The sequence below is a fragment of the Myodes glareolus genome, chromosome 25, assembly GCF_982192425.1.
Source record: "Myodes glareolus chromosome 25, mMyoGla1.1, whole genome shotgun sequence".
NCBI classification, from domain to species: domain Eukaryota; kingdom Metazoa; phylum Chordata; class Mammalia; order Rodentia; family Cricetidae; genus Myodes; species Myodes glareolus.
Window position 1 is genome coordinate 12933784 of NC_142050.1, and position 72089 is coordinate 13005872.

The 72089-nt window shown below is 36.1% G+C and overlaps 1 protein-coding gene across 1 annotated transcript; it reads right to left on the reverse strand.

Annotated features, from left to right (window-relative positions):
• Positions 1 to 6089: 6089 nt before the first annotated feature.
• On the reverse strand, positions 6090 to 49058 carry Ppp1r3a (protein phosphatase 1 regulatory subunit 3A). Its single transcript, XM_048448979.3, has 4 exons — positions 48156 to 49058; positions 14488 to 14549; positions 14268 to 14392; positions 6090 to 12356 (listed from the first exon to the last, which is right to left on the reverse strand). Exons 1-4 carry the CDS (start codon positions 48932 to 48934, stop codon positions 10020 to 10022), a joined length of 3303 nt encoding a protein of 1100 aa, XP_048304936.3. The 5' UTR covers positions 48935 to 49058; the 3' UTR covers positions 6090 to 10019.
• Positions 49059 to 72089: the final 23031 nt, after the last annotated feature.

A 72089-nucleotide genomic window follows, 5' to 3' on the forward strand; every position in this document is an offset into this window, starting at 1 on the left:
TTGGTTGGGTATTGAGCTTCTGAACTGATGCTCATTCTTATTTATTTTTCTATCCTTGTCTTGGGTCTCTTGACAGTTCATCCTAACATTGTGGCATTTCTTCTTTTTTTCTCATCGTTTAAATTTTTAAAAAGCTCATCATTATTTGTTTTCTGTACCATCTCATCCTTCACAAGTAGGATTCCTATGTTTAGTGTTCATTGTCAGCTATTTGAGGGTACCAGTAACAATTGTTTGGGATTTATTTTCTGTTCCTGACTTAGTCTCTTTTGATCGGTCCATTTGGTTCAAATGTATCTTTAGGTTTCTGTCTTTATTTCAAAGAATTTCTTCAAATAACTGTTCCTATTGGCTTTCTACTAACATTTTAGAATATATAACAAGGTACCGGAGAGCAAAATAGATGCTGGGTGTGCTGAGAGACATAGGAGGTTTATATAGGTTGTTATTTCTCACAGTAGAGTGTTCTAACAGACTGTTGTATTGATGAGTCTCCAATGACTCTCCAAGTTTTATTATCCTCCAAAAGCTTTTTCCCTTTTCTCTCTTTATGGATTATCAGTTTATACAGAAAATAAAGCTATAGTCCATCCAGGACTGACGAACAGAGTTGAATGGCTGTGCCAGAGGCAATTCCAACTAGGAATCTGAATGTATCCTGCATTAAGATCTTGTACCTGTTTCTTACTCCTCCAGCTGTGAATGCCTTAGCCTTTCAGAAACAGTTGGTGCCCTAATGCTGCATTCCTAGTAGCAGGTGGTGCAAATGCATTGCTTCTGTGCCCCTGCCATTGCTTAGATACATTTTAACCCTACTAGGGCTTTGAAGTCAATTATGACTTAACATGTGTTAGAACTTAGGAAAGTTTGCTGAAATGTCTTCACAAGTATTTTTCCTGCTGCAGTTCGTTACATTATTTTATCCTTTCATCTCATTTTTTTCTGCAATGTTAAGAAAGAGAAAAATTAATAATCATCTTGGCTGTGGTTCCCATTAAGAAGAAAAATGTTACAAGTACATCCATAGAATAACACAGACTACCTGCTCAGAAGCCAGTAGAAGAAGCAGTATTGTCAAGTGCCACACTTCATATGAAACAGCTGCCGATTTCCAAAGGTTAAGAAATTTATGTATACACAACATCCTCACTAAAACAATGCTCATTGTATTTACGTGAATAAAGAGATAACTCAGCCTGATGTTACAAGATAACAACAATCAAGAGTGAGCATCAAATCGGATGAAATAGTCACAAATTCTTTATTAAGTATATAAATAGAAATGAGGAAATTTTTACTCTTTCAAAATCGCAATAAAATCTTCAGCATAAGAATAAATATAGTAGCAAATATGCAGCATGTTCATGGACATAATTAGAAATAATGAAGAAACAAAAATGATACAGTAGGATTGTTATCAGATTATCTTTGGCCATAATAATAATAATAATAATAATAATAATAATAATAAAAGTGGTGGAGGGAGAGATGGCTCAGTATTTGAGAGCACTGACTGCTTTTCCAGAATACCCAGGTTCTATTCCCAATACCCACATGACAGTTCATAACTGTCTGCAACTTCAGTACCAAAGACTCTGATGACCTTTTCTGTCCTCCATATATGTTGTTGTAGAAGGAGCAGCAGGCTGTTTTTCGTCCTGCCCGGCTCCCACACAGCTAGCTTTGCACCCGAAATAATTACACAGAAACTGTATTCTTTCAAACACTGCCTGGCTCATTAGTTCTCGCCTCTTATTGGCTAACTCTCACATCTTGATTCAGCCCATATCTAATAATCTGTATCTCACCACGAGGTTGTGGCTTACCGGAAAAGATTCAGCATGTCTGACCTGGCAGCTTCATGGCGGGCAGCTCTCTGCCTCTCCCTGACTCTGCTTCTTTCTCCCAGCATTCTTTTCTGTCTACTCCACCCACCTATGGCATGATCTATCAGGCCAATCTGTTTCTTTATTAATTAACCAATGAAAGCAACAGAAATACAGAAGACCCACCTACATCACATATACACCAGGCACATGTTTGGTGCATAGACATACATGTAGGCAAAACACTCATAGATATAAAAGTAAATGAATTTTTAAAACAATTAAAAAATTCATGGTGTCCAATTTTTCAATACCATAGTCTTTGTATCTCCAAAAACAGACCATTTTTAGAGTACCTGAGAGTAGTACTAATGCTATTTTTGAAATCAAGATAGAGAAAACAGTTTTAGGAAACTGTTTCTCTATCTCTTGTATGGATAAAGCTGTTGAAACAGTGGAGGACCAAAGGGCTTTTAGATAGCTATGCTAGTTGTTGACTAACATAACATATTCTTTGGCCCTCACTAACTATAATAGCTTTTGTATAAGACTAACAAACAACCATCAAGCTTACTTGTAGGAAAACAACCCGCTTTCAGTCTTCCTTTCAGTCTTACCCCAGTTGTACTTACAATCCTTCAAAGGCCAATATGAGATGTCATGAAACTCTCCTGGCCCTCAAATATCTTTCTGTAACATGTTGGGCCAGCTTGTTCGGATTTCTGTCCTGCCTGGCCCCCCAGCTGTTTAGTCCCAGAGAAAAATCACACACAGATCTCTGTAAGTTATAAAGCTGATTGGCCCATTAGGTCAGGTTTCTTACTGGCTAACTCTCACATCTTGATTAACCCATTTTTTTTTATCTATTTTAGCCATGTGGCTCAGTACCTTTTTCAGTGGGGCAGCTCACATCCTGCTGCTTCCTTGATCTGGGCAGGAGTGGGAGGATTCAATTTCCTCCTCCCCAGAATTCTCCTGCTCTCCTTGCATCATTTCCACTTCCTGTCTGGTTTCCTGCCTACACCTCCTGCCTGGCCAATCAGTGTTTATTTAAAACATGATTGACAGAATACAGACAATTCTCCCGCACCATCTTTCTCTCTTCATACTATAGCAAGCATCTCAGGTTGTTTATATTGTCATCTATTTTGTTACTTTGGTAGTCTCTTTTAATTTCAATTGTTGTGTCTTAGTAATATGATCTAGTTATATTGCCTCAATTTTTGTTCCTATTTATAGAGGTGGGAAGAATTATATGCATAATAAAGCTTCCAGCAACATAAACGACTATAAGTTTGTGATTAGTATAGCAAAGACAATGGCCAACATTCGCAATGTTCTCAAAAGTTTCTTCATTTTTATTCCACTTTGGGTATCTTGGATCATTGAAAGATGATGGCTTAAGACCTATAAATAGGATAGAATATGTTGCTTCATGATGCAATCATTATTGTCTGTTTATCAGTTTATAAATGATATTGACATACTTTGAACAGCAACTTCTGTTAAAAAACTGTGTTTCCCTCCTCTGGTCAATTGAATCTACAAAAATGTTGCTGTATTTTCCTGGCTCACCAGGGTCTGACGAGTGGTAATTGTTGACTCTGACCCTGAAGACAGGGATGTCAAGTGATAAATGTTTGTGTTAGAAACTTCTCTTCATGCTCACGTGACACTTTGTTAGTCACACCCACTCTCCAAGTTCATTTGCTTGAATTTTGCGCTTGAATTTAGTTTTCATTTGTTTTATTTTAGGTTCATTTTATAATTTGATATTGGTTTTTAAAGTTTAGATGGATATTGGTATTTGTTCCTCATCTTGGTTATTCTATGTATTGTAAGTATGCTAAAGTTCATTGTAAGAAGGCATTTAGTAGGTCTTGTGATTTCTTTGATTTCTTATGGTGTCAAAGAGATGACCTATTGCTGGAAAGAAGTTATGAGAGGGACTGAGCAGTCCTTTTAGGTGTTACTTCTTATGCTGAATTTTTACCTTTATTTCTGACTTTTCTTCACAACTTCCAAAGTGTGTGAGGTACATTTAGAATATTTCCACTAATGCCTGTGAGGGAAAAAAAACAAAGAACCTTAATCTTGAGTCCTTTCTTTAGCTCAAACTCAGGATCCACTTCACTCAAGAAATGGTGATAATTTTTGTTCACTGATGTCAAAATCCCCTCTTTATACTATGAATAAGTTTTATTACCATTGGTTAATAGAGAATGAGATTTGGGTCTATGGCAGGGCAGAATATAGTCAGGCAGGAAATCTGAAATATGAACAGAGAGAGAGTAGGTGGAGTCAGAGAGACACCATGTAGTCACCAAAGGAGCCAGGTTTCCAGGAACCTTTCAGGTAAGCCACAGGCCTCATGGTAAAATACAAAATAATAAAGTGGCTTAATTAAAGATGTAAGACTTAGTTAATAAGAAGCCTGAGCTAATATACCAAGAAGTGTTGTAAATAATTTAGTTTCTTTGTGATGATTTTGGGTCTGGGTCGTTGGGAACGAACTAGTGGCTTCTACCTATAATTCCCAAGAATGAGTTTATTAATTGAGAATTTTCTATTGTGTAGTAAAACAATACATCATATTAGAATATATAAAGTGATTCAAATGTGTAATGTTTTCATCTATTTTTCTTACTAAACATAAACTCTTTTGTTCATACATTATACATGTAATTCTTAAAGTACATTACAGTATATTTAGGTATTTTCATAGAGAGCTTCCAGCTTCTTATGATTCTTAAGAGCCATCTAGGTGGTTGTTTGATATTATCTTTTATAGAGAGTTTCTTTTGAATTTTAAATTGATTTCCATCCAAACCAATTCAATTAATACAAGATATTAATGAATTCTAAAACAGAGTAGAGTGTGTCTGGCTTTTCCTCCAATCTTAAGTGACCAATTCCCATTGAACTTGAAATGTTACATAAAAAGCTATTGCACTCCCTGCCTGCACAGTGCTTTTCTTTGGCCTAAACATCGACAATAAGTATATATTTATAATACCTTTTGTCTACTTGATGAAAAATAAACTTTTGGATATTACATACATCACCATATGAAATATTTGTAGGTTACTGCCTTGGTATACGTTTTATTTTCGTGTGCTTTCAGAGTCTCTCTTATACGTTAGTTAGGCAAACACTTTTTCCTCTTAAAAATACACAGACTGTTTTCTATTCCAAGTTCTGTTTACTTACCCTGAAGGTTGACATGCAGAACAGGTGTGGAGTGGAGAGATCAGCCATTTTCAAAGGGCATGGCAGCAGCTGGGCAGATTGGGTTTCTTGCACTTTATACCTTGTGATGTTTGCTGATTTCAAACCATGGGTCACTCTCTCTGACAGCATTCTGTGTTCTTTTAATTTCCACCTTAGCCAGTCAAGTAAGTAATGCGTTATTTCCCCCAAATTAAGAATAATTTAGCTATTTTTCATGAAATAAAATGACAGGGATGGTTTATGTATGAGAAAGAATCTTGTTCTCAAGACAGGGTTTCTCTGTGAAACAGTCCTGGCTGTTCTGGAGCTCACTCTGTAGACCAGCCTGGCCTCAAACTCACATAGACGGGTCTTCCTCTGCTTCCTGAGTGCGGGGCTTAAAGGCATGCACCAACACCAACTGACGAGAAAGAAATTCTTAAGATGGAAAATAGATGACATTGTTAAGAGAAATGTGAAGATAAGGCCATTTTCCTTCTTCCATATCCCGAACTCAACACACCATTCAATCTTGCATCTCCACATTCTCTTTGCCTTTTTGACATTATCTTCAGATATTTAATCATCCCAACTACAAATTAAGGAAGTTTGGAAGTTTTAATTATATAGCAGGAAACAAGAGGAAGATTCATCATTGTGACCAGTATTGGCTCAGTCTCCCTGCAAACTAGACCGTGTAGGATAACCGGAAGAAAGAGAAAATCTTTGTTTGTTTCCAAAACTTATAGTCAGTTCGGTTGGGACAGCCAAATGACAGGTGCAGGCAAGGGCAAGGATAACGTAGAAAGAAATTTTAAAACAATCTTATAAACTAAGAGAGGAGATATGACAGAAAGGATGGGACTTAAATTATGCGAAGAAATTTTGCAGCACTAAACAGGAAAAGGAGAGAAGTATAGCCTTTTTGTCTAGGCAGAGTGTACACATAAGTAAGAGAACTAATTTGATTTGTTCAGTTAGCAAGGGAACTTTGGGAAGGGACAGTAAGGACAGCTGAGTTATAAGAGCAATGAAATAAAAAATCTGCACCAATTTCAACCAAGAGAAGTAATTTAATTATATATCACAGGCTATTGTAAAATCAGATATTGGAGGCACCACAGCCAAATCAAAATGACTCCATAATCTTTTACCCTGTTCACCTCTTACTTTATTTTCTAGCAATTTGCAAGAATTGAATATCGTAGAAAAAGACTTGGGGAAACTTTCATTAAATTTTGCACAATGTATTGTCTTACTTTCGAAAAACCAATGTCCTATTTATGCATTTGAAAATATTAAAATGTTATAAAATAAAAATCTTATACTTTTTAAATAGTTGTTGTTTAATAAGGTTTCAGCAAACCACAATAGAACAATTTATTGTAAAATACATGCATATGCAAAGGTAGGCTGGAAGCTTCATTAAAATTTAATTCATAATTTTAAAAGTTTGATATATGTGATAGAAACATCATATTCATGACTAAATATGTTTTAAATGAGGAAAATTAAGTTGTGTTGACAATATTTTTATTATAAAATTTCCAAAAAATATATAAAAGCAACCATGATTAATCAGAAATATAATAGTAGCCTTTTTAGCTTCTCTCTTCAGAGATACACAGCCCGAGAGGTACCTGGCAAGCATGACCTGTCATTTTACATCTTGTAGAGTTAAAATGGATCTTCTTCAGTTCCACAGGAACTGGTTAAGACAGGATAACACCAAAAGGAGGTCCTATTGTAAAATCCAATTTCCAGAAACACTCAAAAGACATGTAAAAGGAAAAACCTATTATCATAAAGGAGATCACTACCAACCGCCTATAATTTTATGAGACCTATTTCATTTATTTAGTGTTTATTTTATTCATATATAAAAGGAAACTTGATAAAGAAAAAAGGTTTTGAGCATGAAATAAAATTCGTTTCTGCAAAAAAAAAATTAAAATCCTCCATGAATACTATTGCAGAGAGACAAAATATCTTACTAATTTTCCCCTATTAGGTCTGGTCATTTAAAATTTTTCCATTTAACCAGAATACTGGTGTAAGATGGGGTATAAGAATTTCCTGTTTTGACAAAATATTGAAAAATATTTAAATATAGATAAACATAGATAGTCCTTGGCAAACTTTCCTGCTGACATATTAGACCTTCTCAGATATATATTTTTCCATTAGCCTAACATTCCTCTGAAGATTAATATCATCGACGGATTCACTTAATCATGGCTGAGAATTCTATGTAGCTTAGAGAAGTCAGATTTCTTAAAGGGGAGGGGCAGTTATTACTTATACTTCCTACATTTGTCAATTAATTTTCAGGGCTTCATGTCTAAGAGTGAGAAGTCCATCATGATAAAAGGTGATATGATTATCTCAAACTTCTTATTCAAAATGAGAATGGGATAAGTAAAGTTCCTCACTGCTAATTACCCTGCCGTGTCCTCATTATGCCTGAAGTCAATGTTGGTGAGATATGGAGCACGCAGTTATGCATTAAAAATGGCATTTACCAACATGGTCCATTGCCACACCCTTCTTAGCAGAGGCCACGAGTTCTTTCTGCTGCCTACTCTTCTTACTCAGCATAGAGAAGTGAACAAAAGAGACGGCTGAGCTGTACCTCGCCATACAACAATCCCTTTATATGTTCTTGTGACTTTATTTCAAGTTCCTCATACATAACGTTTGAAGACTCAGTTCAAACCAGCCTTTAAAATCTTTTGACTCTTGTTCCTGTTTTATTACAAATGCATGAGAATGGTTTGTGAGTTAATGTTACCAAAAATCAAATAAAATTGATAAAAGAAGTCGCACTGATCATTTTAGAGAAGAATTTCAGTTTGAGCACCTGTACTCATAAAGTAATAGTGTTCGTCACATCAAAGAGAAATGATATATTTACTAAAACTCTTAAAACTTAGACTTAAGAAACTCTAAGTCAAAAGGCTCTGAAGGAATGCTAACTTTAGCTCCAGCTGAGTCCTGACAACAAAATATGATGGCAACAATTTTAGAGATAATTTCTAAGGACTGCTTAAAGAAATTCCACTTGTATTTAATGAAAATATGCTTCTGAAAAAAAATCAAATATTTGACCTCCATTCTACTTCAGGATGTTTGTATTTGATCACCTAAAGAGTTAAAGCCAGTCAGTCATTTTCAAGAGGACTTAAGAATAGCATGCGATTGTAAGATTGAGAAATAATTGTGGACATAAAGAAAATTAAACAAATCTCTAAGTATCAGATGAAAGTCATTTAAAAATATTTTTATTTTCTCATAAATGCATATTTCTAAGATGAAATGATACATAAGTTTATCATTATAAGTATAAATACCATTTTCAATTAAAGATTCCTTGAAAAAATTCTCATAAAAGATGACCATTTAAATAGGCTCGCTCTATGTGACAAGCAAGTTAAAATATATTATTTTGCTATATAAAGGGATCCATATATACTCATTGTATCAAAGGACTGTCACAGAATAGAGCACACAGTGCCTTGTATATTACAGTCATCCAAAAATTGCTGAAAATAATTGTATATGATTCTTGGCAGTATCATCATCAAAAAATTCTATTATTTCACAGTCTTACCCATAATTACAGTGGTCCAGACCACTGCCATACTTGATGTTCACTTATTTTCCAGTGTGATTCCAGATATATCTATATTTCCTGCTTTCAGTTTTGAATCATCAGCTCACAGCTTAAAGATCACACAATGAGGATCAGCCAAGACAAGGTGTTTGTTCTGTTCATGCACACTGGGTATAATTCTTCACCTCATTATTTAAAAATTAACAACTAAGTTAAAAACAAAAGAACTATCATAAAGAGCAAACCATTCTATTATCTATTTTATTATTGCCATTTGAGCCTTTATGCTTTAAAGCTGTGATTCTCAATCTTCCTTTTCTTGTGACCTTTAGTACGGTTCCTCATGTTGTGGTGACCCCCGACCATAAAATTATTTTGTTGATACTTTGTAACTAACTTTGCTACTGTCATGAATCATAATGTAAGTATCTGACTTGCAGGATATCTGATTTGAAACCCCTAATAAGTCACAACCTACAGGTTGAAAGCTTCTGCTCTCTAGGTACAAAATAGACCAAACACGACGCTCACAGGTTTTAGTTTTCATGTCTGGACACTACTCAAAACTGAAATTCTTAACTGTGTTTTAGTCTACCCTTTCAATTGAAAAATGTTGCTACCCACAAAATTTGTAGAGTTGCATGAAAATTTTCAATTTGATACAAAAGTATTGGTCAAATTTGTTTCATAAACACCCTGCCATTGTAGGTGTAAAGAGATACAAGACTATGCATATGAAGCACAATGTGAGTGTGCATAATACAGGTTTCCATCTTCAGTTTTTATATTGTATCATACATGGGCATGTTCTTGAAGGTATAAAATAGAAATTTCAGTATTTGATCTATAAATATGTGCTGATAAATGACACGATGCTAAATGAAAATTTCGTGGTTACTTCTAAGGGCTAAAAGAAAAAAAATTCTCTGCTATTGTCTGTGTTTTATCTATTTTTAAAATCATAGGGGGAAAGAAAGTGCTTTCAAGGAAAAAAAATATCCAAAGCTTTACTGTGAAAGAAATGAATCCAAGAAATAGCACTTTAAGTAGTGAAGAGATATGAAGCATTGCGACTCCACAGCCTGCTAAGGAGCAACAGCTGTACCTAATTTCAACTTGACGTGCTTCAGATCTCATATTCATATAGGTGTTTAATGATCCAAGCATAATGGTCCTATATAGAATAATTACTTATATGAAGGAGCAAACTTCATACGCATTCCTTTTTAAATGTTCCTTCAAGAGAAAAACTGCGCTGACTCTTTGAACAATGAATAGTCTCTCTCGGAAACCCAAATGTTTGGGACTAAATAGCTTATCATTCAAGAGAATAGCTTATAATTCAAGAGAGAACAGTCATTGTGTCAACCTCACTTCTTTTTGACCGACTCTCTTTGCCTTCCCTTTTCCCAGTATAACCAGTACAAGGAAAAAATGTAGAATGCCAAGCCAATCATTAAGTCATAGTAGTAGATAGTCACTAGAAATATCAGAAACAAAAGAAAATAAGGTATTTTAGAGTTGATGTATGCAGAGAGCAGAGACTCTGTAACCTGAGCTTGGACTTTCTGGTCAGAAAGAGTAGCAGAAGCAGGGCTCTCTGACCCTTTGTCATCTGAATGGCTTTGTGACTTTCCAAAACACATCACTTTTTCAATGTCAGACCTTGCCTCCTCCAGATTCTCAAGAGGTTCACTGATGAAAATCATTGGGCCTTGGGATTTTTCCAAGCTTTTACCTTCTTTTTGTTGGAGAATCCGACCCACATGCCTTTCTCTTCCTCTGCCTGATTCTATTATTTCCGAACTTTTGGAAACATCGTCAGATTTAGACATGGCTTGGCCCAGGATCTCACTTTCTGGGTGGCAAGTATATTCTGATTTGGTAGGGAAAGACTGGAGTATTGTGCTTGTAACGGCTTTCTCTTCAGTAACTGGCCATCCAGAAGAGGACTCTGAAGGTTTCAACTGGCGTCTGTGAACTTGAGGGCTGCTCTGAGAAGTGCTGACCCTGTCTGAAATAAACGCAGAATGAACAGCATCGAAGTCTGTTCTCTGTGTTGATTCTTGAAGCAGCCCGAGACCTTTATTTTCCAGGAATATTGCTTTGTCTCTTGGGAACACTCCCAAATGTAAATCCAGGTCTGACGGAGCTTTTTGATTGCCTGTAATGACCTGTGAAGGTTCGTCCGGAGATGTTACAATTCCAATTCCACATTGTTGCCTGTCATGTGTCTTCCTAGGATTGCGTGGTGATGTGGTTGCCTCCTTCTCCCTTTCATCTCCAGATACATTACAAATAGCTGAATGGGATTCTTTTTCAAAATCATTGACATGGATTACACCGGCTGGATCTCCATGACAAAGGGTATAATGTGAATCATCCTCTCTGCCTTCATGTGGATCAAACGCTGTTTCTTTTGCCTCGATGGGCCTGTCACTTCGCGCTGTCTCTTGAGGTAGCTTAGCAATTATTGCCTTTCCTCTAGCAGACATGCTTTCTGGAGTACTTTCTAACGTTGTCTTAATTATAAAAGCTGTGAGTGCTTGTGCTTTCTCAGTAACACCATGATGAGCTGGAGAAGACAGTTCATAGCCCTCTGTCTCCTGGCAGGTAAGCAATTGTTCTGCAGGAGGAGCTTTCAGACCTCTCATGTCGTCTCTTTTTTCCCACACGTCTCTACACTCTGCTTCTTCTCTGATCTGCTTGGTTATATTTGTTTCAATTCCTCTTGTTTCTGGCTGACTTTCCAGAACATTCCATTTTTTTTCATGCTGTGTATTCATATGCTGATCTTCCGGATTACCAGCATCTGATTTTCCCCTTTCACCTTGAAAAAGATAATCATCCATCAGAATATTGCCATTTCTTGGTGAACCAAGATGAGAAGCTCTTGGCTCTAAATTGGTACCTTTGCCAGCTTCTCTCCAATTCACTTTTCTTTTTGTCAAAGGAGAGGGATCTACTGTCACTGTCCAGGGAGTAGTTGTAGTGCCTTGGCTTAGTAGCATGGCTAATTCTTTGTTATTCTCTTTAGTCCCTTCAGTGTGTATTTTGGGATGCCCCGTTTGTCTCTCTTGGTTCTGGAATATTGACTGAAAATTCGTACTTTCATTTTCATTAACGCCTAAGCATGTGTTCTGCTCCTCTGCAGCATTGCCCTTGGTATAATCATCTTTTGAAGATCCATTTGATTCTTCCAGATTTGTGGATGCCTCCAAATAGAAATCACTTCTTGAATACTTGTAATCTTTCATTCCAGTTTTCTTGACTCCTGCTTCCTTCTTCTGAAGACTGCCTGCCATTAGCTGGTCACTGGAGGAATATACCGTTTGCACTTTGTCACTCCCATGGGCTGGGTTGGCATTGTCATCGAGGACTTCCTTGCTGCATAGGCTCAGCTGCACTAATTCATCAGAGCTAGCATCTCCCAGTGCTGACCCAATTTCTCCCACATGTGAAGGAATCTCCTCTGAAGATATATGACCATATTCACTTCCTGTGGAATAGCGTTTGCTGTGATAGAAATCTTTCTTTAAGGGGATTTCTTCTGGTAAACTTGGAGACAAAGGTCTTCTGAACAAGTCAGCATGAATTCCATGGTAATCTTGCTTCTCCTCTGACCCCTCAGCTTTATATGTGAAATTGACTGGATCTGTTGAAAATGTCTTCTTTTCATCCCGGGAAGTTATCAGTCGTTGCTTTATCTTATGAAAAAAAGAACAACAAAAATAAGGCCAATATAATCCTTTTAAATGTGTAAAAAGTGAATTAGATTTTATTAGCTCAAGTAATTATCGGGTAGATTTCCTTGATTACATTCATTTGTGGATTTCACACAAACTCTGGAAGTTGCATGTTTGGGGCAAGATCTTTGTGAGACATGACCTGGGAGTGAGATCAGTGGAAAGGGGGCCCAAATTAATCACTCTCCTTCTCAGCTTCCAAATATCACATTGTATTATTCAACCATTCTTGCTTGTCATTGCAGTTTTTCCTCACTTCGAATGTACACATTGGTAGCTCCATGCTAATCAATTAGAGAGCAGCTTCCTGGATGCCCCTTGCCACATTTATATGTGCTGTAGGTGCCCCCATTACAGTTTCTCTTATTAATATGTTTTCTGCAAAGCCTCTGCAAACTATTAATAGCAAAACGTCACTCAAAGAAAAGTGAGGGAGCTAATGTCTCTGCAAATTCTGTTTTAATGACCCTCTGCCAACTGGTACTCAAATGTATTTGAGCTCTTCAGTGATGCCAACTGTCAGGATTTAACAGTGAGATGCCTGTGTTTTTTTTTCTCCTCCTCATAACTGACATTTGCATGATCTCAATAATTATATGCAAATCTTACGTTTTCCCCTTCTTCTCACATAAGGCTCATGTTACTTGTCAACTGCACAGCTGTCTTATAAGCCAATGCCTGTGGGTTCCACAGATTTGGTTGTATTTCCATCTATTATGGAACTTCATTGTTTTATGCAGTCACATCAGCATGGAGCAAATTAGCATCTAAATTACAGCTCCCTGTTCATTTATTGGGCGTACACTCTCAGTAACTTCTAAACAAACTTTTATATTTGAGGCCGCTCATGGTAATGAGGTGTATTGGTGAAGTATGTGATTTTCCAGGGGCCTTTCATTATATTCTGTGGTTTGAAAAAAAATGGTGATGTTAACTTTCAGCTGGTAAGAATTTTCACAATGGGTGACAACTTTGTAGGGCCTTAAAGTCGGAGCACAATAAATTGCATACTTCAGTGGTGGGGTTGCCATATCCCTACCGTGGAGGTGTAATGTGTGGAGAAAGAAAAGAGTTTTAGCTCTTTTTGGCTTCAGCACTGACACTTGAAGAGGCAAATGTCATTTTAATCTATGATGATTATGAATCCATGTATCCCCATGCTGTGAGCTCCAACCGAATACAATAAGGAGAAAATGTGCTATGTGACTCATTTACTTCTACCTCTCATTATGTGTTAAGACTGTGAACTAAACCAGTTCTTCCAAATTTCAGAACACATTTGATGTTCACCAAGTGTGAAATTTGTACTAACAAATACTATACTAAATTGTAGACTACTAAATTTTTACCAGTTTTAAAATTAGGAAGCACTGGTTATTTTCTTCTTCTTCAGCAATTTAATATTTACCACGATAAGAAGCTTTATGATTATTACTTGGAAAGAAATAGTAAAGCAAAAGACTGATAAACGTAAGAATTATAGGGTTGTCAGTTGGGTAGGGCCTTAACCATTTCCTATTCCAGTCCTTTTATTTTACAGATGAGTTTATGCTACGTGTACACTTGTTACAAAGATTAGAAGTGCACACCAGGCTAGTGCCCCTTGCTTCTAATTCCCACAAACTATTACTCAGAGCCAGTGGCAAAGAGATGGCAAATGAATGTCATTAATTTACCACCACAGAGAGCAGAAACCACGTGCTGAAGTCAAAGTGCCTTGTTGCTCCAGCTTGATAGAGATGCTAGGACAGAGGGTATGCTTTCACATTTGCAAATGAGATTAGCTGAGGCCATTGAAAGACAGGAATTGCAGCATCTTGGAAGCATAAATAAATGCATCTCCTCTAATACCGTGGCAACCAGAACACTTACCATCAAGTCTAATTCTTCTTCCTTATGTTCATCATGCTCCCTGTTGATACCTTCGACATTTTGATGACTGGCTCCCAAGTCATCCTTGTCCTCAAGAGAACAAATGATTGTTGGGATGTAGGCATCTGAAAAGTTAGTATGAATGGTTGTTAAGTGTAAGATTATTTTCATGGCAGACTATAACAAAAACAGATTTTGTTTAATTTAAAAAAAATATTACCTGTGAACTTCAAATTCTCAAGCTTGTTTTCTTCAGATGTTAGCAGTGATTCTTCTTTATTGCTAAAATTTAGAAAAACAGACATTTGTTCTGAAATTACATGTTTTAAAGTGTTCAACACAATGAAAAATTAGCAGAACACAAATAATGTTCATACAACCGTATATAATTTTGTATTACTGTATGTCATTTTAAATAAAACTTAAAAATTTAAGTTTTTAATACATCTTTTAGAAGGACACAACAATAAATACCGATTTTAGAAAAACTTAAATAATCTATGCAAAAAAATATTTCTAAATGAAATTTTGCTGGGCTTACTAAATCATACCTGGATTGAAACGATAAGCAAATGTGTATTGTACTTTATGTTTTTTAACCTTTCAAATCTAGAGTATTTCCTTTTTGGTTTAAATGACAACAGTTTATTATCGATTCTCCATTGATGTTATAAAATTCTTTTCTAACATTTCAAAATTTATCTTTTATATCCTTTTTATCTTTCAATTTTATTGTTATAACAGTAACTGTCTATCTAGAAGAGAAAAATAAAATAAGCTCACTAAAACCTAAAAGGCAACTAAATTTATGTTCAAAAATTTCACGCATGAATTGTCACTGGCAAATTTTAAAATTTAAAAAGGAGACTTCAGAGTGTCTCCTCTACCTTAACACATAACTTTACTTTAAAATTGTTAAAATTACATTGCTTTTTCTAGTCTAATCTGCATTCATTTAAAAATGATAAGTGCTTTTCCCTTCAAATTAGAGTGGGCAGATTAATAAGGTCATTATAATTATATTTGTCTGTGATACTCAATATGAAAAATATAATTAGTGAAAATTGCAATATATGTACAGCAACTCAGAATAAATCTGTGTCCTTTAAACTCTTTCATTTTAAAAATATTTTATTTATTGTTATTATCACTGAGTACATCTGATGTTCATGGTGGGTTCACGTGTGCAATGGCACACATATGGGTGACAGAGGACAACTTATTGAAGTTGATTCTCATGTTTAAACGGGTTCTGGGGATTGATCTCAGATCATCAGACTTGCAGACCAAGCACCTTACCCACTAAGTCTTCTCAGTCTTCTTGGCCAATTTCTTTCTCTTTCTTTCTTGCTTCCTTCCTTCATTTCTCTTCCCTTCCTCCCTCCCTTCCTCCCTCCCTCCCTTCCTCCCTCCTTCCCTGCCTTCTTTCTTTCCTTCCTTCCTTCCTTCCTTCCTTCCTTCCTTCCTTCCTTCCTTTCTTTCTTTCTTTCTTTCTTTCTTTCTTTCTTTCTTTCTTTCCTGAGTATCTTCATGTAGCCTTAACTGCAATAGAATGCTCTACGTAGACCAGGCTGGCCATGAATTCACAGAGTTCATGTCTGAGAGTGGACCTTGTCTCCCCAGTGCTGGGATTAAAGGCATCTACCACCATGTCCAGCCTCCAATCTATTTTCCTTATACTAACTTTTGTCAGTGAGTTTTATGCAATAACAACCAACCAAACAAATAAAATAACAGCAAAATTAACAACAGCAACAACAATAACAAGAAGCCTGAAAGTGTCAGTTGCAGATAAACTAGTGTCTAGTCTATTTGCACTGCAACTTTTGATACAAATACAACATGGCTAATTTTATTTCTACAAACCACATGAAATTTATAAAGTTTTTCACCCTAATTATGTAAGAAGATAACTTAGTTTTGCATATATTTTTATTGTTTAATTTTAACTTTACTGGAAACATGACTAAAATGTCATGTTCTATGTACATAAAAATTCTTAGACTTTAGAGTTTGAAGTGCTGATATAGAATTAATATGAAAGTTACAAAGTTTAACAAGTTCCGTAACTATACCATGATTTTATTTTTATGAAATTTCCCTACAAACCAATATGTTTTTCTTTTCTGAATATATAATATCCATCTCTTTTAAGACCATGTAAACCTGAGGCACATCCACCACCTCTCGCTCTTACAAGCTGTCTACACCACCCTGGCAAAGCTCTATGAGCCTTGGGGTAATGGAGGTGATATAAACATCCTCTTAGGGCTAAAAACCATGCAGGCTCTTGTACCTTTTACAATTTGATATAAGTTGTAGGTCTCTGTGTTAATTGCCATCTAACTCCCGAAGAAGCTTTCCAATGATAACTGAGAGACACATTGGTCTATGGGGAGAGCAATAAGTTATCAGCAGCGAGTGGCTCCAGAAGAACAGTTTAATGAGCACAGCAGGGCAGCTGCACATGTAAACTTGCAGGGATCCTAACAAGAACAAGAGCTATGAAAGTCATGCCAGACAAAATCCCAGCAGAAAGTGGGAGATGGGCATGAAGTCCAGCCTCAAGCAGAGGAACTGTTGGCATTTGATAACTACTGGGAAAAGAAGGCTCGGTCTTCTTTAATGGTTTACTCTGTGGAAAGTCCAGGAGAGGTTCTATAGCGAAGAGTAGACAATCAACACAGAGCTTTGGAGTCATGAGTTTTTCTAGGGGATAGATAGATATGACAGATTAGATAGATAGATAGATAGATAGATAGATAGATAGATAGATGATAGATAGAAAAATAGATAGATAGATAGATAGAGAGATAGATGATAGATAGATAGAAAAATAGATAGATAGATAGATAGATAGATAGATAGATGATAGATAGATAGAAAAATAGATAGATAGATAGATAGATAGATAGATAGAAAAATAGATAGATAGATAGATAGATAGATAGATAGATAGATAGATAGATAGATATGACAGATAGATAGATAGATAGATAGATAGATAGATAGATAGATAGATAGATAGATAGATAGATAGATAGATAGATAGATAGATAGGAAGAGAGAGTAAGCATGAAGTTGGGTGAATACAGATGTGGAACTGTTTCTGGGAGTTATTGGGGAGGAGGCTGAATATGATCAAAACACATTATATAATCTAAAAGAACTAATAAATACCTTTAAAAAGAATGTATAAACTATTAAAACAATATGTAGCTATTCCTGACTCTTTTTTGTTCCTAATTAGAATTAGGAACTATTAGAATTTTATTTGTGGAGAGAAAATATTTGCTACTAAGCAATGTTTTATTTTTTATTTACTAAGATACCATCCCTGAATTTTCTAATAAATTTTAGTTGCTTCATTAAAAAATGATTGTTTGGAAGGGACAGGAACTTCATTTTTAAAAACTCATTTCAGAGACAAGTCATTAGAGATGAAACAACCTTACTGTGATTAATTCTTATCAAAACATGGAAATTCAGGAATATAAAGGAAAGCTTTATGTTAAAGGATACACACAATACACACCTATACCCATGAAACATAAATATTATACATAAAAATATAGAAAAAACTTATAGAAGTGAAAAAAATCCTCAAAGTAAAAAATTTAAAAGTAACATGAAAATATTAGAGAAGTTATGTATACTATGTTCATAGAGAGTTGTAAAATATTATAAAGGTATAAATTCTCTTAAAAATTAATGTAGAGATCCAATAAATTATAGTCAAGATTATAAGACCATTTTTCATAGAGTTTGGACATGTGAGTCTACAGAGAAGTGCAGAGAGATGGTAGCTGTATAGCTATGGGAAATATGGAGAAGGGACCTGTGTTAGCTAACTTTAAGAGTTTTTATGCAATATGAACTTCAAAGACAAAGTGTGACTAAAGATTCAATTCAATAGAAAAGTAGTTCTTGAACTTTAGTGAGAAGAAAACACACGTGTGTCTGAAAATAGGTGGAATATAGGATCTTCAGAAATGAAGACAGGGGAATGGCTATCCTTAGAGAAAAGGCTGACAATAGAACATGAGCCAAATCCAGGTGGATTAAATTATTAACGTGTCAAATCCTTCAAAACATCTAGGAGAAAATATAGATGAATGTATACAGTAGGAAGTATCTTTTGAATAACGGAAAAAGACAACATACAGTTTTTAAAAATCTTAGATTTTTTTCTATTAAAATTAAAAGAATTTTTAGAACTTATTTTTAATTTTATTTAGGACTTTATTTTTAATCTGTGCATTGCTACATGTTTGTCTGTGAACAGCATGTCCACAAGGAAATCAGAAAAGAAACTTTGGTCCCTGGGAACTGGAGTTAGAGATGATGAGTCACTATATGGTTTCAGGACACCAGACCTAGGTTCTCTGCAAGAACCGCAGGTACTCCTAATTATTAATCTATTTGTCCAGCCCCCAGTATTAAATTTTAATATTTATTCATTGAAAGATAAAAGGGGCCAAAGGGTGGCTTGCTGGTTAAGAGCACTTGTCTTTCTTTCAGAGAATCCAGGTTTAATTTTCAGCAGTCACATTGTAGCTCACAACAACAGAAAACCCCAGTTCCAGTGCATCCAACAGCATCTTCTGATCGCTGAGGGCACCAGGCACACATGTTATAATATGACATATATACACACTAAATATTCATGCATATAGAATAAACAAAACTAAATTTCAAAAGACTTTTTAAAGATAAAAATGATTAAACTTGGGGAAAATGTGCATTATATAAAATTAATACAATCAATAACCAAAAATCTATATCTGTATACAAAGAAAAATACAGCTTCAAATCAATAAAATTGCTACTTATCTTGGTAGTGAAGGAGAAGAATTCAGAAACCAGAGCACATGTATCCATGTAAAGGGACAGCCAGCGTTATTAGGGAGCAGAAATGAAAGCTAAAACAAGGTGGTAGCATTGATACCTTTTCCACAAAACAAAGTAAATGTTATCAGTTCAGAGAGTGGAAAGTGGTGTTGGAACACAGGCTTTCTTGCACATTACTGGTTGGAAAATAATCAATGAAAGTCATTTTGAAAATCAATGTAACATCAAATGAAGAATTTAGCATTTGTATACTTCATTACCAATATGCCCAGTCCACCCTTGGTGTCCATTCATGTCTCTTCTATGTGCCGTGTGAGATAATTACAGTAATACTTGAATGGCATTGGTGTCCAGCTGTCAGTTTTGAATGAACAAAACTACACATTCATAGAAGATTACAGAGTATCCTAAAATGTATATTATGTAGAATTAAAATCAATAAAACACAGAAACACATGGAAATATGAACCTCCTTTAGCAATACAGCATCAAATGAAAAAGCTCGAATGATTGTTTAAGAGATTTCTTTCTCTAAAAATCTGAAGACAACTAACATGATTCCACATAATTATCAAGGAAGAAAAAACTATCAAATAGTTTTACCTACAAGAAATTGAGCTTTTCAGGATTCTAGGTACTACAGGTAAAACAATTTATGAGCAAGGAATCAGTACATGTGATGACCAAAAGCCTGTCATTGTTTTGCATAGAGTTAATGCATTATTTAAAATGTCTAAACAATTCAGTTCTCATTTAAGATAATGGGTTGCAGGTTGTTTTTTGCCATAGATGATAGCACATGTGTAAACAAAGCACCACTCTTAAATTTGAAGTAACATTTATGTGACCGGTTACATATAAGTAGTTTAATTCAATAGGCTTACAGTTTGTAAACAGATGGAGACTGTTGGTTGTTGACAGCAGGACCCACCCACAGCAGGACTCTCGCATCAGTACGTCTGACTATGACATAAGTAAAGTTGTTGTTTCTGGCTCTCAGATCCCTTTTGTGTCCGGAGAACGTTTTAATCAGAAGATTTTTCTTTCTTTCTTTTCCTTTTATTTTTTTTATTCTTGGTGATTGACATACTGCCTGATGCAGTCTAATGACAAAGAGGTGTTGTTGAATAAATGCCCAACCCTCTTTCCACCTTCCCTTTTAGTTTCTATATCTTGCCAGCATTTTAATAATGCCATTTCTTCTTACACAAAATTTACTCAGAGAACAGCGTATGTTTATCTGTTTATCTTGTAAGGATTAAATTATTATCACTTCCAAAGTTTAGAATTCCAGGGTCACATGATTAAATCTAATTGTTTTCATTTATTTTTTTAAAAAATTTTAAATTTTGTTTGAAGCTAATCTAGGAGCTTTAGAGCAATAGTTTATTTCGAGTAAATTTGGAGACATTTGATATAGTCAACCATATTATTTAATCTGGAGGGGTCATTCATTCTTCTACAGATATTTTCAATATGTATGATCAACTATAACAAACACTGAGAAACCAAAGACTAGTAGTATTTAGACTTTTATCCCAGGCAAATAATAAAATGATAGGAATATATAAATCAACAAAATATAGTTGTTGCAATGAGTTGTTAATATTATAATAAATAATGGGCTATATAAGCTACTGCCTTAGAGAGGAAAGAGTTAAAATAGTAATTCAGGAGAGTAGGGGAATTTTTCAAAGATTCATTCCAAGTTTACTAAGAAATGAGAAGTTTCTGAATTCAGAAGAATAATTAAAAACATAACGAGTGGTAAAAGACAAATAGCTCAAAAGAGGATGCATCCAAGAGCAATAAGACTGTCAGAGAGTTTGGATCGGGTTTAAAAGCAGAAAGTCAAAGATGAAACTGGAGTTAGTTTAAGCCAGACTGTGAAAAGGGTTACTTTGTGCTACTGTATTGTAGGATATTTGTTCACGCTGTGAATCTAGAGGTTGCATTGTTTCCTGGAGGAATCTGTTTCCAGTTGAAGCGTTGCTCAGTCCTAGCACACACCCTTACCAGAAGCTTTCTGCTTGAATATTATAAGCAGCATTTTAAAAATTAATCATAGTTCTAGAGGCAGAGCAAGCAACCGGTTGATAGGAAAGAGTCTTAGAGAGTGGAAGAAGGTCAGGAGGACAGAGAGACACACAGGAAGTAGAAGCAAGGGATACCTGCTTGGAGGAACTTTTGTTTGAGAAGTTATAGTAGAAAGCTCTCTTTCTGGGATGATTGCAGAGTTAGCAGTTGGATGCCTTCTCTGCCTGTCTGAGCTAGCAAGTGTTAGCTCAGCATCTGGGGTAAAATAGAATGAAACTTAGTCAAAAACAACATCACTGTATATGGATAAATAAATTCCAAGAATGTTCTTTTGTTTTCTTTCCGTTTTGTTTGTTTGTTTGTTTTTTCTAACTAGTAGACTCTGGCCAGAGATGTTAAATGGGAGATAGACAGGACAAGTTTATTCTGATCTCTTAGCAAGGTTTATTTAATTTACATAGGATTTAGAACTAAAAGGGACCTTATACTAAGGTAATATGATCTAATTTTCTTATAGGGAAATAAAGTTTCAATTCTACAATGTTGGCAAAATTAGAAAAAAAAACCTAACTAATAACCAAATTAGAGATCCTACTGTCCTGGTTTCCAAGTAGGGATTCTTCTTAGAGAATTGACACACTTGAAAAGAGCACTAGATCTGATGTGTTTATCCATTACTAAACTTTTACTTAGTCATTGCTAACCAGGTCACTTCAAACAAGACACATTAATCTAGATATTTAGCTTTTCTTCCCAAGACCACTAAGTGTCTTACAGAGTGACCATTTGGTATACTTTCCAACCCAAGGACCTTTAATACAGTCATTATCACAGATATTATTACTGATAATGATGAGAACATGCATATGCTGATTACATTTTATAGCATAGCAGTTGACTCCCAGTCCACTTTTTACTAGAAATTTTCTGTTCTTAGTTTCTACTGCATTTTCTCATAAATTCATCACCCTCTTCTAGGATAAAAACTTGCATTCCATGGCAGTATATTCTCTTAAACTTCAAAAATAATCTCTCTTTATCACTAGTCCATATTCCAAAGAAAAAAAAACTCACCAGGCATTCTAAACAAGCAACTTTTATTTAAACAAAACTCTCCAAAAATGATCTGCCTGGGTGCAAGTTTCCACCTTCCTTTAATACTCTACTGATTTACTCAGTCTGAGGATGTCACCACCAAATTAATAATTCTAGAGATGTAGCAGCAGCTCTTCTTTCATTTTTAGGCATATGGTTTGTTTTTATCAATACCAAAACATGGCAGATTTAGAATCATTAATAGTCAAGTTTTTCCTAAACTCCTATAACGTCATTGTGCCACAATCTCATATACATTCCTTAACATATTCGAGAACCTTCTCAAAGACTTGTCCAACAAAATCAAAATCTGATGTGATGGAGGTAACAGGGTGAGTGACAGAAACAAAAAGTAACCATTCAAAAGGGATTAAAGTGTTTATAAAAGCAAAGGACCATTTCCTAAAAGAGTTGTGGGTGTTGAATGTGTTACTCCTTAACACTGCTCCAAAGTGCACAAAATTGTCTAAAAACGATCTCTCTTCAAATACCTCTTCATCACCTCTCTTATGCTAAGAAGTAATTTCTACACTACTCTAGATCACCATTTATGTTTAAAACTTGTGGTTTCATTTATGTCTTTTATATGCCTTCCCCCATATATTTTTGTTGTTTTTCCTTTAAGACATGATGTTTCTATGTAGACAAGGAAAAAAGCCTTGATCTGCCTGTCTCCACCTCCAAAGAGGTGTCCTGCTAGGACAGGGTGCACTACAAGCAGTTCACAGTTTATAAGTGGTCTTTTATGAACCTTTTTCAGCATATCTTTAAACCCATTGTAAAACTACATACACCAACATAAGCTTTACATAGATACAGACAATTATGGTAAATAGTCACCTAGTTTAAAAAAAAATCAGGTGATATTCCTTTCCATTATGTTATATCCCTAGTAGTAGGCTTTATAGAATTTAGACGGTTTATATGCACTTGTTATTGGAGTAAAAGAGAGAGCGAAGCCTGTGCTTGAAGAGAGATAACATTCATAGTGCACCAGCCATCTTACTGTGAATTTTTGTGGTATCATAATACCATCTTTTTTTTTTCTTGATCAGGAATGAAACTGAGAACAGAGGAAATACTACTTCAAAGAGGTAACTGTGATAAATGTCTCGTAGTGAACAGACATGTCTAAGGAGAGCAGAAAGCAAGGTGTTTTCAGAGGGTGTTTAAGATGAGATGATGCATTAACATCAGTTTTCTGATGCTAACACCAGAGTTCAAAACACAATTACACTTCTATACTACTGACAGCCACCCAGAAGAGTAAAGCTTAGTCTCTAGTCTAGAGAAAAACTTTATAATGTAAAAATTGACTCTTTATTCATTATCTGCTAAGTCTTCAGACTAACATCCATCATGATGTACTTTTTGTATATTTTTTGATCTTAATGTTTTCTGTTTGCTTGCTTTGATTTGTTTCTTTTTGTTGGCTTTAAGACAGACAGAGAGGGAGAATGAGAGAGAGAGAGAGAGAGAGAGAGAGAGAGAGAGAGAGAGAACATGAAGTTGGGTAGATAATGAAGTAAGGGGGTTCTAGGAGGAGCTTGGGAAAGGAAAATAACATGATCAAATATATTGCATGTAAATTTTTAAAAATAAAACAATAGAAGCAACTATTAATTTAAAATTGTAATATAACCAGTTCAAGCAAAACTGCAAATCGCAGAATTATGACCTACATAGTTTTTTCTCTACTTTGTATAGTGAAATAATGTACCCCATATTATTTTATTCGTATTGGAAGTTTGCTTATATCTACCATTAATCAAGGTAAACAAGTGTATTAGAGAACACTGATAACAGAAACCAAAGTCTTAATCTAGTAAACAATCAAAAGACATGGAGAATAACATCGCAGTCTGGTTGAATGAATTACATGAACGGCTCAGACACTGAAAGAACTAAGAACAACATGTTAGACAATGTCACTGAGTTATTATTTTGAACGTCGAATTACTGTCCTAACAATTCATAGCTGGGCTAAATGACACTGAATTTATTTCAACAGGCTGAACTTTTCTTGCTTTTCATCCTTTAAATTACTTTAATTAATTAAGAATGTGTGTGTGTGTGTGTGTGTGTGTGTGTGTGTGTACACATTGGATCTTCAGAGACATCATAGGCAACCTGCATGAGTTAGTTGTGGTTTCTAGGCACAGAATTCAGGTTGACAGGCCTGATAATAGACCCCTTCCTTGCTGAGTCATTGCTCTTGGTTTTCAACCATTTAAGTCCCATAAATAAAATTAAGACATTCTGCTTTATGAGCCCAATAAGTTATTTTTTATTTAGAGAACATTGAATTACTATATTCTAAAATATATCTTAAATCAATATATTTTATATATGAAAACATTGTGTTTCACCATGATACTTTAATTTAAAAACAATGATAATAAAATAAAAAAGTTTAGAATAGTTTCAATAGCAAAGAAAGAAGCAACTGAATGTCACCCTTCCATGAGGTAATCCTTAGTAGGTAATTTATTTTATTTTTCAGAGATTCATTTTTTTCTACTAAGAAAAATTACAGGTTTGAATCTGTTTGGTCATGTCAGTGTGGTGTGTGCTGTATTTTTCCTAGTTGCTCCCACAGCAGAAAAGACATTTTACCTTTTATTATTCTGTCATGGAATCAAGCATCACACACTGACGGAAGTGATATGCACTTTTCAAGGCACTGACTGATGAGGGTCTAGTACATCATTAAGTAGAATCTTGGAAGTTGAGATGTGGACAAAAAAACATTGTAGGTTGCTTGGGAATGTGGTGTAATTACAAGCAGAATTCATGAATTTTAAGTAGAAGAAGACTATAGATGAACCTGGCTTAAGGGACGTCTCTGCTACTACCTGCCAATTATATTTTATGGAGAGGAATGTAAATGTCTTTAGGTGATGGATACTAGAACAACTGAAGAATGTATATCAGCAAGTTATCTGTGAAAAAAGTGTCTCAAACTTACTGCCCTAAGGTCCTTACTTTATCTAAATTCTTAAAAGACGTAATTATACCCATGCAGCAGATAGATGTCAAGAGACTCGTGACTGTCCAACTGAAATCCTCACTGTCTCCAACGTCTGGCTTCCCAATCTTCAACATCCCCACAGACTGATTGCTAAGAGCTTCCTTTCAAAGTTTTCAGAGGGTTACTGTGTTTTTTTCTGAATTAATATATTTCAACTATTATTTTCTTAAAAATTATCAAATTTTGTTACATAAAAACTAACTTAAACAGAGTGAAACTTGCTGAGTGGGCCACGTCAGCACACATCTTTAAGAAGTTCTGTAAATATGCTGTTTACCCAGTGAAGTCTGTAGTATTCACACTCATCATGTAACTTATTTAATTTCTGAAATACAAAGGGTTTAGGAACTGAGAAATTGCTCAGTGAGCAACGTACTCTAACAGCCCTATACAAAATCCAGTTCAAGGGTACCTGATATCTCAGTTCTGAGGAAACAGAGACATGATGGTCCTGGAAATTGATAGCTCTTATTCAATTGGAGAGATCCAAGGCAAATGAGAAGCCCTGCCTCAAAAAGGAAGGTGGAGAGGCCCTTAAGGAAAATACCTGGTGTTGATTATCCTCCATTCCTATATACATGCTCATTAATTCCTCTCTATATATGCATATATGTGTGTGTATTTCTATACATGCATATGTATATATGAATGAATGATTTATTAGAGTGGCTTACAAGCTGTGGTCCAGTTAGCTCAATAGTTGTTTAACAAAGAAAAGTAAAAGAATCCAGTAATTGCTCGGTCCTCTAGACTGGATGTCTCAGCTGGCATTCTGGAATCCTGAAGATGTAAGCTCTAATGCCAGTGAAGGAGTGTATTTGCCAGATAAAAACAGAGTTTTTTTCTTCCATGTCCTCTATATAGGCCAATAGAAGGTGTGGTCCCGATTAAAGGTACACTATCCACGACAAAAAAATCTCAGTAAAGGTGTATCTTCCCACCTTCACAGTCCTGGATTAAAAGTGGGTCTTTTAAAATTCAAATGACTTCAGAAAAAGTACCCCACAGGTATACCCAACCACTTGGATTTTAGTTCATCTCAGATGTAGTCAAGTTGAAAACCGAGAGTAGACATCATTCTGAGGCTGCAGGTGTGAGGCTAGAGCATCAACTCGCCATCACCCACCTGAGAATGCAATACGCCTCCCTTATCTAGAAGAAGACAAGTGAAATAGTTCCTTATTCAATAAAAGTATGAGAAGAACAATTGCTTGGTGTTTTTGTTTTTATTTCCTTTGGGTGTTTTATCTGTAGGTAAGCTTGCTTGTATGTATGGCTTGAATGTATAAGAGATCCTGTCTCAAAAAGTCATGTGTAGATCAGGAAGATGCCTGATGTTGGCCTGTGTCCCCATACAGCACCCTCAGACTATTTGTTTTCCTGGTGCCCTTAAAAGCTAGAAGAGGGTTTCGGATCCTGGAGTTACGGACTGTCATCAACTGTCATGATGATCTTGGGAATTGAACCAGGATTTTCTGGAAGAATAGCTGGTACTCTCAACCTCTGAGCAATCGCTCCAGCCCCAATTCTTCATTACTTTTATGGTACAACGTAGACATAGTGCTTTTCTGGAAGAATTAACTTATTTCCTTAATATAATTGTTAGGTTTAACAGAAAATATAGTGTCCCACGCAATTTAGAAATGTTAAAATATTAAGAATATTGCTGTTTTACTTTTAATTAAATGTTGAATTTAAATGTTATGAAGTCATTCTTTCAGAGCATGGGATGTCCAGTCTCTTATTAAATCAACTATGTCTAGTATTTCCTGCGTATTTTAAAGTTATTTCTATTTTAACCCTTGTTTTAGTTTAAGTAAGCGTTTAGTCAAATGTATATTATGAAGTCTGTTGGAATTCAGTTCCATATTTAAGTAATTCCATTTTGTAATCATACTTTCAAAGTAGCTCTTCTACTTGCAGTAAATATCAGAAATTAATATAACAAGAAAGTCAGGAGCCCAGTGAATTAGCCTAGACAGTTCATATTAACATCCAAAGACAACCTCATTTCCCAAACTTGGTTTGTATTTCACTGCATTAGCAAACTTTTTAGCAGCCCTGGTAGGGTCTTAAGGCACTATTTCTAAATTTAATGCTTTTGTGAACTTAAGTCACACATTAAAATTATCTTAATGGGCCTTTTTGTCAATTCTTCACAATAGTATTACAAAAGGAAGGGAAGAGAAGATACATTTAAAAAGCAAATGGAAAAGAACTCAATGGGAGCCTATTTAGGCTACCTGTTGATGAGCCTGTTAGAGAGTCATTAATATGCGGATCATTGACATGATAGACCGTAATGACTCCTCCAGGGACCTATCAGTCTATTGTGTCAGAAACTAGTTAGGGATTCATTAATGTGAAGACTCCTGACTTCTTAATATGCAAATCATCGATGCCAGGCAATGAGGCATACCTCTCAAATGTCCGTATTTTGTGTTACACATTTTCTCTGCCATCCCCTCACCCACACTTTCTGTGAACTGCGTTTCCCCCTTCAATCTTCTGTGACAGATTTCCTCACAAACGATTCTGCGCTCTAGTGGAACCCACCAGTTCATATTCAAACACCTCCTCCCCTTCACTCCTCGCTTCTTTGATTTAAGCCGGGTTTAAAAATGTACAAACCACTTGAAGCATTTTGACTAAATCAGTCAAAATTTAGTATAAAATATGATTTCATATTTTTCTCCAGTGTCTAATTGGTTTTTTTGCTCACAACAGAGCCAACTGAAGAAAGTATTCTTAAAAAGTCATAGGCTTCAGGAATGTGTAGTGTAAGCAGCCGCTGCATAATTTGTAGTGGGAGTGGGTCGGGGAAATAGAGTGGAGTAGGGCGAGAGCAAGCGAGCAGATAATAGCTCAAGGGAGTATGCAAGGAAGAAGATGCAAAGTACTCGCAGAAGACCAAGGATCCGCACTAAGGTGCAGCCCTGAGCAAAGGAACGAATAGAAAGCACATGGTGTCCAGTGCACAGCAAGCAAACCCTAAATAATACTATTGTTTTGACATTTTATATATGTGCAAATATAATACAGCTACTACCGATATTTAAACAGTATGGAAATGTCAGAAAAGAAAAGTTGGTCAGGATTTGAAGTAATAGACTTCTACCATGGTCACCAAGTACATACCGCTGTGATAACAGTGTCTGTGGAAGCCACAGAAAGGCATTGACCTGTCCTTTGGAGTTCAGATACTCTTCATCTGAGATCTTACATGTTGCCCTTACTCATCTTCTTGCTACTTTACAATATTAGTTTCATTTAAAATATACTACAGGCTTTTAAAATAGAAAAGAATGTGGGTTTATGAATGTGTGTAAGAGAAGCAGTATACTTTGTTACTATTTTCTGCTAAATTGTAGGAAAAACAGACCCATAGTTTTTTTTTTTTACTTATAAATGCCTTACCACTTATGCTGTATCCACAGAAATCTATATTAATCTATCATAAAATATAACATGAAACACGAAATCAGTCATAAAAATTTTTGATTAGGTTCTCTCTATCTTGAATAGATTTTATATCAGTTTTATTTTACTAAAGCTGTTTAGGCAGAAGGTAATATTATTTTAACATAAATAATATTTATTAGAACATTTATCACCAGCAGCAAATTATATTTTATATTTTGGCTGGTGTTCATTTTAATGCTAAATGCCAGAAAACACTTTAACATTGCTTGTACTGCTAAGGTTTCAGACTGGAGTATAGAAGTGCAGATTTAGAGTTTATGTACCTAGATGTGTGGGTTCAAGACAAGAACTCTGAATCAAGGAGCATCCACGTCAAACACTGGTACATTACCCATATCACTGACAACATGTGGCCTTGGTGAAGGTCAGAAGTTCATAGTGTGAAGAAAGGTCACTGAGCTCAAAATTTAGGCACCACTCTGAACAGAGTAATTTTCATCACAGTAAAGAAAGCTGAGGCAGAACAGGGCTGGAATATCACAATTACAATATGATGCTGAAGAAGTCAGATTGGAATATCACAATAGCAATATGAAGGTCAGGAAAACAGATTGGAATGCTAATGAAACTTGAACCATACACTGAAATTGTTGTGCCAATAAAAGAGCTTTGTTTTCCTGAGACGGAGTTATGTTGACAAAGGTCTGAACTATACACTTCTAGTACTGCGGTACACAATTTACTGTCATCAGTGTAACTAGTTCTGCAAGGGATTTTGAAAAAATGCAATACTCCTGCCGTAAGTTCACAATAATGCTAGATAAAATTCAACATGTTTTCGTTACAAGAAAATTTGGCTTGTGCTTAAAACTGAGTCACAAGACCAGGCAGACAGGAAAGCTACTCTATCATCATGAAGTTTACAGTCTAATGAAAGACAAACAGACAATAGTGCTTCAAAATCCCCTTCAGGGCTGGGTGAGAGAGCTCAGCAGATCAGAATGCCTGCTGTGTAACATGATGACCTGTGTTCAAGTCTTTCGAAGCCAAAGATTCTGGCTTTATCTGCACACCATAGCATCTCTAGCACTGTGAACTCAGAAGGACTCAGGGGCTTGCTGGAGGCCTAGCTAGCTCTAGATTCAGTGAAAAACTCTGCCAAGGGAACAAGGCAGAGAGTGACAGGTTAGGACACCTGAGGCCCTCCTTGGGACTCCACACATGCACATGTGCCTATACAATACACAGACCTCCCATGTGCAGGAGGCAATGTGCACACTTACATGGCTGCACAGGCAGGCAGACAGACTACACACACACACACACACACACACACACACACACACACGCATGACTGAGGTAACAATTATGAAACAGCTCAAACAGCAATAATAACAATGGAACTGTAGCACATCTGGGGAACTAAGATAGCCAGGCAAGGGTTTCCTACAGGAAAAATTTCATCTGAAATCTGAAGATGAGCCAGCCCAGCAGTAGGCTATGCTGCGGAAGCCCAGGAACAAGATGGTAGGAAAGATTTTATGGATCTCCTCTTCCTAGGTTAAGAAAAATACCAATATAGTATATGACAGTTTAAGGGCGCAACCCAGGTTAATCCCACTTCCCCTAAAAGCTCTACTCTCATGGATCTCACCTTTCACCTAAAATTGTTTGAAGGAGTGGGGGATTATCTAAACCTACAGGAAGGCAGAATTCCAGATCTACTATTGTCAGTTGAAGACATAGCTTAATTGAAACTTACATACTGATACTTGGTGACTTTACACTTTTGCTGTAGGAAACCCTACAGCCAATAGCCTTTAATTTACTCGCCCACTCGGGCGTGGTCACTTATACTGTTTATGCCAATGTAAATCATGTAAATCACGCCTCTGGCCTCTTTTCCAGCCGTGGGATTCAGTTGCTCTTCTCCGTTCCAGCAGAGGATATTGACTTGTGAGTCTACCCCTAAATAAATAACTCTATGATTCTCAGATCTGAGCTAGTGTGGGATTTCTTTTCAGTGTCCTTCTTCACACTTTTCTGAATACTCGGATGCTTTTTCGCATCTACCTAACATTTCGTTCTCCAAACATAGCTAGCATTTTCCCTCTTGTCAAGTATTTCAGTGACAACAAATCTTCTTTAATGCTTCAGTGTCTTAAAACAAACAAGCACACAAGCAAAAAAATAAAAGAAAAGAAAGAAAGAAAAAGAAAAAAAACACTCCCTAGAATTTCCTTTTATTTTTAAATAGAAATTCACTTTATCACGCTAAGCAATGCTCTTTTTTCCCTCAAAGAAACTTTTTCCAACCTGCTGCACAGACAAACATCTTTGATAAATACCGTTTGTCCTCTGCATTTCTAAGTCTCGCAAACCATAATGCTGGTCCTATTCATGCATACAAATTGCTCATGTGACATTTTTCCAAAGTTCCATTTCATTTGGATTTCTAAGTTGCCAAAGGTTAAACAGCCTTATTCATTTTCAGATACTACAACTAATAACAGATTTAGGGTATTTTTAAAATTAGAACTCAATAATATTTCTATCTTCTGTTTATACTCTGTTCAGTCTTGCACATACCAGAACTGTGTGGAAAGCTTTAAAAATTTCTTTGTGCCTAGAACTTGTCCCAAACCAATTAACTCGGAGTCTTCAGCAGAATGAGAATATGGGTGTCTTCATGTTTTCTATATATTCTATTTCTCCTACAAGTACATCTATAAAACATTAATTTTACTATATTATAAGAATCACAGACCTAGAAAGACTAGGTAACAGGACGGACTTAAGGAGGAACACTCAGATTTTCCTGGGAAGGGAAAATAAAAGAAATGTTATGGGTTGATTGGAGATGGGTGTGGATGGAAATATGAGGGATTAGGTGGGAGAATGGGAGGAGAGTACTGAAAAAGATTACTGGAAAGTGGGGAACACTTCAGGGTCAGAATAGAAAGCTCGTGTGAGGGAAACTTGAATCTACAAAGATGACTCCAACTAAAACTCCTAGAAGGAGGGAATACACAGCATAAATTGACCATCTCCTGTGACCAGTAGAGGGACTGGGATACCAACCCAGTCACATAACCTTCAACCTACAGTCTGCACTGTTTATGGGATATACTGGGGTAAGGATGGCACAGAGATTTGGGGTGTGATCAACCAATGGCTAATCCAGCCTGAGACCCATGCCATGAGAATAAACCCACTTATGATACTGTCTGGAGTGCCAGAATCCAGAGGCTGGAAGGCCTAAAGACCTAGGAAGAAATGTCAATATGTAATGATGCCTAACAAAATTCTGCTATACTCATAGATTGGTGCCTATCTCAAAAGTCATCGGAGAAACTTCATCCAGCAATTGATGGAAACAGATGGAAACCCACGGTCAAACATTAGAGAAATCTCAAGGAATCCTGCTGAACAGCGGGAGGAAAGATTGTAGGAGCCAGAGAGGTCAACTAACCTGGGCTCATAGGGTCTCATGGAGACAAAACTGACAACCAGAGTCTACAGAGGACTAGACAAGGCCCTCTGAAATATGTGGCAACCATATAGCTTGGTCTTCTTGTGGGATTCCTAGCAGTGGGAGCAGGGGATGTCCCTGACACTCTTGCTAGCTTTGGGGATCCTATTCCTCATACTCAGTTGCCTCGCCCACTCAATACAAGGGGAGGTGCTTAGTCTTACTGTGACTTTATATGCTATGCTTTGTTGATATCCATGGGTGGCCTGCCCTTTTCTGAAGAGTAGCAGAGGAGAGGTGGACTTGGGGGGAGATGAGAGTAGAGCTTTGGGAGAGGGACTAAAAGAAGAGGAGGGAGAGAAAACTGTGCTCATGATATAAAATAAATAAGTGTAAAAAATTAAAAAAAATGTAACAAGAAAGAAAAATTACACACTATACCTGAGCTAATTTATATCTTGATTTTGTGTTTATATACAGTAATGAAACAACAAATATGTTTGCTCATTGTATACGTATATAATTGCAAAAAAACAGCCATCATTATTTTGTTGACAATTACTACTTATTGTAAAACTGACTATGTTTGCAAAGACTTGAATCTGGTCCAGCAAAATATTTTCTATTTGTTGAACTCAGTGGCAAACTGTCAAACAATTACTCTAAATGCAAGCACCATAAAGCATATTGCCAAGGACATGAGTAGCCTAGATCCCATAAAAGAAACAATTAGTGTCTGGAAGTGAGAGTAATAGAGACGAGGTGACATTTGTTTAAAAAGACAGAACAAGCAATATAATGACTTGAATGCAAGGTCACAGATAATGCTGATAATTTAATTTGTGGACATTTTCTCATGTATAAGGAAGTATTTCACATAAAAATATGAGTAACTATTCATATTCTTGTCTTTGTTTTTCTGATACAGTATAAGAATCTTACAATATTCCACTCACTGTCTTTCAGACTTTCTGTTCAATAGCTTGCTTGATTTCTATCCACATTATTCTGATTTTGTAGAAAATATTTTTTCACAAAAGCCAATTTATACAAACTATCTAATGGATACGAAAATCATAGTGTATATTCAAGACCAAGCATTTTGAAAACAAGATGCTATACAGTGATTTAGAACTTCGAAATGTGAACTTAGATGGGGAGTCTCTTCTTTGGCCACATTAACTGTAGCAACTCTATCTTCATGTGAAGAGAATTAGTAAGGAGGACATTCAGGAAAATCAAAATACCTAAACCAAAGGATTTAAAGAGAGTCTGATGTTAAAGACAAGGGGTAGAGTGATGGATTCATCTGGGTCTTTCCTGCCCTTCTCCTTTGTTCATCTAAACTGTTGGGTAGGAATCGTCACTGCCGGAAATAGCACAAACACCAACAGAAGACTGTAAAAAATGAAGCGTCTCCTCTGTCACTCTTTATTTTAAAACTCTTCAGAGCGGCGCTTCTCTTGCCTTCAGTGTCAGATATGACTCCCAGCGGCCATGTGCCAGTGGTGGAAGGCTCCCTCGAGGAAGAGAGGCACCCTGTCTTTTCCCTTCCATTGACACATCCGTCTTCGAAAATCACATGATTAATCTGTTGTTTATTATCTATATTACTTTTTTGTCCATTAAATGTGAGCTACGTGAGAACAAAAATGGTGTCTTTTCACTGATATGTCTATAGTGCTTAAGACAATACCTGAAGAAGGTGTTCAGAAAGTAGTTTTCAACTGAATGAAGATCCTCCAATTAATTTATTTTTGTAAGTGATGTTTATTAAAACTGTCTATCAGTGCACAAAAGGAGCACAGTCAGTGCTTTCTTACTGGTATTTTGTTTCCTTATTTTGTGTTAACCAAGATCCCAAACTTCTCAATCTTCAGGTTATTATAGAAGCAGTCCTACCAATTTCCATGTTTCAATTTCAAAAAAAAATACATTGAAATGCCCATATATTGAAATGTTTCAACCTGTTTTTCAAGTTTGACCACTATAATTTCTCTCTTTTGGGCAGTCTGACTGGCTAATAAAGTCAACAATTTGCCTCTTTTTTGCTATTAAATTCATTAATCATTTCTACTCTATATAAAAGTTTTCCACCCTATTTCTCTAATGCCCATTTTTCTATAAGTATATGAATTCCACTGGATATGTCTCATTCCATGTGATACATGACATATCATTGTCAAATTCTATTGCATTTAGTTAGTATCCATTTAGAAACATATTTGAAGTTAGTAGTTAAGGGTAAAATTAGGACTCTGTGAACTCTTTATGATTTTTGTGTAGTATATGATGGCAATCTGAGGAAATGCAGACCCTCCCTAGATACAAACTAAGCTTCTTATCTTATATATTTCCTAGGCAAAATTTCTTTCATTGCAAAATGGAGGTGGACCTGCTTACTACAATGTATGGATGAGATATAAAGAAGATAAAATATAAAGTCCCTAAGCTTATATAAATAGAAATTTCTAAATTGAGGAAGAACACGTCAATTTACCAATGTAGTAAGAGTAAATAAAAACTGAAGTCCATTGAATATATTTCATCATACACGAGAATAAGATCACATGGCTTTTGTCTTTAACAAGTTCTAATAAATACAGCTTATCTTCATGCCCAACATTAGACTAATAAAATAAATTTGCTCAAAATGATCAGGAGTAGTCAAGGAGTTCTAAAATATTTGAGGATAGATATAAATAGCACAATATAGCTCTTCTAACAATGTCAGCATAATTTTGAAGATAATTCCATGTTTTCTTCAGATACTATAATGTGTCACAGAAAAATATGCTTTATTATGCCTTGTTGATTGGCTAGCAGCTAATCTCCAGGGAAAAACCTACTCTATCCTAATAATAATTTCAGTAGGAACATCTTCAAATTTGTCTGTTGAAAGTTAATAGAAAAATAACAAAATTCATGCCACAGAACCTCAGTTATTAGTTAATCTCACTGGAACTTTTATTCTGATAAAATAAAATGTATTCATGAATGATGTACATTATCTACTTCAATAACATATTTAGACTCAGTTTAAAGAAGTGAAGGGTTTTATAATAGACTTATTTAGGTTACTTATATGTATGTTAATATAAGAATGAATTGATATACTGTTATAGATAGGTCAGATTTCTTTTTCTCATAAAAGACAATGATTTAGAATTCATGTGAACTTCAATATATGTTTCTAATTTTTATTGTCAGACAATTTTATCAGATTTTATACAAAGCTTTAAAAAATTAGTTTCACAAAATAGTACTAAGAATACAAATGGAATCACATGCTAATATTTTTATCAATTTTTAAATGTATTTTATATGAGCAAAATAAGCAATTGATAACACACTAGAAAACTGTCACTGTGTAAAGTTCATTTCCTTAAACTATATTTTACTGATAGTTATTATGTGTGTTTGTGTGTGTGACATATATTTAGGGATATAAACACGTGGAGATGAGATGACGAATTGTGGAGTCCGTTCTCGTTCATGGTTCCACCCTCATATGGTTAAGGAAATTTAGTGCGTGTGCTTTTTCTGCTGAGTCACGTTGCTGGGCCTGGCTAAAGATTTTAAAAGTGAAGCTGATGCAGGTAGGGGAGAAACCCGGAGTTAACATGTAAAGAATGCAAACAGATCCATATATATCCCAATGCAAGAAACTCAAGTCCAAATGGATCAAAGACGTCAATATAAATCCAGTAACACTGAACCTTATAGAAGAGAAAGTGGAAAGTAGCCTTCAATGCATGGGCATGGGAGATAACATAGACACAATGAGCAACAATAAACAAATAGGACCTTATGGGACTGAGAGGCTTCTGTAAGGCAAAGGACGCAGTCAATAAAACAAAACAGTTGCCTACTGAATGGGAAAAGATCTTCAGAAATCCCACATCAGACAGAGGTCTGATCTCCAAAATATATAAAGAACTCAAGAAACTAAACATCAAAATACAAAATAATCCTATTAAAAATGGGGTACAGATCTAAACAGACAATTCTCAACAGAAGAATCTCAAATGGCCAAAAGTCACTTAAGGAATTGCTCAACATCTTTAGTCATCAGAGAAATGCAAATCAAAATGACTCTGTGATACCATCTTATACCTGTCAGAATGGCTAAGATCAAAAACATCAATTTAGCTTATGCTGGAAAGGATGCAGTGTAAGGGGAACAATCCTCCATTGCTTCTGGGAATACAAACTTTTACAACCGCTTGGAAATTAGTATGACAGTTTCTCAGAACACTGGGAATCATCCTACCTCAAAACCCAGCAATATTACTCTTGGGCAAATACCTAAAGGATGCTCAATTATACTACAAGGACATTTGCTCAACTATGTTCATAGCAGTATGATTTGTAATAGCTAGAACCTGGAAACAACCTAGATGTCCCTCAACCAAAGCCTGAATAAAGAAAATATGGTATATTTACCAAATGGAGTACTACTCAGTTGTAAAAAAAAAAACAACGACATCTTGAAATTTGCACAACTAGATGAACTAGATAAAAAACATTATGAGTGAAGTACTCAACCCAGAAAGACAAACATGGTATGTAATTACACATGAGAGGATATAAGACATAAAGCAAAGGCTAACCAAGCACAGTCCACAACCCTAGGGAATCTAGGTAACAAGGAGAGCCCTAAGATAGTCAAACATGGATTCCCTGAGAAGGGGAAAAAGACAAGATCTTCTGAGAAAACTGGGAGGATGAGAATGGCGGGGAGGAGTAAGGAAGAGGATGGGGAGAGCAGAAAGGGGTGGGAGGGAGAAGAACCTAAGGGAGTGAGATGATTGAGATGAAGGAAGGACAGAGAAGGAGAGCAAGGAAAGTGATATCTTGACTGAGAGGAGCCATTATGGGACTAAGCAAGAAACCTGGCACTAGGGAAATTCCCAGGAATCCACAAAAATGACCCCAGCTAAGACCCTAAGCAATAGCAGAGAGGGTGCCTGAATTGGCCTTGCCCTGCTGTCAGATTGATGGCTATCTTAATTGTCACCATAGAACCTTCATCCAGCAACTGATGGAAGCAGATGCAGAGATCCACAAAGGAACACTGGACTGAGCTCTCAAGTCAAGTAGAAGAGAGGAAGGAGTGATAATATGAAGAACGAGGTCAAGACCACGATGGGGCTAACTACTGAAACAGCTTACCTGAGCTAATGGGAGCTCAGGGACTCTGGCCTGACAGCAGGGGAACCAGCGTAGGACCAAACTAAGCTCTCTAAATGTGGGTGAAAGCTGTATGGCTGATATAGTCTGTGGGGTCACTGGCAGTGGGACCAGGTTCTATCCCTAGAGCTTGAACTGGCTTTTTGGAGCTAGAATGGTTAGGAGGGATACCTTGCTCAGCCTAGATATAGTGGGGGAGGGCCTTGGTTCTGCCTCAAAGTGATGAGCTAGCAGTTTTGACTCCCCACAAGAAGCCCCACCCTCTTTGAGAAGTGGGTAAGGGGGAAGATAGAGAGAACAGAGGTGGGGAGGGAGTGGGAACTGAGATTGTTATATCAACGAGAAAAGATTTAAAAAAATACTTAAAATTTAGAAACAGTAAAAAAAAAGATTTTAAAAGAAAAACCTTTGCCTTTAGTAACATTTGACTAAACCCCTTGACTATAATTTTAAGTCATTTTATTAGACAATGGCCTGAAAACTTTATATTTATATACATTTATAAGTCTGATGCCATAGTAAGTTTAAAAATCAATGTTTCAATACTGAATTTTATATAAAGGATATATCAGAATACTTTTCATAAGACTTAACATTTAAAACTTGCCACATTACCTTACTTTTTGTAGTTTCAGATTTTCATATTTGATTGGTTTCATGTAAGGACAGACCAAGACGCCTAGTGAGTTCAACACCACAGGGCATCTGGAGATCACTAACATGGACCAATATCATAAGAAAGAAGGAAGGAAGGATTTCTCTGTCATCAGGCACACAGTGTCTGCCTTGGTCTTTCCTTGTTCAGTCTTGGACTGTTCTGCTTCTGTTTTTTTATATCCTAAGAAGAGGGAAGCCAAAGACTGACTAATAGATAAGTCTCTAGAATGAGAGTATAGACTCACTGATATTGCTGGAAAGTAAAATTGGAGTAACTCAATGGAGGAATGCTTCCAAAGACACTGAAAAAAAAAAGACTATTTTTATGGTAATTTGTTCCTCACTTTGATAATGTATTTATACCTTAGAAGCCTAAAATAACTTTATCTACATGTAGACTGTCTACACAATAGTAAAACAATAAATATATTGAAACCTATTTTTGATTTTCATTCAATTTAAATAAGTATTTAATTTTTACAGGATGAAATTGACATTTTATGTTGTTTATGTTATATAAACAGTAAAGAAAGATGGAAGAGCTAGAAGCCTCATACATAACATACATGTCTGTACTTCCACGAGAAATGGGATGCTTTAACAGGAGATACTGAACTCAGAATGAACTGATATGGCATCATCACTCTCTAATATTCCTAAAACTACAACAGACTCACTGTTTGTATTCATAAATGCTGACAACCTTTCTAAATATTTATATTTTATAATGATGTAGCCCATTACATAATGGAGATTTAATAATCTTAATACATATATAGCGAGGTAATAAAACAGTGGGCACCGTGGGGGAGAACATAGTTAGTAATTCAGTAATTAGAACTGGCTGCAACCCCAGCTATGTGAAGGATTACATTGAAAAACTCAATTGCAGTTCCTTCATCTTTATCTATAAAAAGCTGCTCTCAAGTTTAAAGGAGTGAATGCATTTTTTGTAAATTAGCTATATAAGTCTAAAAATTTGTTCCCATTCCTTTGCCTATTTATGGTCCACAACATCCCGGTGACTGTTTTTTTTTTTTTCAATAGTCTTGATAAGTAGTAAGAGGCCATCTTTGAAAATAGATTTAGTGAAATGCTTCCTTTTTGTATTTTATATAGAGGAATAAAATAAAAATTGGAAAAGTTATAAATGACAAAATACTTGAGAGAATTTGAAAAGTAAAATCATTTGTATGGGGACTGCCGACAAATGGCCAATAGTAAGCATTCTGATTCTGATAGGGGCTTTTGCAGTCAGATTCAGAAATAATAAACGGAGCAGATTTGTACTAATTTTTATTTATTTCCAAAGATAAATTGTATAAACTATATTATGCCCAATACAAAGCCTTTTAGTTAAGGAAAGCTATTGTATTTTGTATTCTCTGAGCAGTAACTCCATAAGCCAGAGTAAAGAAAGTATAGAAAGTAATGAGAAGTGAAAACCTTAAAATATTGCTAAGTCAAAAGTAGCCTCAAGATTCCTGTGGAGATATATTTATAAGACCTGTAAACATAACCTTAAATTTTTGTATTATTTTAATGGTCTGCCATTTAACCCACATCTGCTTTAAACAGGATGTTATAATACATAAAGTATAAATTCTAGACAAATCATTAGCAATTTGAAAGGGGCTTATGTATATGTGGTCATACACATGCACACACACATGCAAACACATGGACTGGTGGAGTCAGGAAGTTTTATATATATTCAAAGTATTTCTGCTTGGAGATGCAGTGTTAACTTACTCACACGAGGATATACTCAGTCATTATAAATTTCGTCTGCTCTATAGAACTGTACAATCAGTGATAGACTCAAGGACTGTGTACCTCTTTAGCCTGCTCAGACTGAACCACCCAGGGCCTCTGAATCTTTGTACCTGGCAACACCAGTTCCTTGTAAACATGGTGCCATTCATGGCTTATCCAGTTGACTAGATAAGTTAATGGGCTCATTCTTCTCTGACACTGAATTAAGCCACTGCAAACAGTTTTCCTATTTATTAGCCCAGACCTCAAGGAAAACATCTAAAATTATTGAGGACACTTAATATGGAAAATAGAGAACAATGATTAAAAACCATACCTACCTGCTTAAATTAAAACTGTAATATTAGAGACTCCAGTATTTCATTCAACTAAAATCTGGAAATAACTGAATGACTAAAAATTAAAGTGTTATGAATGGACATGTTACAATCACATAGCTTCCTTATCAAATGTATTGCTGAATAGCACACATTTAGAAAAGAATTAATAAGAAACCATAGAGAATTGGCAACTTTCAGAATTACTCTGTCTGAAAGTAAAGGATAGGATTTAAAAGATTCTTCTACAATTTGACTCAATGTAAATCATTCATAAATCATGTTTTACACACTGGATATGCTGCTAGGGGTAGAACATGAGTCAACCATTCATGAGACCCTTTCTGAGCACTTTGACAAAACAAGAGGAAAAAAAAATAACAACATCTAGTCTAGTGTTGTATTAATTTTATAAAACATGACCGTAACTTTATTTCCACTGAACAGAGTAATTATCCTGTCTTTCTAAAGAATGTAGCAATTTTCTGTTGTGCCCAGATATGATTTTTCTGTTGGTTACTTTAAATACCTAAGTTGTGTCAATATTTTATAAAACTATAACTTAATCTCCAAGATTAGATGCAGTTTCCTTCCCTGAGCAATGCTATGTAACCACATAGCACTGTAATCAGCAAAGAAATTTTCTGACATCTTTGAATGGGAGTCCGGTGTTTTCATCCTAGACTACAGTAAATGAGTAAGTTTTATAGTGGTTGAATTATGTGAAATAAGCCAAAATTCCACTGTAGTGTTGGGATTCTGTTGCTGTTAGAGGGCAAATGGATGTCTGTGTCTTTCACCATTTAACAATATTTACAAATATCAATTTGACAGTAAACTATTTTGATTTAATTACTGCTATAATAACTTCAGAAAGAACAAGATTCAAGCTCTTCACTTGAACTCAAAACAATTTTTTTCTTATAGTATGAGGATTTTGTGTGTAGTTGCAGTCTGAATGTCATTCTCAGCAAACACTGAACACGCAGAGGAGCACGGAGGAAGAGAGTATCAAACCTTCTGAAGATAGACGTGGAGAATACACATTTGATCTTTGTAAACAAATACTGAAGAACATTATTCCAAATCATTAATTTATTTGCATAACTTTCACTTGGTCTTTAAACACAGAGATGTATGATTAACCCTTCAAAACAAATCACAGACGGGAACATGTTAATTAAGGATACAGAAGAGAGCCTGGAGAGATTTGAACTCTGAGTCTGAAAAAAAATGTTTTTTTTCCTTTAAGCACAGAGGTGACATAGATACAAGGATGAATAATAAATTTTCTCTGGATAAAGAAATTATTTAAAATTACTCTTCTAGACATACATATAAATAAACAGCAAGGTTGTACAGCTAGAGTTTTTGATCGAAAGAGCATCTTTTTGTTATAACTCATTTTAAAAATGACCTAAACTTTAATTTCCAACAAGGTTAATATCCCCATCTTATACACACACATACACACACATATTATATAATGACATATATTATATAATATAGTGTGTGTATGTGTGTGTGTGTGGAATGTGACACACATACATTAACTATGTATGTAGATATATAGATATATATTATCAATATATACTAACAGATACTAACAAATTGTTAATATATAGATATATATCTATATATTAACTTTAGATATATAGATAGATACTGATATACATATATTAACTATGTATGCAGATAGATATAGATATTAACGTACAAGTCTCTGATTCTGAAAATAATTTTTTCCACAGAAGCATAATTGATGCTTTTTGGTTAGTGTCAAATGCTTATTGAATGTGACTAATTTAGAAACTATTTTTATTCCCTTGGGTGGTGACCAAAGGAATGATAATGAGGGGCAAGTATTTCGCCATTAACCCTAGGCACAGAGCTAGGCCAGCCACATTCAAGAGGGTAAACTGGAATTTATCACCACTGCCATTGAGATTACATTTGGGAATATCTCCAAATGTCAGCAACTTGGTTTGGTGAATTGTGTGTGAGTTAGTATGCTTCTTATTGTAGCTCTAAAAATAGTATTATAATCTCAGTTTTACATCTTAATGAAATGGAGGCAAGATACAGTTTCACGAAGTTCAAACAGCAACTAATTAGAGAGGAAGCCAGAAGGTGATTTCTATTGTACTTTACTGTTTTTAGAAGCCAAATACACAGGACTACTTCAGACCTAACCTTTTGCCACAATTATCCATGTAAATCTATCCTGCAGTCAACAGCATTCTGGACTCTAAAATTATCCATTTGCATTATTTTTTTCAAACTCAAAGATCTCTGTGTAACTAATCTTGGTGGGTATATGACAACCCTTATGAAACATGTCTATAATTAAGGGAGGGAGAAGATGGGTTTGTGTGTGTGTGTGTGTGTGTGTGTGTGTGTGTGTGAGAGAGAGAGAGAGAGAGAGAGAGAGAGAGAGAGAGAGAGAGAGAGAGAGACAGAATTTGTGTACATACACTGCAGGCAAGACCACTACAGAGAGGTGTCGAATTGTAGCTTATCTTTTTAAGTCCAATGAGACACTGGACAGTCAAACCCACCTGAAGTTTGCCCTGAAGTCATTCTGTCAAGATTAGTCTTATTGGTGGTTGGGGTAAAATATAGGAACAGATTTAAAAGAAAATGAAAAATTACCTTTTTATACTTCATGATTTGCCACCATATGGTGGGGGTAGCAGGGGCTCTATCTAACCTTACAGGCTGAAGATGGACTCCAGTAGAAAGTATGGACTCAGAACAGGTATTTGAAATACAGTTTCAGCAGATTCCTTCTAGTAGAGGTTAAATAACACTGGAGGATGACCTCCTTCTCCTTTCTTCTTGCAGAAAAAAGAAATCCACACTCATCTAATAGTAGTCTAAGTGTGTAAGAGCACAGCCTTCTACAACACCAGGAAGCCCTGGAGCTTTGGTAGGTCTCCAAGGACAGTCAGCAGATTGGCCCTCTCACTGTCAGGCAGCTGGCAGCTCTCGGCACCCTCTTGAGGGGCCTGTGCAGCTGCGGTTAATGTTTCCATGCAGCCTTGCCAGAGGTCCCTCCCCTCAAACAGGTCCAGCTTCCACAATTAGTGTGTATTCCAAACGAGCTAGGTATGGAACACATTGGGTCCCCGCGGCCTCGTGGAGCTATTTACATGGCTTTGGACGCTTTCCAGGATTGCAGACTACGTGGGATGTGTAAATTAAGGAACTCTCACAGAGCGATGGCTGTGACTGGAACATACACCGCGGCTTTAGCTCAAGCCCGTTTTCTACTGCTTTTCTTGGCTTCATTTTCACAATTTTATTGTTCTGAAAGACAAACGTTCTGTATTTCTAAAACCACACTTTAGAAAGAATGTCTTTCTTTCCCTTTCCTCCATGTGCCTAGCTCTATTCCTCAAGCATGAAGAAAAGAGAAGGCTAATCATTCTTTTCTTGGCATTAAAGCCACATGGGGCTTTTATTTGCAATCACCTGGCCAAGTCGTAAATGCCATTCATCACCTATAAAAAATGGTTTCTTTAGTTAGAATAATAAATTGATTTCAGTTAATAAAATAAAAAGCCAGGTGAGCTGATCTTGTGTCTAGTGGGGAACCTGCATTAAACAGGTGTGTGGAAGAAGAGCAAGTTACAGGAAGGCCATTCCTCTAATCTTGAAGCCTAAAAATCCCAAATCAGAAATATTTATTTGTGAGTCTGTGGCTTCAACTATATACTCACAGAATACGAGATTGACTTTGCTGGTTTTTCTCTCCCACACTCCTCTCTGCCCCGTGAGCTATTTTTCTCTCAGAGTCTCTCCAAATCTTCATAACCCCAAGTTTTTGTCTCATTTCCCAGTTTGTTACTGCTCCTTAGTGACACCGAGCCTGACACACTGGCCCTGAAAGTACAGTAATTTAATTCTTTGGGAATCTGGACAAGGAAATTGTTGATGTCAAGAAAAACAGTGTCAGTCAAAGCTCAGGAAGTTAGCTATCAGAAGAAGACTTGCTGATGTTTTTGACGGTGACAATCCCAGAGCTGTGGATGCTTAACTTGAATGTATTCAGCATTCATTTGGAACCATTAAGGGTGCAATATCATCTGGTTTTCATACCAACCATCATGATATCCCTACTAGACTAACATGATTTCTTAAAAGAAAAGACATCTCCAACCACACAACGTCTATCACAGACTTTTTTTTTTTCTCCAATTAAAATGTGTGCTTGTTCAATGCCCCAAATGCCTCTTTTACTCCTTCAAGAATGGTCTTCCAGGACTGGAGAGATGGCTAAACGGCATTGAAAACTTCTTGCCGAACCTGATGACCTGAGTTCAATGCCTGGAACTCACCTGGAGCATGGAGAAAACTGACTCCTTCAAGTTATTCTTTGACTTTCACATGGATGCTGGGAGATTTGGCAACCCCCACCCCAAAATGGTTTGAACAAAAAAGGAAGAGACTTTCAATTTTCATCTATTAAACGATTGAACTTGAGCAGTTACTACTAAGTTTTTGTCCTGCTTTAAGTCACTCAAAAATATAAGGTCAAACACATCTCAAGAAAATGGACACTTTAAGTTTTCTTATGGAATAAAATCTTAGCGAGAGGCAAAGGAATGCTCTCCACCTGAGCATGAGGAGCCGTGAAATTAAAAGGCTGCAATTTGCGGCAGCCTGAGCCGCAGTGTGTGTGTTTACAGATTCCTAAGTTGAAGCTAGTCTTGGCCTGTTTAAAGCAGTTAACTAGGACTTTCAGTAATTTACTAGTAAATTCCAAAAAAACTGAAAACTATATCAAAATCATATACATGTATATAAATATATATAACATCCATTATATATATGCATATATATTTATATATAAAGTGGAAGTGTCAAAAATATTCCCCCAATAGACCATTGCTACTCACAATAAACCAAGGAGAAAATCAATCCTACTTGCCCAAGTCTACATGTCTAGTCTATGGGAGATCAGGAACTTACCTTAGAGATGCTTAATATCCAAGCTTTCAGTTACTGTACTGTATCTGCATTCTCTTTTTAACTTATTTGTAGTTGCACATTGAATATGACTTGCATCAATGGCATTTCTCACCAAAATGCTTGCTTAGTTTTTTAACTAGCATCTTCCGCATTGCTGCCTGTGTGGTGACACCTAATAAATACCCCATGTTGCATGTCCTTCACTTACATTAGATACCCTCAGTCACATGCGGTCACATGTCTTTGGTGACTCTGATATTCTTTCTATATATTTCAAGTTACATGGAGTAGTAAGCCTCAAATGAGAGTAGACCATCCGCACCAGAGAATACATTTACAAACTCCAACCTGAGAAAAGTTTCCACAAAGAGAACATCACACCTGCGTGGTGATGAGCACAGCAGAACCTGCCTTGCTGCGTGTGTGCCTGCAGCTTGTTCTGTACTTATTAGAAGGGATTATTGACACTTTCAGAAAATACAATCTCAAGGAAACCAAAAGCAAATTAACTTTGGTATGAAAGGAAACTGAAATTAGGTGTTGCTCTGTGCACTAGAATAGCCTAATTTTCATTTAATTCTGAGTTCTTTCACACACGATTCTTAATCTACATAAGAATCACAAATTCATGTATATTTCTATTCAATTTTTGTCTCGTAAAAGAAATGTCCTCTAAATCAAACAGCATAGAGAGAATAAAATGCTTTGTAAAATTCCTTTCCAATCTTACAACTATTTTGGGTGTAGGGAGGGTATTTCAGAGCTATATCATTATCAAATGAGTACAAGTTTATTTTAACCATGGGTACATTTAGTAAAATAATACTAATGGGGTATCCCTCTTCTTTCTTGACCAAATTCTTCCCAATTAAATTCAACTGCACTGTTCATTTAGAAATTTGATAATGTTCTCTTGTGTGAGTTCTAGGAATATTTGAAGGCCCATTGCATATAAATTATATCATGGAAAAGCTGTATAAATATTCTATTATGGCACATGCTGTTCTGAGGATCTGTTTGGATTTCCTTTATACACTCCATCTTGAGTGGTATATAAATCAGATGTAAAAATTCATGTTGAACTGAAACTCAGCACAGAAAGCCTATTCCAGAGGTGAATGCTTTCTTCAAAATGTGGTTTGAATTACGTTGGTCATTTTTAAGTTACAGAAGTACAGAAAATGTATTTGTGGTTTTGAAGGAAAGAGGTTTTTCCATTTTCATAACTCATTAGGAAACTTTACAGGCCTTTAGACCATTTTGTGGTTTAGTTTTGCTCAGTCTTTTTTTTTCTCCAAAGCGATATTAAAAGCTGAGTGGTGTCTGCTATGAGCTGCTGATTACTGTTCTAAGTAGAAAGGTGTGTGTGTGTGTGTGTGTGTGTGTGTGTGTGTATCCCCCAATGATACCATGGCTAGAGTACATGATTGTCTGTACTACATACATAGGTCTGTCAGCTCCCCTTTGTTTACTCTTGGTATCGCATGAAATATGGTCTATCACATGAAGACCTGAACTCAGTTCAGAATGTACTGCTTGACATTGTGAATCTGCATTTTTAACTCACAGAAAAAAAATACTGAGTTAAATACTGCTTTCTTTTGCCAAACGTTCTTACGTTCCTTAATTTCTGTTTGCTCTAACAGGCTCAGCCAATGACTGGCTGCATGTTTAAAAGTATTCAATAATTAAAAATACATATGTTTTTGTGCAGAGGTGGTACTAATTCACTGAATTACTTTTTGTGTATAGATAATGTGGCTGAGTATTATTACAAACAACCAGGTTTTTATTTTAGCATATGTAGAAGTTATGAATATATTATCTCTTTCAATAATATATATTAAAAACTAAGAAAGTCTCATTTGGACTGAGAAAGTAGGCAAAGTTCACACAGTTAGAGTAAGCTTCTTTCAAGTTACTTGAACATAAAATTAAAGCTCCATTCTCTTATATATCTGAAATGCTTTAACCTATATTGCTTACTTCACTAATCCAAGAGATCAACAATTTTAATAATTACTACGTAATGCTTTATCCATTAAAGCACAAAATTGTTAATATCTTCTCGAAGCAACTTTTTAAAAATTTCTATTTAGTACTTAGAGTCTGAGTTCCCTCTTCGTCATGTTAAACTGTTCCCAGTGAAGTCACTGAATTGTTTGTTTGGGGAGGAGTTGTGATGAATCACCTGGAGAATAATCAAACGTTTGCCTGTTTCTAGCAGAGCAGTGGGGATTTTTTCCTTTGGGATACAGTGATGGACAGACAGTGATCTCCCTGCTCCTGAATGTTTTATCTGCTAACCTAGTGTCATGGAAATTAGCCAGCGCTATACTACAGAGTGAGCTGAAGGCTACTTCTATTTTTCAACATTAACAGAGAAGCAGGGTTACTAATGAGGGGTCATATCCCCAAACTCAAATCTTTGGAGTTGAATATCCTTATTTCTATCTGGGTCATTTTTTTTATTCTGCTCCACTTACTTTTACTAAATTGCTCTAATTTGTGTTCCATAATGTTACACTTGGTATAATTTTAAAATGTTATATGCAATTTATACATCACTACAATTATCTTTTTGTTAGTTTATTATTAAATTTATTTCTCTTATGATTTAGCCTAGTATAGTTTTCCAAAACACCTTTATATAATCCATTCAGTCATTAAAATCATCATTTTAGTTTTGGAGGGAAAATCTACACATTTTATTTTTTAAGCACCGGGTACATACTGAAATACAATTTTATGTTAGCTAAATATGTTTCAAAGTGAAAGATGGGCATTTAAGAATCATTGGAAATAAATACACTCTAAATAAAATAATTTCATAACAAATCCTCTATAATTCAAGATTTGAGATCAAGCAAATAATCTACACATCAACCAACCCACTTATTTTCCTTAATTTAAAATACTACAATGCTATTATTTAAACAGCCTTGACTTGCTAAATCAGACATTAATTTTCATGAGCAAGAGGTTTTTTGTTTGTTATTTTTATGCAACATGCAAACTCATGACATTTTAGAAACTTCCAAGAATGTAAAACATCTCCTCACCTTGATTTTACCTTTAAGCAGCCTTTTATTTGTCTACTAGAAGCTTCTTCCAATGGTTTTACGGGCTCCGGCTCTTTCCTTTTCTTTTGACAAACCAGTACATAATTGGTGCCATTATTATTTGACCAAAAGGTACCAACAGAAGTTTCATAGCGTATACAAAACTCAACTTTACTGCCATCTTTTTGATACGGAGGAACCAATGAAATCTTAAAAGAAAACTGGTCAGTTTCACCATCACATGAATTAGGAACATATTCTGCTAAAATGTCATAATGCGACTGCCAGTCATCCAAGGACATGCGCACGTATACCAACTTCTCAAAGGAAATGTTCAGAACTCGAATGATGCCCTTCACACTTGTCGACCCGGGAAGGTATTCAGTTGACTCCAGTACGGCTTTCTGAACTTGAAGCTGTCCCATAAGCCCTTCTTTAGAAGAAGGCAGTTCAAACAGTGGAGACAAAACATATTCTTCTGTGTGGAAGATGTTCCTACTTAAGTCAAAATCGGCTGAACTTGGTAAATCCCAGCAATCAAATTCTTTAACGGACACAAGACTAAATCCAAGACTGTCAGCAAAGGAAACCCTCCTGGACGCTGAAGTTGGGGTGTCCAGGTATGTGTCTTCAGAAGATCCTCGTCTGCTTGGCTGAGGGGAGAAGCCAGGCTTGAAGGTCGCTTTAACTTCTTCATCTTCACACACAGAATCTGACAGATTAGGAACCCCTAAAAACTTATCTTTGCGAATCTGACAAGGTTCTTCAGTGGGCTCCATTGGGCTGTCTGATATCAATAAGAGAAAACTGTACAGCTGGTAGAGGCTGATATTTGAGATACTGAGGCTTAAAATAAGTGTAAGGTTACAGTTGACATTGCAAAAGAAGTCAGCTCTATAAATAGGTCCAATGGCTTGTAAACTATGCTAGCCTGCGTCCAAGGCCTTTTATATGATAGCGTCCAGGCTGCTCTGGCTAGTGTCCTCCAGATTTAACTCTTGATGTTACAAGTTGTATTTGTTTAATGAGCTCAGTTCCAGAGACATAAAAATAATTTTTGTCACTAAGAATATTAAAAATAAAGGCAAAAATGCTTCTTTAAGTAGTTGCTATGAAATTTTAAGTGTGTAAGGGAAATAAAAGCAGTGAAATAATGAATATGTACTGTGAAGTCAATCCACTCTTGAAGCAGGAAATATTAGACAGGGAATATATAAATATTTCTAACTTGGAGAGATCTATAACTTGCTGAAATGATAAATAGAATATTCTGAGACTTACAGTGTCAAATATTGACTGGCAAGGGGTGAAATACAGGTGCAAAAGAAATAAGTAAAAAATAAGCTAGAATAAAATTAAAATACTCCTATGCCTTAGCCCAAAAATCCACCAGCAAGAAATCTTATTAACATGATGGAAACATATGTACAAGTCAATGTCATTGTGTGCTCATAACTAAAAGTTTATTTTTAAAAATCTCCAAATACTATTGAAAGGCTGTCATGCAGGAAAAAAAATAAATAATGCTACAAAGATAGAATCCTTGCAGTCAATACAAAAATGAAACAGTTAAGTATAAAAAGAAAAAGGGAAAATAAATGTGCACAGGTGTTTGTATAATTAATTCCTGGAAAGTTTCAAAAGAAATTTCACTGGTTTAGCAATAGTGATGGAGACTGGAGTCATTTTTGAAATGTTGAACATGGCATTTTAATTTCAGCACAAGTGAAATATAAAATATAAAGTAAAAGCGGTAACTCTTTTTTTTTTAAATCGAAAGGTGCAAATGGCATCCTGTTTTTCAAATGACAACTTCATAAATATTGCAATTTACTGTACAACTTTAATTGCACCAGTTCTGTGACTGAAAATTTACTCTCCAAAGCTGGAAATGGATGGCACCTAGGAAATAATAACATGAAACTCTTTGGGTTATTTCTCATCTACCTAGCTAGGGTGATTATGGGCCATATGAATCTTTTCAGACTGGCAAACAGATGTTACTGCAAATCAGGGGATGAGGAATAGCTATTTTTCAAGGTACATAAAGTACATCATTAGGTAGTGAAAGGAACTGGCAACAAGATTTTATAAATGGTAAGCACCAAACAAGCATGAAAATAATTGAATACGGGAAGTAGCCATGTAATTCTATTCTAATGTAATTTATCCATTGACTTATAGAGGTCAAGACCTTGGGTCCATATTGTGCTTCTAGCTCTTAATAAAATTTTCCAAACTTTTCTGTTTAACTTTTATAGTGTAGTGTGAAGAACAAAACATGATGCCCAAAAGCTGTCCTAATAGAAACAATCACGTCTGTTCTTTGTGAAAGGCTGGCTTACATATTAATCGATGATAGTGCAGATATCCCATACAGGTCATGTTAGGAAAATATATGTAATTTGATTTCTGATATGTTTTTCCTTGACTAGAGTCTGCAAAATTAACTTTACAAAATTATAAAAGGGATGGGCAGTGGAAAATGGCCTTTTTTACTTCCCTTTGCCTGTTTCTCTTCAATACAGAGTAATGTGGGATTCCCCTTTGTAGGCTGTGAATATGTTTTATTACCATTGGTTAATAAAAAAATCTTTTTTTTTTTTTGGCCAATGGTTTAGCAGACCTAAGTCAGGTGGGAAATCTGAACAGAGATATAGAGAGAGCATAGCCGGAGTCAAAGAGACGCTATGTAGCGTCCACAGGAGAAAGACATCAGCCGCCAGTCAGAATCTTGCATGTAGGTCACAGCCTCGTGGCGATTCACAGATTAATAGAAATGTGATGATTTAAGATTTAAGAGTTAGCTAGATATGTGCCTAAGTTCTTGGTCAAATGGTGTTGTAATTAATATAGTTTCTGTATGATTATTGAGGTCTGGGTGTTAAGAAACGAGCAAGCAGCCTCTGCCTACACAGAGTACTCTCTTGACTCACAGATACCTCCATCTTTCTTTAGAGGGGATAAGCTTTGCATAATTGGAGTCAGCTGGCCTGTCCCTGTAGTCACCGTGTTGCTAATACACAGTGACCTCATCTTCCTAGTCTCTTCTTACTTGCCAACTCTCCATTGCTTTCTTTCTTTTAAAATAATTGTGTTACTCCTCTCTGCACCCTTCTCAGCTCCCTCTGATCTTCTATTAGTGAGGTGCCATTGGTTGGATGCATTACCACAGGACAAGTGCTCATGAAGATTATAAAACAAACAAACATGCAAACAAGATAACTCACTACCATCCTCCTTCTCGTGACTTGAGATTTGTGTATAGTTAAAAACCACAACCCTGCGACATTTCTATATAATAGCACAATATCCATTTTCTCACTCCCATAGCCCTCAATTCCAACTAGTCTCCTGCCCCTCCCCAGCTCTTAAGAGCACAATTTAGCATAAGAGAAGCTCTTTGTGGAAACTCGGCTTCATACTTTTACCTGCCTCACCTTCTGTATTGATAAAACATTCTCAAATACCTCTCTTTCACATAAAGAAAACAGTTCTCTTAGGAGTCCAATGAATAGAGTGTCAAGTAAAATAATCCCACGAGTCTGTTTATAAGCTGCAAATAAGGGTAAGTCACACAACTAGTGCAACAACTCAGACCTGTCATAACTGTTCGTATTTCTACAGGCATAGGAAGGGACATGAGACCACGAGCTTCAAAACATAAAGTGCCGTGAGGGGTTTCCTGAAGAGACCTGTTCAAGCAACAAAGCTAGTTAATAACCTTGCTAGTTCAGCATCATAAATACATTGGATTCGTTATGCCCTTTGCTAAGGCCTCATCCTGTTACCAGTGGTTGAGAAAGCATGGAGGTTAATGCTTCCTTAAGATCTGTCTCTGGTGGCACCAAACAGGGTAGACAAGGTTGAAAGCTCTGTAAAATTGAGGAATATACACGGGACGAAACATATGCATAAGTGCCATATGCGTATATGTGTGTATTACAAATATTATACATGCAAAGCTTAAAATATGTTCTCTTCTTTATAAATATTCCATATTAGTCAGTGAAATTGTTCCTTAATCTTTTACTGTCAGGATAAAAAAAAAGAAGTGGGTTAAGAGTTCATGGTCTATAAATGCTGAAACATCAGGAGTCACAAATATTTGATCTTAAATGGATATTTATGCAAATTTATGGTGCAAATTTATTGCCTCTTTCATAGATGTGAGGCTATGACCACAACCCAAAAGTCAAGAAACACTGAGTCACAAGAAAATCTATGTCACTGGCTCCTAACAAGATACCCATATGATAACTGCTAAGAATGATACTCAAATTATAAAGGGGATGCAAAATCAGATCTCGAGACTAAGATTTTGCCAGATGAAGACTTTCTCCATGGGGCCTGGAGCACAGACTTGGTTCAGTTGTATGATCGTACGATCTGTTGACTTTGGAGTTGGAGACTTGCTCTACTCAATGAGCTAATTTCAACCATCATTGCTCCTGTGATGTATGCTCTTTTTGTACAGATCCTATAAAACATTGCCGAAAAGGCACGAAAGTACACCAAAGGTATATATTAGCAATTTAGGTGCACTTTATATGCATTTGGGCTTGTCTTTCACACAAGGAAACAAATTTAGGACAGTACCTCATTGTTTAGTAATTGAGCTGAGCGTTGACCAAAGTGCTTGTTTTCAGTCTGCGCCCTTTATATTCTAACACACATACACTCTCTCGTTTTAGAACTCATAATTAACAAATTAACCAGTCTTTGAGGATTGTCATTAAACTTCATTTATTTTTAATAATTAACTTTTGTGAACTTTCTTTTTTCCCATTTGATGAAAAATCTCTGGGGATGTCCAGATAATTTTTCTTTTATGACAGAGCTCACAACCTTCTCAACCCATGTGCACTAGTGGAAGATAACATTTCCGGCTGTCTTTTCTCATCCTCAGAGGCTTGGGTTTGTGAATGGCAGAGTTAAAAAAGAATCACAATCTCTGTAGATCTAGTGCTGTCAAACGATTTTTGACTGACGCTATTCCAAACAAAGTTTTAGAAACAAATTCATTTTTACAAAAAAATGCCAATTATTGAAAAAACAATCTGTCAATAAATTGTGGGCATAGAAGTCAGAAGAAAATAGAAAGTTTATTGATAAATCTAAAATTTTAAAAGACATGCCATTCGCTTCTTGGATAATAGAATGATGTACCATAGACAACAAATGATTTGTTATAGCAAAGGGCTTTGCCACCAAAGGCAGCATCTCACTTCTTTCCATCTATGTGGTAAAAACTACTGCAATGCTCAGATACTGAGGTCTTATTTTATGTGAATTGCACAGTCCGATCTAGAACCAGTGGGTCATTTAATAAAAACATGTAAATATAAAGCTCTGAGTGCGTTTAGCAAGTGAGTATTACTTAAATCTTTCATTTAGCATATAATAAAACTGAAATCTCAGAATTCTTTTCTTATGTTGAGGGCACTCAGTTAAGTATTATCTCTGAAAGGAAAATAAAACTGTCAAATTACTGATAATGTACTACCAAGTTAGAAATTGATCAATAAAATGCTCATAGCATAACATATTTAGATGTTTACAAGTATAGATAAGTATTAGGATTAAATAGGGCAAATCCTTAGAGTTATGTTTATGACAAGTAATTTTATTTTAGAAATCTTTTAGGTTGTTGGGAAACTCTTTTTTATTTTATTTTTTATTTTTTTTTTAAAGACAGGGTTTCTCTATGTAACAGCCCTGGCTGTTCTGGAATTCACTCTAAAGATCAGGCTGGCCTCAAACCTGCTGAGATCTTCCTGTCTCCACCTCTCCAGTGCTGGGATTAAAGGTGTGTGCCACCACCAAGTATTGAAAAGCTCCAAATAAATACTTACAGTCTCAAAACTAGACTATACAAGTAAATATGAGCCATTTGTCAAGAAAGATGTTACTAGACATGATCCCTTGGGAAAAAATGTCAACACAATGATACTTAATGATATTCTCCTATACTCATAGATTGGTGACTACCTCAATTGACATCAGAAAACCTTCATCCATTAGCTCCCTGAGACACAGACATGACTGCACAGAGCAGGCCCAGAGGCAAGTGATTCCCCTCTCAGTTGGACAGCCCAGTCACTAGGCCCCAGGCTCCAGGAGGAAAAACCCTGGCTACCTCCTCTACCCACCCCAGAAGCAAGGGCAAACCTCCAGTAGGCATGCTGCTCCAGTATTCCTCCATCCAACCCTGCAAACTACAATTCCCACTCTACCCCCAAACCTCTCCCAACACCTAAGTGGCTCCCTGAGACAGAGACAGCTACTGCACAGAGCAGAACTAGAGTGACTCCCTGAGACACAGACTCCCCAATCAGACCAAGAGAAGATCCCTGAGACACAGACACCAAAAGCAATAGGACCAAGCGCCAAAGACACTGTCTGCATCAACTGGAGTAAGAGATGGTTAGACGCCAGTGCAAGAACACATTCAACAACGTAAAGTGCAAAATGGCACCATGAGAACCTTGTAGTTCTATAAAATGAAGACCTGAACATCCTAACCCAGAAAAAGCAGAAGAAAACAACTATAAAAATCACTTCACAAAGGCAGTAGAGATCCTTAAAGAGGAAATAAAGAATACACTTAAAGAAATAGAGTAAAAAACAAGACAAACATTGGAGGAAATAAATACATCTCTCAAATAAAGCCAAGAAAAAGCAATCGAACAGGTAAAGGAAACAGTTCAAAACTTGAAAATTGAAATTGCTGCAATAAAGAAAACACAAACTGAGGAAATCCTGGAAATGGAAAACCAGAATAAATGAACAGCAGCTACAGATGCAAGCATAACCAACAGACTGTAAGAGATGGAAGGGAGAATCTCAGGCATTGAAGATATGATAGAGGAAATATCAGTCAAAAATGCGAAATCTTAAAGAGTCCTAACACAAAACATCCATGAAATCTGGGACATTATGAAAAGACCAAACCTAAGAATAATAGGGATAGAAGAAGGAGAAGAATGCCAGTTCAAAGGCACAGAAAGTAAATTCAACAAAATCATTGAAGAAAACTTCCTTATTCTAAAGCAGGAAATGCCCACGAAGACATAAGATGCTTACAAAATACCAAATAGATTGGACCACCCAAAAAAGTCCCCTCATCATATAATAATCAAAACACAAAATATACAGAATCAAGTAAGAATACTAAGAGCTTTAAAGGAAAATGGCCAAGTAACATATAAATACATCAAAATAACACCCAGCTTCTCAATGGAGATCTTGTAAGTTAGAAGGTCCTAGACAGACATTATCCAAATGCAAAGAGATTGCAGATGCCAACCCAGACTACTATATCCATCAAAACTTCCAATCATCATAGAGAGAGAAAACAAGATTTTCCATGTCAAAAACCAGGTTTGAACAACACCTATCCACAAATGCAGCCATGCAGAAAGCATTACAAGGAAAACTCCAACCCAAGGAAGTTAGTTGTACCCACAACGGGTAGGCCCATACCAGCAAATTCTAAAGAAGAAAAGTGCACACACAACCACCAAATTAATATTTCCTAATTTTAATGGCCTCAACTCACCTATAAAAAAAAAAACAGACTAACAAAATGGATCCATCCTTCGGTTGCATATAAAAAAACACACCTCAACTTCAAAGACAGGTATTTCCTCAGAGTAAAGGGTTAGGAGTAGACTTTGCAGTCAAATGGACTCAAAAAACAAGCTGGTGTAGCTATCTTAATATCTAACAAAATAGTCTTAAACTAAAGGTAATCAAAAGAGATGAAGAAGGGCATATCATATTCATCACAGAAAAAAAAAAACCCAAGATGAAGTCTTAATCCTGAACATTTATGTCCCAAATACAAGGGCTTTCACATTTGTAAATAAAATGTTGCTCAAGCTTAAACCACATTCAAACCCCACATATTAACAGTGAGAGAATTTAACACCCTACTCTCACCAATGGACAGGTTTGCCAGTCAGAAAATTAACCGATGTGTATTAACAAGGGAACTATCAGATGTCATGATTCAAATGGGCATAATATACATTTTATAAAACATTTCAACTAACCAAAGGTCAGAGAGAGACTATCCAAATTAATAAAATCAGAAATGAAATCAGAAATAAAATCATAACAACAGACAGGGAGGAAATCCAGAAATCATCAGTTCATACTTCAAAAACCTGTACTCCACAAAAATGGACAGCTTAAAGGAAATAGACAAATTTCTTGATAAAAACCACTTACTAAAATTAAATTAAGGGTACGCAGATTCAATAGACCAATAATGGCCGAACAAACAGTCATCAAAAGTCTCCCAACCAAAAAAGAACCAGGACCAGGTTGTTTCAGGGCAGAATTCTACAAGAGTTTTAAAGACCTAATAGAAATACTCTTCAAATTGTTCCACAATTGATGGAGATAGAGACGGAGACCCACATTGGAGCACTGGACTGAGCCCCCAAGGTCCAATGAGGAGCAGAAGGAGGGAGAACATGAAAAAGAAAATCAGGACCGCGACGGGTGCGTTCACCCTCTGATACAAGGGGACTGATCTAATGAGAGCTCACCAAGGCCAGCTGGACTGGTACTGAACGAGCATGTGATCAAACTGGAGTCTCTGAATGTGGCCGACATGGGGGCTGACTGAGAAGCCATTGACAATGGCACTGGATCTTGTTTTGTCTGCATGTACTGGGTTTTTGGGATCCTAGTTTGTTTGGATGCTTACCTTCCTAGACCTGGAGGGAGTGGGGAGGAACTTGAACTTCCACAGGGCAGGAAACCCTGACTGCTCTTAGGCCTGGAGAGAGAGGAGGAGAGTGAGTGGGGGGGGGGGGGAGAAGGAGTGGGGGGAATGGGAGGCTATGGGGAGGAGGGGAGGAAGTGGAAATTTTTAAAAAGAATTTAAAATAAAATAAAAAAACAAAGCAACAATATAAAAAACAAAAAAAGAAAAACAAAACAAAAAATAAAACTAAGGAATAAAGAGACTCTCTGGCCTCAAAAAAAAATAAAATTGTTCTACACAATAGAAACAGAAAGAGTATTGCCAAACTCTTTTAATGAGGCTACAATTACCCTGAAACCCAACCCACAAAAGACATTACTATCAAAGAAATTTGTAGGTGAACGCGAACAGAGTAGTCCCACACTAGCTCAGAATTGAGCATAATAAAGGGTTATTTATTAGGGGACAGACTGACAGATCACAATCCTCTGCACAAGCAGGGAACAGGAACAGAACCCAGCAGCAAAGAGAAAGCAAATAAGCAAGCACATGAGTTTTTGGTACACAAGGTTATGCCCAATCTAGTCCAGCATCTCAAAGGCCATTGGCTGATAGAGTTTCTCCAGCATAGAATTACAGATGAACCTTACTCAAGAACACTGATGCAAAACTACTCAATAAAATACTGGCAAACTGATACCAGGAACGCATCAGAAAGATAATCTACCATGGCCAGGTAGATAGGTTTCAGCCCAGAGATGCAGGGATATTTCACAATATGGAAATCTGTCAATGTAATCCACCATAAAAACAACCTGGTAGCAGCTTTGTTTGTCATAGCCAGAACCTAGAAACAACCTAAATGCCCTGTGACTGAAGAATGAATAAGGAAAATGTGATATTTTTTAACGACATTTTGAATATTGCAGCAAAATGGATGAAGCTAGAAAACATTATTTTGAGTAAGGTAACCCAGACACAGAAAGACAATTATCACATGTACTCACTCATAGGTGGTTTTAAGAATAAATCAAAGAAAACCAACCTACAAACCACAATTCCAGAGAACTTAGACAGCAATGAGGACACTAAGAGAGACTTTTATAGATCTAATCTACATGGGAAGTAAAAAAGACAAAATCTCTTGAGTAAATTAGGAGCATAGGGACTTTGGGGGAGGGTTGAAATGGGGAAGGGTGAGGCAGGGAGGGGAGCAGAGAAAAATGTAGAGCTCAATAAAAATTAATAAAAAATTAAAAAAAAACTGGAAAAAACACATAATCATCTCATTAGATGCTGAAAAGCCTTTGACAAAATCCAACACCCCTTCATGATAAAGCTCTTGAAGAGATCAGGGATATAAGAAACATACATAAACATAATAAAAACAATATACAACAAGCCAACAGCCAACATCAAACCATCAAACTAAATGGAGAGAAACCCAAGTGATTCCACTGAAATGAGAAGCAAGAAAAGGTTGTCCACTTTCTCCATATCTATTCAATATAGAACTTGAAGTACTAGCTAAAGCACTAAGACAATAAAAGGAGATCAAGGGGAAACAAATTGAAAAAGAAGTCAAACTCTCACTATTCACTGATGATAAAACAGTTTACATAAGTGACCCAAAAATTCTACCCAGGAACTCCTAAAACCTATAAATATCTTCAGTAATGTAACAGGATACAAAATTAACTCAAAATAAAACCAGTAGCCCTCCTTTACACAGATGATAAATGGGCTGAGAAAAAAAATCAGAGAAATACCACACTTCACAGTAGTCACAAATAACATAAAATATTTTGGAGTAATGCTAACCAAACAAGTAGAAGATCTGTATGACAAAAACTTTAAATCTTTGAGGAAAGAAATTTAAGAAGACACCAGAAAATAGAAAAATATCTCATTATCTTGGATAGGTAAAATTAACACAGTAAAAATGGCACTTCTACCCAAAGCAATATACAGATTCAATACAATGTCCATCAAAATCCCAGCAACATTTTTTCACATACCTTGAAAGAACAATATTCAATTCCATATGGAAAAGCAACAAACTCAGGATAGCACAAACAATCTTATTCAATAAAGGAGCTTCTGGAGGCATCCCCTGACTTCAAATTCTACTACAAATCTACAGTACTAAAAACAGCCTGGTATTCCACACACCTATAAATTCCTGAGTCTTGACAAAGAAACAACAATATAAAATGAGAAAAAGAAAGAATCTTCAACAAATGGTACTGGCAGAACTGGATATCAACATGTCGAAGAATGAAAATTGACCCATATCTATCTTCATGCCCCAAACTCAAGTCCAAATGGCTCAAAGACCTGAGCATACACCCAACCACACTGAACCTCACAGAAGAGAAAATGGGAAGTACACTTGAACACACTGGCACAAGAGACTACTTCCTAACTATAAGTCCAGTAGCACAGACACTGAGAGCAACAATAATAAATGGGACTTCCTGAAAATGAGGAGCTTCCCTAAAGCAAGGGACACGATCAACAAGACAAAATGGCAGCTGACAAAAATTTTTCAACAACCCCACATTGTACAGGAAACTGATCTCCAAAATATACAAAGAACTCAAGAAATTGGTCATACAAAACACAAATTATCCAAGAAAAAAATGGAGTGCAGACCTAAACAGAGAACTCTCCACAGATGAATCTAAAATGACACCTAAGGAAATGCTGAACATCCTTAGCTATCAGAGAAATGCAAATCAAAACAACTCTGAGATTCCATCTCACACCTGTAAGAATTGCCAAGATCAAAAACACTGACAACATCTTATACTGGAGAAGATGTGGGGTAATGGAAACACTTTCTGCATTGCTGGAAGGAGTACAAACTAGTAGAACTGCTTTGGAAATCAATATGGTGATTTCTCAGAAAATTAGGCAACAACCTACATCAAGACCCAGCAATATCACTTTTAGGTATATACCCAAAGGGTGTTCAATCATACCACAATTACGTGCTCAACAATGTTCATAGCAGCATTATTTGTTATAGTGAGAAACTGGAAACAGCATAAATGTTCCTCAACAGAAAAATGGATAAAGAAAACGTGGTACAATTACACAATGGAGTGTATACAGTAAAATTAATAATGGTATCTTGAAAGTTACAGGCAAATGGATGGATCTAGAGGACATCATATTGAGGGAGGTAATGCAGACCCAGAAAGACATATAATATGTACTTCCTCATAAGTGGCTTTTAAACACAAAGCAAAAAAAAAAATCCTACAATTTACGATAGCAAAGAACCTAGAAAACAAAGGTGACCTCAAGGGAGACATACTTGGATTTAATCTAGAGAAAAAGACAAGATCTCCTGAGTTAACAAGATGAAGTCTCTCAACTATAAAGACACATATTACTTCAAAATACAAACCTCCATAGATATAAAACAATCATATCACCATGGTTTAAAATTAGAATTCAACAGCAACACTTATTTCAGAAAGCCCACAAATATATGGAAATTAAACAGTGCTCTATTGAACCACCCATGGGTAAAGAAATAAAGAAAGAAAAAAATTAAGACTTCTTAGAAGTCAATGAAAATGAAGGCACAATGTACCCAAACCTATGGGATACTGTGAAAGCAGTGCTAAAAAGAAATTTCTTAGCACTAAGTGCCTATATAAAAAAGTGGAGAAAGCTCACACTAGTGACTATTTAACAGCACACCTGAAAGTTCTAGAACAAAAAGAAGCAGATACACTAGGGAGAATAGAAGACAGGAAATAACCAAATTGAGGGCTGAAATCAGCAAAACAGAAACAAATAAAGAAATTAAAAAATCAATGAAACAAAGAGCAGATTCTTGGCAAAACCAGCAAAATAGACAAACCCTTATCCAAACTAATCAAAAGGAAGAGAAAAAAATCCAAGTTAAGAAAATCAGAATCGAGAAAGAAGACATAACAAAAGACACTGAGGAAAAAAAACAAATCAAAACAAACAAATCAACAACAGCAATAAAACAAAAAACAAAAAACAAAAAAAAAAAAAACCAAACCAAAACAAAACAAAAAACTGGGCCGGATAGTTTCAGGATAGAATTTTACCAGAACTTTAAAGAAGAGCTAATACCTACACTACTTAAAATGTTTCACATAATAGAAACAGAAGAAACGTTGTGAAACTCTTTTTCTGAGGCTACAATAATCCTGATACAAAACTACACAAAGACTCAACCATGAAAGAGAATTACAAACCAATCTCACTCATGAACATAGATGCAAAAAATTCACATCAAAAAAATCGTTCACAATGATCAAGTCAGCTTTATCCCAGAAATGCAGGGATGGTTCAACATATGAAAATCTATCAGTGTAATCCACCATATAAACAAGGTAAAAGAAAAAAAAACACATGATCATCTCATTAGATACTAAAAAAAAAATTACAAAATTCAACACCCCTTCATGACAAAGGTCTTGGAGAAATCAGAGATACAAGGAACATATCTAAACATAATAAAAGCAATATACAGTAAGCCGACAGCCAACATCAAATTAAATGGAAAGAAACTCAAAGAAAACTCACTAAAATTAGGAACAAGACAAGGTTGTCCACTCTCTCTATATCTATTCAACATCATTCTTGAAGTTCTGAGCATTGAGACAACAAAAAACAATCAAGGGGATTCAAATTAGAAAGGAAAAATTCAAACTTTTGTTAATTGCAGATGATATGATAGTATACATAAATGACCCAAAAAAACTCTACTAGTGAACTTATATAGCTGATAAATACTTTCAGTAATGTGGAAGAAAAGAAGATCAGCTCAAAAAAAATCAGTAACTCTTCTATACACAAAAGATAAGCTGAGAAAGAAATCAGAGAAACATCACCTTTATAATAGTCACAAAGAACAAAATATTTTGTGGTAACGCTAACCTGGTGTGGGAGAATTGTCTGTATTCTGTCAATCGTGTATTATAATAAAACGCTGATTGGCCAGGCAGGAAATATAGGTGGGTCAACCAGACAGGAAGTAGAGGTGATGCAATGAGAACAGGAGAATTCTGGGAAGCAGGAAGCTTCCTCTGCCACTCCTGCACAGACCACTGAAGAGGCAGCATGTAACTTGCCCAGCTGAAAAAGGTACCAAGCCATATGGCTAATGTAGATAAGGATAATGGGGTAATATGTGTCATAAGAACTAATAAGTAGCCTGACCTAATGGGCCAATCAGCTTTATAACTTATAGAGACCTCTGTGTGATTGATTTTTTCTTTGGGACATGCCGGCTGTGGGGTACCGGGCAGGACAGAAACCCCAACAAGCCAGCCCTCATGCTACACTAACCAAAGACATGAAATACCTGTTTGACAAAAACTTTAAGTCTTTAAAGAAAGAAATTGAAGAAGATACCAGAAAAATGGAAAGGTCTCTCATGTTCTGGGATAGGTAAGATCAACAGAATAAAAATGGCAATCCTTACCAAGATTACCCAGGATAACCATAACAATCCTATACAATAAAGGAACTTCTGGAGGTATCACTATCCCTGACATCAAGCTCTATTAGAGAGCTACAATAATGAAAACAGCTTGGTTTTGGCATAAAAACAGAAAGGTTGACCAATGGAATCAAATCAAAGAGCTGGATATTAATTCACACACGTATTAACACCTAATTTTTGACAAAGAAGCTAAAATTATACAATGTAATAAAGAAAGTATCTTCAACAAATGACACTAGCATAACTCGATGCCAATATGTATAAGACTGAAAATAGATCCATATCCATCCCCATGTACAAAACTCAAGTCCAACTAAATTAAAGACCTTAATATAAATCCAACCACACTGAACCTAATAGAAGAGTAAGTGGGAAGTAGCTTTCAATGCATGGGCACACGTAGAAGCTAACTCAATTTGGAAATAACCAGACTAGCTAAAGATAAACAATTATATTTTTATTTATTATAAGGGGGAAACTCACAAAACTGAATGAGAAGTCCAAGCTCAGCTGTACAGTGAGGGGACCACAGAGAAAGAGAGCACCTGGGTCATGAGTTCATTTTTCTCTTGGTCCACAAATGCTGCACCCTAACTTGGTCCCACCTCTTAAAAATAATTGGTTAAAAAGACTTCACCATCATCTTCCCCTTTTGTCTAAATGAGAGCAATCCAAATCCAATACCAAACTATATAAATATATCACATTTTCTTTATACATTATTTTGTTGAGGGGCACCTAGGTTGTTTCTTGATTCTGGCTATTACAAATAATGTGGCTATGAACACAGTTGAGCAAATGTCCTTGTGGTATGAGTGTGTATTCTTTGGGTATATGCTCAGGGGTAGTATTCTGGGTATTAAAATAGATTGAATCTCAATTTTCTGAGAAACCGCCACACTTATTTCTAAAGTGGCTATACAAGTTTGCACTCCCAGCAACAATGAAGTTTTTCCCTTACTCCACATCCTCTCCATCTGAAGTTATCTTTTTTGTTTGTGATCTTAGCCATTCTGAGCATTAAGACAACAAAAGACAATCAATGGGATTCAAATTAGAAAGGAAAATTTCAAACTTTTGTTATTTGCAGTGGGAGGCTTCCATACCCAATTCTAACCAATAGATGTATTTTCCGGAAAAAAAAAAAAGTAAACCTAAACTGAAAGAAATTCTAGAGTTAACTGATGTCATAAAACAAGTGAAACTTATAGATATTTACAGAATATCTCACCCAAACACACACACACACACACACAAAAAAAAAACCCGATTTTTTTTCTAGTGCCTCATGGAACTTTCTCCAAGATTGATCACATATTCAGACAAAAAGCAAGTCTCAATAGATTGGAGACAATTGAAATAACCCCATGCATCATTTCTGACCATCATTGATTAAAGCTGGAAAGCTACAAACTAATGGAAATTTAGCAACTCACTACTGAATAAATAATGGATCAAGACAGAAATAAAGTACTTGAAGACTGTGTAGAATAGAATGAAAATGAATACACTTGTATCCAAACTTACAGAATACAATGAAGGTGCTTCTAAGAGGCAAGTTCATAGTACTAGTTCCTACATAAACATACTGGGATATCTCATACTAGTAACTTAACCAAACACTTGAAACCTCTAAAGAGAAAAGAGAGAGAGAAAGAAGGAAGGAAGGAAGAAAGGGAGGGAGGCAGGGAGGGAGGGAGGGAGAGAGGGAGGAATTTACATCCAAAAGAAATAAAAATGGAAAAAAAATCAAACCGGGTGAAATCAATAAAATAGAAACCAACAAAATCAATATAAAGAATAAGTAAAACAATATTGGTTCCTTGAGAAAAACCAATTAGACTAGCAAACACTTTTCCAAATTAAGACTGGCAGTAATTATTCAAATTAACAAATATAGAAAAAAAGTAGAACACAATAACAGACACAGAAGAAATGCAGAGAATTACAAAGATTTATTAAAAACATGTGCTCCACTCAACTGGAAAAGCAAAAGAAATGGATAATTTTCTTAATACGTACCAATTACGAAAGTTAAGTCAAGATCAGATAAACAGTTTAAACAAATGTTTAACATTTAGTGAAAAAAATGTAGTAGTAAAAATCCTCCTAAGTGAATAAAAGCCCAGGGTCAAGTAAAGACTTTTAAAGAAGAGTTAATGCCAATACTTCTCTAATTGTTTTTGAGCATAGAAGCAAAAGAAACACTGCCCAGTTCATTTTATGAAGCTAAAGTTGCCCTGGTATCCAACCAACAAAGAGACCCGATGAAGAAAGAGAGTTTTACAGATGGATTACCCTTATAAGTACAGAAGGAAAATTTCTCAGTAAAATAATTGAAAACAAAATCCAAGACATCAGAAGATCAAAGCCATACTTGTAAAGGCTACATGCCAGAGATATGAGGATTGTTCAATATACATAAATTGATAAATGCAATTCAATGTATAAGTAAGCCAAAAACAAAATCTATATGATTTTTGTCCTTTGACAAAACAAAAACAAAAAAACTAAAAGCTCTCTGTGTTAAGTGTCCTGAAGAGGTTAGGGATACAAGGGCCAGACTTAAACATAATAAAGAGTTTACAGTAAAATCACAGTCAACATCAACTGAGACCGTTTGAAACTCAAAGCTGTTTTGCTAAAACCAGGAATCAGACTCAGTTATCCACTCTTTCCTTATCTATTAAATATAGTATTTGAAGTCTTAGCTAGAGCAATCACACAACTGAAGTCGAGGAGATAAAAGAAATTGGAAAAGAAGTAGTCAAAGTATCTTCATTTGCAGATAATATAATAGTATACATAAGTGGCTCTAAAGATTCCAACAGAAAACTCCAACAACATTTTTATCAAAGCAGTTGTGTGCAAAATTAACTCACAAAAGTCAGTGGTTCTCCAATATAAAAAAAGTGGGGACTGAGAAAAAAAAACAGGGAAACAATACCTTTACAATAGACTCAACTATTACTAAATATATTGGGGTAACTCTAACCAAGAAAGTGAAAGATTTGTATGATTAAAAACTCCAAGTCTTAGAAGAAAGAAGCTGAAGAAGGTATCAGAAGATGGAAAGATCTCCCATGCTCATGGATTAATAATATTACTATGGTAAAAAATGATAATACTACCTAAAGCGATATACAAACTCAATGCAATTCCCATCAAAATTGCAACATAATTTTTCACAAATCTTAAAAGGACAATCTCAACATCATAAAGAAGCATAAAAATGATAAGAAAACTAAAAAGAATCCTGAGTAGTAAACAAACTGTTGCAGTATCACCAAAACCTTCCTTCAAATTGTATTGCAGAGCTAAATCAATACAAAAACAAAAAGAAAATAAAACCAATTATAGTATTGGCACAAAAGATAGACATAATGATTAGATGATTGATGAAATTAAATTGAAGAACCAGACATAAATCCACACCTTATTTTTGATAAGTCAGAAATACACACTGAGAAAGAAATAACATATTCAACAAATGATGCTGGTCAAACTGGATGTATGTGTGTAAAAGAATTCAAATAGTTCTGTATTTATCACCATATGCAAAACCCAAGTCCAAGTGTATCAGCTTCCTCTATATAAAACCATATACACTGAACCTGAAAGAAAACAAAGTGAGGGAACTTACTGAACATATAGTCACTGGAAAGACATTCTGGACAGAACACCATTAACACAGGGACTAAGATCAACAATAAATAAATGGTACCTGATGAAACTGAAAATCTTCCAAAAGGCCAAGGACCCCCATTATTTGGACAAAGAGGAAGTCTACAGAATGGGATAATATTTTTATCAATTACCCATGCAATAGTGTGCTAATACCCAAAGCATACAAAGGACTTAAAAAAGCTAGATATTCACAATACAACTAACCTGGATAAGAAACAGGGTACATATTTAAACAGATTATTCTCAAAAAATAAAACGGAATTGCTCAGCATCCTTGGCTGTCAGGGGAATGCTAATCAAAAGTATTTTGATATTTCATTTTATACGTGTAATAATGACCAATATAAATTAAACAAATGACACTTCATACTGGTGGGGATGTAGAGTAAGGGGAATACTCATCCATTGATAATGGGAGTACAGACTTGTACAACCACTATAAAATTGAATGTGGTAGTTCCTCAAAGAGATAGAAATTGATCTACCTCACAAACCAGCTATACCACTTTTAAACATACACCTAAAGGATTTTTATGCATCAAGGTTACTATTCCTGTGATGAAACACCATGACCAAAGCAACTTGGGAAGGAAAGGGTTTATTTACTTATACTTGTATATCATTGCTTATCACCAAAGAAAGTCGGTAATTCAAATAAAACAGAAACCTGGAGGCAGGTGCTTCTGCAGAGGCCAAGGAGGTCTGCTGCTTAATGACTTGCTCTCTAAAGCTTGCTCACCCTGTTTTCATATAGAACCCCAGACCACCAACCCAGAAATGGAACCACCCACGATGGGCTGGACCCTCCCCTATCAATCCTTAATTACAAAATGCCCTACAACCAGATCTTATGAAAGCGTTTTTTTTCAGTTGAGGTTCCTTCCTTTCAGATAACTCTAACTTATGTCAAGATGACCTCAAAACTGTCCAGCACAGTCCTACCACAGAGACACTTTCTCAACCGTATTCATGGCTGCTGTATTCATAATAGCTAAAATTGGAAATACCCTCAATGTCACTCAACATATGAATGGGTAAAGAGGCAAAGCCTCAGCTATCCATCTCTTGCCACAATGTGAAGTTTCCAATACTGGGGTTGGGCTACAACTATTTGAGATTTTGACCAAAGGAGATCCATGGCAACCCCCAAACAACTTGGACTGTTGTCAAGATAACAGGTTGCTCTTCACATACTGAAGTGATGGTAAGGCCCAGTTGCTGAAGAAAACACGTACACAATTCATTGAACATGGAGAAGTCCATCTAGTGCTTTCAAAGATCCATCAGCCCTAAGTTCTAGGGCCTTTATTATTATATCAAGGTACTCTGCAGACTACAAAAGGAGAAACATAATCACCAACCCAATCCAGCCACAAACTATTTTATCTACAATAGGATGTTGTCCTGCCTTGAACATACATGTTAGGGCAATGGTGGCACAAAACTTGTGGGTGTATCCAATCAATATTTGATTTGACTTAAATTCCACACCGAAAGATGAAATTCATACCTGCTGGCTTATATGACCAAGAACCTGATACTAGATAGTCAGAGACATAAGGTAAAGCCAAATACTTCTTCTAAAAATGAAAAAAACCAATAAATTGACTCCTAATGACATTCTGCTGTACTCATTAGACAACCTTTCTCCTATAGCACATGAGAATAGATATAGAGACTCACAGCCAGACAATATGCAGAGAGGGGCAGACCTTATACCACTCAGTCCTAAATGGACTGTCTCTATCAAATCTCTCCTCTCGGTGCTCAGGGCACCATGAATGAGAAAAGATATGAGCAGATGGAGAACACGAAGAAAACAGGGTCTTTAACTCCACTTCATCAAAACTCATATGAACTCACAGAAACTAGGGTAGTATGCACCGGGCTTCTACAAGTCTGCACCGGTTTGCTTATATTTTCTAGCTTAGTATTTTGTGGTATCCCTCAGTGTGTAAATAAGTGGGTCTCTGTTAATTACGCCTTCTCTTGGACACTTTTCTTGCTGTTTGTTTTGTTTATCCAATTTCAGTATATTTGTTTGTATTTTAACTTACTGTATCCTAGTCTAATGTATGCTAATATATATTATATTACTATCCCTTAGATGCCTGTTACTTTTTTTTAGAAAGTAATTTTATTAAATTATAAAAGTTTCCATTTCCGCCCCACCTCCCAATACCCTCCCACTCCCCCCACTCCCTCTCCTCCTCCCTCTTCATCCCTAAGGGCAGTCAGGGTTTCCTGCCCTGTGGGAAGTTCAAGTTCCTCCCCACTCCCTCCAGGTCCAGGAAGGTGAGTATCCTAACAGACTGGATCCCCAAAATCCAGTATATGCAGAGGAAACAAGTCCCAGTGTCATTGTCAATGGCTTTTCAGAAAGACTCCGGGCCAGCCACATTCAGAGAATCCGGCCACATTCAGAGAATCTGGTTGGATCACGTGCTCGTTCAGTCCCAGTCCAACTGGCCTTGGTAAACTCTCATTAGATCAGTCCCCTTGTATCAGTGGGTGATAGCATCCCTTGCAATCCTTATTTCCTTTTTCATTTTCTTCGTCCTTCTGCTCCTCATTTGGACCTTGGGGGGCTCAGTCCGGTGCTCCAATGTGGGTCTCCGTCTGTATCGTCATCCATCGCCAGATGAAGGATCTATGGTGATAAGCAAAATATTCATCAGTATGGTTATGGGCCAAGGCCGGTTCAGGCACCCTCTCCTCTGTCCAGAGAACAATCTGGGGATCTCTCCTTGGACCTGGGATCCCATATATAATCAAGTCTCCTGTAAACCCTAAAATGATTCCCTTAGTTGAAATATATTCTTCCCTGATCCCATATTCATCCTTCCTCCCTCCCCCCCATCCTGGTCCACCGAGCTTTCCCCATTTCTCCCCTACTCCCTACTCTCTAACCCTCTCCCCTTCCAACAACCCTCCCACCCCCCCACCCCCATGCTCCCGAGGTTACCTGGGACTCTTGTCTATTTCCTACCTCCTGGCGGATAGCTAAATAATCTTCATCAGGTTCATCTTCTTATTTAGTTTCTCTAGGATCACGAATAATAGACTCAAAGACCTTTAATTATGGTTAGAATCCACTTATGAGTGAATACATCCCGTGTTCCTCTTTTTGGGTCTGGCTTACCTCATTCAGTAAAGCGTGTTCTATTTCCATCCATTTGCATGCAAAATTCAAGAAGTCATTGTTTTTTACCGCTGAGTAAAACTCTAATGTGTATATGTTACACACCTTTTTTAACCATTCTATTGAGGGACACCTAGGCTGCTTCCAGGTTCTGGCTATTACAAATAGTGCTGCTATGAACATAGTTCAACAAATGCTTTTGTAGTATGTTAGGGAATCTCTAGAGTATATTCCCAAGAGTGGAATTGCTGGGTCCTGAGGGAGGTTGACTCCCAGTTTCCTGAGAAACCGCCACACTGATTTCCACAGTGGCTGCACAAGTTTGCATTCCCACCAACAATGGATGAGTGTTCCCCTCATTCCACATCCTCTCCAGCATAGGCTATCATTGGTGTTTTTGAGTTTGGCTATTCTGACAGGTGTAAGATGATATCTCAAAGTTGTTTTGATTTGCATTTCCCTGATCACTAAGGTGGTTGAGCATGACCTTAAGTGCCTTTTGGCCATTTGAAGTTCATCTGTTGTGAATTCTCTGTTCAGATCAGCACCCCATTTTTTAATTAGGTTAATTAGGGTTTTAGTGTCTAGTTTCTTGAATTGTTTGTATATTTTCGAGCTCAGACCTTTGTCTGATGAGGGGTTTGTAAAGATCTTCTCCCAGTCGGAAGGTAGCCTTTTTGTCTTACTGACAGTGTCCTTTGCTTTACAGAAGCTTCTCAGTTTCAGTAGGTCCCATTTATTCATTGTTTCTCTTATTGTCTGCACTCCTGGGGTTCTGCTTAGGAAATGGTCTCCTGTGCCTATATCTTGTAGACTACTTTCCACTTTCTCTTCTATCAGGTTCAAAGTGGTCAGATTAATGTTGATGTCTTTAATCCATTTGGACCTGAGATTTGTGCATGGGGATAGATATGTATCTATTTTCATTTTTCTAGAGGTTGACATCCAGTTATGCCAGCATCATTTGTTAAAGATGCTATCCTTCTTCCATTGTATACCTTTAGCTCCCTTGTCAAAAATCAGGTGTTCATAGGTTTGTGGGTTAATACCCGGGTCTTCTATTCGATTCCATAGGTCGACTTCTCTGTTGTTATGCCAATACCAAGCTGTTTTCAATACTGTAGCTCTGCAATAGAGTTTGAAGTCAGGGATGGTAATGCCTCCAGAAGTTCTTTTATTGTATAAGATTGTTTTGGCTATCCTGGGTGTTTTGTTTTGCCATATAAACTTGATTATTGTTCTCTCAAGGTCTGTGAAGAAGTTTGATGGGATTTTGATGGGGATTGCATTGATTCTATAGATTGCTTTTGGTAGAATTGCCATTTTTACTATGTTGATTCTCCCAATCCAAGAGCAGGGGAGGTCTTTCCATTTTCTGGTATCCTCCTCAATTTCTTTCTTCAAAGACTTAAAGTTCTTGTCAAATAGGTCTTTCACTTCCTTGGTTAGAGTAACCCCAAGATATTTTATGCTATTTGTGGCTATCATGAAAGGTGATGTTTCTCTGATTTCCCTCTCTGCCTCTTTGTCCTTTGTATATAGGAGGGCAACCGATTTTTTGGAGTTGATCTTGGATCCTGCCACATTACTAAAGGTGTTTATCAACTGTAGGAGTTCTTTGGTAGAGTTTTTGGGGTCGCTTATGTACACTATCATATCGTCAGCAAATAACAATAGTTTAACTTCATCCTTTCCAATTTGAATCCCCTTGATCCCCTTATGTTGTCTTATTGCTATTGCTAGAACTTCAAGTACTATATTGAAGAGGTATGGAGAGAGTGGACAGCCTTGTCGTGTTCCTGATTTTAGTGGAATGGCTTTGAGTGTCTCTCTGTTCAATTTGATGTTAGCTGTCAGCTTGCTATATATTGCTTTTATTATATTCAGGTATGATCCTCGTAAACCCAGTCTCTCCAACACCTTTATCATAAATGGGTGTTGAATTTTGTCAAATGCTTTTTCAGCATCTAGTGAGATGATCATATGGTTTTTTTCTTTCAGTTTATTTATATGATGGATTACATTGATAGATTTGCGTATGTTGAACCAGCCCTGCATCTCTGGGATGAAGCCCACTTGATCATAATGGATGATTTTTCTAATGTATTCTTGGATTCGGTTTGCCAGTATTTTATTGAGAATTTTCGCGTCGATGTTCATGAGTGAGATTGGCCTGTAATTCTCTTTCTTGGTTGTGTCTTTGTGTGGTTTTGGTATTAGGGTAACTGTAGCTTCATAAAAGGAGTTTGGCAATGACTCTTCTGTTTCTATATTGTGGAATACGTTAAGGAGTATAGGTATTAGCTCTTCCTGGAAGTTCTGGTAGAATTCTGCATTGAAACCATCTGGTCCTGGATTTTTTTTGGTAGGGAGGTTTTTGATAACAGCTTCTAATTCTTCACGACTGACAGGTCTATTTAGATTGTTCACCTGGTCTTGGTTCAACTTTGGTATATGGTACTTATCTAAAAAAATGTCCATTTCTTGTACATTTTCCAACTTTGTGGCATATAAATTTTCGTAGTAAGATCTAATGATTCGCTGAATTTCCACTGTGTCTGTGGTTATGTCCCCCTTTTCACTTCTGATCTTATTAATTTGCATGTTCTCTCTCTGCCGTTTGATTAATTTGGAAAGGGTTTGTCAATCTTGTTGATTTTCTCCAAGAACCAGCTTTTTGATTCATTGATTCTTTGGATTGTTTTTTGTGTTTCTATTTTGTTGATTTCAGCCCTCAGTTTGGTTACTTCCAGTCTTCTTGACCTCCGTGTGTATCAGTTTCTTTTTTTTCTAGAGCTTTCAAGTGTGCTGTTAAGTCTCCAATGTGTGCTTTCTCCATTTTCTTTAATTGGGCACTTAGTGCTATGAACTTTCCTCTTAGCACTGCTT

Excerpts from the sequence above, each read along its gene's own strand:
- Ppp1r3a (XM_048448979.3), bottom strand. The coding sequence starts at position 48,934 with ATGGAGCCCACTGAAGAACCTTGTCAGATTCGCAAAGATAAGTTTTTA. Across the intron at positions 14,550-48,155 it reads TGCTTAAAGGTAAAATCAAG|CAATAAAGAAGAATCACTGC; the intron begins GTGAGGAGATGT and ends TCTAAATTTTAG. Across the intron at positions 14,393-14,487 it reads TGAGAATTTGAAGTTCACAG|ATGCCTACATCCCAACAATC; the intron begins GTAATATTTTTT and ends CTAACTTTTCAG.